At 42.5% G+C, this 72,089-nt stretch overlaps 1 long non-coding RNA gene and 1 pseudogene across 2 annotated transcripts; both read left to right on the top strand.

Moving 5' to 3' along the window:
• Positions 1-36,712: 36,712 nt before the first annotated feature.
• Positions 36,713-51,916, top strand: LOC134739072 (zinc finger protein 285-like; annotated as a pseudogene).
• A 17,347-nt stretch (positions 51,917-69,263) lies between these two features.
• LOC134739073 (uncharacterized) lies at positions 69,264-70,407 on the top strand. Of its 2 annotated transcripts, XR_010125563.1 has the most exons (3): positions 69,264-69,504; positions 69,786-69,944; positions 70,148-70,407. It is a non-coding gene; the product is annotated as an uncharacterized LOC134739073 (long non-coding RNA). The 2 variants fall into 2 exon arrangements; XR_010125562.1 differs by having other exon boundaries at positions 69,786-70,407.
• The last annotated feature ends 1,682 nt before the right edge of the window (positions 70,408-72,089 follow it).

Genomic DNA, 72,089 nt, shown 5'->3' with positions numbered 1-72,089 from the left:
TGGGCGTGGCAGGAGAGTAGCTGGGACAGACAGGGGAGTCCCAGGGGGCTGGGGGTGAAGACATGAGAGAGACCGGGGAGTAACTCAGTGAAACTGGGGAGTTTGTAGGTGATCCCTGGGTGCCTGGAACTGACTCCCGCTGGAATCTGGGCGTGGCAGGAGAGTAGCGGGGACACACAGGAGAGTCCCTGAGGGCTGGGGGTGAAGACATGAGAGAGACCGGGGAGTAACTCAGTGAAACTGGTGAGTTTGGTGGTGACTCCGGGGTGCCTGCAACTGACTCCAGCTGACATCTGGGCGTGGCTGGAGAGTAGCTGGGACAGGCAGGAGAGTCCCTGAGGGCTGGTGAAGACATGAGAGAGACTGGAGAGTAATTGAGTGAAACTGGTGAGTTTGGTGGTGATTCCGGGGTGCCTGGAACTGACTCCCGCTGAAATGTGGGCGTGGTTTGAGAGTAGTTGGGACCCACAGGAGAGTCCCTGAGGGCTGGTGAAGACATGAGGGAGACTGGGGAGTAATTGAGTGAAATTGGTGAGTTTGGTGGTGATTCCGGGGTGCCTGGAAGTGACTCCCGCTGAAATGTGGGCGTGGTTGGAGAGTAGCTGGGACAGGCAGGAGAGTCCCTGAGGGATGGTGAAGACATGAGAGAGACTGGGGAGTAACGCAGTGAAATGGGTGAGTTTGGTGGTGATTTCTGGGTGCCTGCAACTGACTCTCGCTGAAATGTGGCCGTGGTTGGAGAGTAGCTGGGACAGACAGGAGAGTCCCTGAGGGTTGGGGATAAAGACGTGCTAGAGACTGGGGAGTAACTCAGTGAAAGTGGTGAGCTTGCTGGTGATCCCTGGGTTGCTGGAACTGACTCCCGCTGAAATGTGGGCGTGGTTGGATAGTAGTTGAGAGAGACAGGAGGGTCCGTAAGGGCTGGGGGTGAAGACGTGAGAGAGACTGGCGAGGATCTCACTGAAGTCTGTGAGTTTGTAGGTGCTTCTGGGGTGTGGGAGACCGACTCCCGCTGAAATCTGGGCGTAGTTGGAGAGTAGCTGGGACAGACAGGAGAGTCATTGACGGCTGGGGGTGAGCTGCTGGATGATGGCAGTAGGAACATATGGTATATTATTGATGAATGAGGTGACTGTGAAGAATCTCCGGAGGAGGACACGGGAGAGCACAATGACATGAGTGATTGTCCTGCTTGGTTAGGAAAGGGAAATGTAACGTTGTGAAATTCTGTTGATGATGGATGTGAGAGTGGTGAAGCCCTGCGGGATGATGTAGAGTACTTCCACATCCCTGCTGGGGAGCTGCCCCTTGGGTCTGAGTTTCTGGGAGGGGAGATTGAGAAGCTGGGTGAGGCGGGCATGAATCCTGAGGCGTCAGGGACGGGGGACCGCTCACAATCTCCCGAAACCTGTGAGTCTCTGGGGGACTCCTTGGTGCATGGGGCTGACTCCCGCAGAAACCTGGGGATGGCTGGAGAGTAAGTGGGAGACACGGGAGAGTCCCTGAGGCCTGGGGTTGAAGAGATGAAAGACATAGGGGAGGAGCACCGTGAGGCCCGTGAGTTTGTAGGTGATTCCTGGGTGTGTGGGGCTGACTCCAGCTGAAATCTGGGGTTGTTTGGAGAGTAGCTGGGAGACACAAGAGTCTCCCCGAGAGCTGGTTGTGAGCTGCTGGGTGATGGCAGTAAGAACATGTGGTATATTATTGATGAACCTGGTGACTCCAAAGAATCCCCAGAGGAGGACACGGGAGAGCCCAAAGGCTTCATTGATTGCCCATCACGGTGAGGAAAGGGAAATGGGAGCTTGTGGGATTCTGGTGATGACAGAGGTGAGTGTGGTGAAGCCCTAGGGGATGGTGAATGGTAGCTCCGGATCCCTGGTGAGGAGCTTCCTCTTAAGTCTGAGTTTCTGAGAGGGGAGAGGGAGAAGCTGGGTGAGGCTAGCATGGATCTTGGGGAGTCCGGGCTGGGGGACCGTTCATAAGAAGAGCCAGACAAGACCCTACTGTTCTTAGGTGCAGACATGACTAGGAAACCTGTAGCTCCCAGGGACCCCTACCAATTTTCTAACCCGCAGAATGAACGAGTGTGTGTGTGTGTGTGTGTGTGTGTGTGTGTGTGTGTGTGTGTGTTTGTGTGTGTGTTGTGAGGTATGTGCTCCTCAAGAAAATGGAAATAAACCAACCAATGAGACAGACAGACAGACAGACAGACAGACAGACAGACAGACAGAGATACACTTACCCAAGTGTTCTGTCCTGTCCTCTGAATCCGCTTCCAAGTCGCAAGACGCTGTAAGCTCCAAGTCCACGCAGAGCCCGCAAAACGCTCCGGCCGCTGCTCCGCTCTGCGAAGATCTGAGTACAGGCCCGCCAGGGTGGGTTTAAATAGCCTCGGGCGCAGCCTAGCAGCGGAAAGGGCGGAGCTTCGCTCCTCCTTTCCATCAGTCACCCCCAACTTTCCCAGGCTACACCTCCTAGGAAACTCTTCTCCTGATTTGATTTCATGCGCCACATTTGGGACAATCTAAGAACTTACAAGTTTTCTTGGCCAAATATATTATGAATTAAATGCACTGAAACACTGAAAACCAACTAGCGGTTCTGTGGTTCTCACCTTGTGGTTTTGACACCAGCAGCGTCCTTGCAACCCTCTAACCCCGGAGATCCACAGATCTGTGTTGTAACAAGCCCTCCCCCTGACCCTGATGCATGGCAGTTTAAGAATTACCCGTGGAAGCGAAAAGACTTTGAAGAAAACGTGGAGATATGCCTTGTATAAACATTCCTTTGCTCTGGAACCACGTAGAGACTTGGGAGCCAGTTGGGTGGAGCATTCGTTGGATGAGGGTGCTCGGGTTAGGAACATCAAGGTGTGGCTCCGGATAATTCCATCACCTAATTAAGTTTCCAGCTATGCTAATCTCTTTTAAAATTCCGTTCATGAAAATTCCTTTACTCAGACTGAGAATGGCAAAGCCTCAACCCCAATTTCCAGGGAGGGTTGAGAGCCTCAGGTTGAGTTGCTCACCAATGGCCTATGGTTTAACCCATCATGCCTATAGAATGAGGTCTCCATAAAAACCCGAAAGGACTGGGTTTAGAGGGCTTCTGGATAACACTTCCAGGAAGGTAGTGCGCCCCTCCCCACATGCCGGGCCCAAAGTCTTTTTTCTGAATTTTTGGCAACATCCGCTATAATAACATGGTAAATGTAAGTGTTTCCCTGCGTGCTGTGAACTCTTCCAGCAAATTAATGCAACTAAAACTGCGAGTGGTGGAAACCCGATTTATAGCCAGTTGCTAAGAAGCAGAGGTAAAACAACGCTGGGCTTCCCATTGTTATTAGAGTGGGAGGCCAGTCTTGCGGGACTGAGCCCTTTGGAATCTAATGCTGTGTCCCGGTAGATAGCGTCATCCTTGAATTACAAGACACACATAGGTTGAGAATAACTTTTCTAGTCATTTGCTGTATGTCTTATTTACAATATGTAACCAAATTCTTTATCCTGACCTTATGGCACCTGGGTTGAGAACCATGATTTGAACCAAAGTGGGTCCGTCACATTCTGAGTTTGAAACTTTAGTTTGCCACTAGCCTTTTGTTATTGTTTTTCCGTTTCGTTTCGTTTCGTTTCTAAGTTCTGGGGTATATGTGCAGGATGTGCAGATTTGTTACAAAGGTAAACGTGTGCCATGGTGGTTTGCTGCACCTGTCAACCCATCACCTAGTTATTAAGCCCGGCATGCATTAGCTGTTTTTCCTAATGCTCTGCCTCCCGACAGGCCCCAGTGTGTGTTGTTCCCCTTCCTGTGTCCATGTGATCTCATTTTTCAGCTCCCATGATAAGTGAGAATATGGTGTTTGGTTTTCTTTTCCGGATTACTTTGCTGAGGATAATGACTTCACAGCACAAGTGCTTTTTTTTAATTTTAGAAAATAGTATTTTATTGAATAAGATTTATTCGCAGAAAAATAAGCTTTAATCTACAACGAATGCCAGGCTCTACAGCAGAAAGTAATTTTCTCAGCTTTCCGCACACAAAGGTTCCTACTAAGTGAAAAAAGCCGTAAAATTTCATTCACAAATGTACTACTCTGTCTCAAAACATTTCACATAATCATTCACCGTGCTAATACAATTAGATCAGATATTCAGTCAGGTTAAAGTATCCCTCTAATAACTGTTTTTTAAAATGCTATCAAAATCCACTCCCCAACAGTCTGCCACTGTTAATGGTGTACAGCATTATTGAATACAATGGAATTGATGAAGCCCATATCCACGGACAAACCGTGACTTATCATGGTTTGATTTATGATTTTTCAACTTTGTGATGGGTATATTGGGATATTAGATGAGTTTTTGAGTTACACAGTGTTTTTGAGTATTTGACCCTGTACTCCAGAAATGGCTGCCTAAAGAAAAACAGGCGTACCTAATTAAAATATACTTAGTGAATGGGAAAAACCAATAGAGGTTTACAATTGATGGAGAATCATCAATGAGAGACAGCGGTAAATAGTAACAATAACACAATTTTCCGGAAACTGCCGAGGATTTCCCAAAAAAAACGCAGAATGTAGGATGCAGCTAAGGCCTATGAAGCAGAGAGGGCAGAAGGTGTAAGAGAGAAATAGGAGGAAGGAAGGAAGGAAGGAAGGAAGGAAGGAAGGAAGGAAGGAAGGAAGGAAGGAGAGAAGGAAGGAAGGAGAAAACACCCGGTGTTACTAAAACCAAAAAGAAAGAAAATGGTTTCCCACTGTGGGTATGGCTACAATGTGGATGAATGTTGAAAATATTGTGCTAAGTGTAAAGTCAGTCACAAAAGCTCACATATTGTGCAATTGTGTTTATATGAAATGCCCACAATATGGAAATCTATGGATATGGGGTTGATCGCTCTATGTAGTTGTTACCTAGGGCTGAGGGTCAGGGAGAGGGTTTGAGAGAGAATGAGGAGTGACCAATGTTTACAGGGTTTTTCTCTGGTCGGTGGTGATAAAATGTTCTAAAATGGATTGCGAATTAAAATGGAATGTGCACAACCAGAAATACAGTAAAAGCCACTCAATTCATGACTTTTAATGGGGGAATCTTATGTGGCACACTCTCATCGAGACCACGGCAGACAGAGTGAAAGAGGAAAAAGGTGAGTAAATATCTGAAACGGAGGCAGAAACAGAGAGAATGAATAGCCCTGTGAACGGAAGAGAGAGAGAAAAGGGGAAACGGCCTTATGTACAAATGACAGATCTGCAAGTGGGGCTCACATCAACAGTGTCACTGCCAGGGAGGAGGGTCATGCTAGCCATGTCACCGGTAGTGTCGCCCGCAGGGACGCCGACATGCTGGAGGTTCGTGTCGGCATGGGCTCTGGCAGCCACGTGGGCCAGCAGGAGGGTCCCGCTGCACAGCTGTGGGGTGAGGATAGCCTGGGTGGTGATATCGGCCAATACAGGGGCCTCTTCTGCTGGCAAGAGTGTGACAGTAGCAAGTAGATGGACAGGCCCGTGTGTGAGGGCGGAATGCAGGAGAGGCTCTTCTGCGGCTGGGTGTGGGGCCCGCACCAGAAATGTGGAGAAATGGCCAGGTAACTGCGTCATGTTGGCTAGTAGATTGGCCAGGGCTTCGAACTGAAGGACAATAACGGGGAGTAGCTGTCAGGCCCTGGGAGTGTCTGAGTGTAAGTGGAGATGGGTTTGGGGTCACTGAGGGATAGGTGGGAGCCGTCCCTGTATAGATACAGGTCATAGGGAGATCGTCTCGTGAGGCCTGTGAGTGTCTAGGGTTCTCCTGGGTGCCTGGGGCTGACTGTGGCAGAAATCTGGGGAAGGCTGGAGAGAAGCTGGGAGACGCAGGAGAGTCCCTGAAGGCTGGGAGTGAAGAGGTGAAGGAAATGGGGGAGGGATGCAGTAAGGTCCGTGAGTCTGCAGGTGATTCCTGGGTGTGGGAAGCTGACTCCAGGTGAAATCGGGAGATGGTTGGAGAGTAGCTGAAAGAGACAGAAGAGTCCCTGAGGGCTGGAGGTGACAACATGAGCGAGAATGGGGAGTAAGTCAGTGAAATTGGTGAGTTTGGTGTTGTGTCCTGGGTGCCTGGAACCGACTCCAGCTGGAATCTAGAGAACTTTTGAGAGTAGCTGAAAGAGACACAAGAGTCCCTGTGGGCTGAGGGCAAAGACCTGAGAGAGACCAGGGAGGATCTCAGTGAGGTCTGTGAGTCTGTAGGTGACTCCGGAATGCAGGAGGCTGACTCCCGCTGGAATCTGGGCGTGGCAGGAGAGTAGCTGGGACAGACAGGGGAGTCCCAGGGGGCTGGGGGTGAAGACATGAGAGAGACCGGGGAGTAACTCAGTGAAACTGGGGAGTTTGTAGGTGATCCCTGGGTGCCTGGAACTGACTCCCGCTGGAATCTGGGCGTGGCAGGAGAGTAGCGGGGACACACAGGAGAGTCCCTGAGGGCTGGGGGTGAAGACATGAGAGAGACCGGGGAGTAACTCAGTGAAACTGGTGAGTTTGGTGGTGACTCCGGGGTGCCTGCAACTGACTCCAGCTGACATCTGGGCGTGGCTGGAGAGTAGCTGGGACAGGCAGGAGAGTCCCTGAGGGCTGGTGAAGACATGAGAGAGACTGGAGAGTAATTGAGTGAAACTGGTGAGTTTGGTGGTGATTCCGGGGTGCCTGGAACTGACTCCCGCTGAAATGTGGGCGTGGTTTGAGAGTAGTTGGGACCCACAGGAGAGTCCCTGAGGGCTGGTGAAGACATGAGGGAGACTGGGGAGTAATTGAGTGAAATTGGTGAGTTTGGTGGTGATTCCGGGGTGCCTGGAAGTGACTCCCGCTGAAATGTGGGCGTGGTTGGAGAGTAGCTGGGACAGGCAGGAGAGTCCCTGAGGGATGGTGAAGACATGAGAGAGACTGGGGAGTAACGCAGTGAAATGGGTGAGTTTGGTGGTGATTTCTGGGTGCCTGCAACTGACTCTCGCTGAAATGTGGCCGTGGTTGGAGAGTAGCTGGGACAGACAGGAGAGTCCCTGAGGGTTGGGGATAAAGACGTGCTAGAGACTGGGGAGTAACTCAGTGAAAGTGGTGAGCTTGCTGGTGATCCCTGGGTTGCTGGAACTGACTCCCGCTGAAATGTGGGCGTGGTTGGATAGTAGTTGAGAGAGACAGGAGGGTCCGTAAGGGCTGGGGGTGAAGACGTGAGAGAGACTGGCGAGGATCTCACTGAAGTCTGTGAGTTTGTAGGTGCTTCTGGGGTGTGGGAGACCGACTCCCGCTGAAATCTGGGCGTAGTTGGAGAGTAGCTGGGACAGACAGGAGAGTCATTGACGGCTGGGGGTGAGCTGCTGGATGATGGCAGTAGGAACATATGGTATATTATTGATGAATGAGGTGACTGTGAAGAATCTCCGGAGGAGGACACGGGAGAGCACAATGACATGAGTGATTGTCCTGCTTGGTTAGGAAAGGGAAATGTAACGTTGTGAAATTCTGTTGATGATGGATGTGAGAGTGGTGAAGCCCTACGGGATGATGTAGAGTACTTCCACATCCCTGGTGGGGAGCTGCCCCTTGGGTCTGAGTTTCTGGGAGGGGAGATTGAGAAGCTGGGTGAGGCGGGCATGAATCCTGAGGCGTCAGGGACGGGGGACCGCTCACAATCTCCCGAAACCTGTGAGTCTCTGGGGGACTCCTTGGTGCATGGGGCTGACTCCCGCAGAAACCTGGGGATGGCTGGAGAGTAAGTGGGAGACACGGGAGAGTCCCTGAGGCCTGGGGTTGAAGAGATGAAAGACATAGGGGAGGAGCACCGTGAGGCCCGTGAGTTTGTAGGTGATTCCTGGGTGTGTGGGGCTGACTCCAGCTGAAATCTGGGGTTGTTTGGAGAGTAGCTGGGAGACACAAGAGTCTCCCCGAGAGCTGGTTGTGAGCTGCTGGGTGATGGCAGTAAGAACATGTGGTATATTATTGATGAACCTGGTGACTCTAAAGAATCCCCAGAGGAGGACACGGGAGAGCCCAAAGGCTTCATTGATTGCCCATCACGGTGAGGAAAGGGAAATGGGAGCTTGTGGGATTCTGGTGATGACAGAGGTGAGTGTGGTGAAGCCCTAGGGGATGGTGAATGGTAGCTCCGGATCCCTGGTGAGGAGCTTCCTCTTAAGTCTGAGTTTCTGAGAGGGGAGAGGGAGAAGCTGGGTGAGGCTAGCATGGATCTTGGGGAGTCCGGGCTGGGGGACCTTTCATAAGAAGAGGCAGACAAGACCCTACTGTTCGTAGGTGCAGACATGACTAGGAAACCTGTAGCTCCCAGGGACCCCTACCAATTTTCTAACCCGCAGAATGAACGAGTGTGTGTGTGTGTGTGTGTGTGTGTGTGTTTGTGTGTGTGTTGTGAGGTATGTGCTCCTCAAGAAAATTGAAATAAACCAACCAATGAGACAGACAGACAGACAGACAGACAGACAGACAGACAGAGATACACTTACCCAAGTGTTCTGTCCTGTCCTCTGAATCCGCTTCCAGGTCGCAAGACGCTGTAAGCTCCAAGTCCACGCAGAGCCCGCAAAACGCTCCGGCCGCTGCTCCGCTCTGCGAAGATCTGAGTACAGGCCCGCCAGGGTGGGTTTAAATAGCCTCGGGCGCAGCCTAGCAGCGGAAAGGGCGGAGCTTCGCTCCTCCTTTCCATCAGTCACCCCCAACTTTCCCAGGCTACACCTCCTAGGAAACTCTTCTCCTGATTTGATTTCATGTGCCACATTAGGGACAATCTAAGAACTTACAAGTTTTCTTGGCCAAATATATTATGAATTAAATGCACTGAAACACTGAAAACCAACTAGTGGTTCTGTGGTTCTCACCTTGTGGTTTTGACACCAGCAGCGTCCTTGCAACCCTCTAACCCCGGAGTTCCAGAGATCTGCGTTGTAACAAGCCCTCCCCCTTACCCTGGTGCATGGCAGTTTAAGAATTACCCGTGGAAGCGAAAAGACTTTGAAGAAAACGTGGAGATATGCCTTGTATAAACATTCCTTTGCTCTGGAACCACGTAGAGACTTGGGAGCCAGTTGGGTGGAGCATTCGTTGGATGAGGGTGCTCGGGTTAGGAACATCAAGGTGTGGCTCCGGATAATTCAATCACCTAATTAAGTTTCCAGCTATGCTAATCTCTTTTAAAATTCCGTTCATGTAAATTCCTTTACTCAGACTGAGAATGGCAAAGCCTCAACCCCAATTTCCAGGGAGGGTTGAGAGCCTCAGGTTGAGTTGCTCACCAATAGCCTATGGTTTAACCCATCATGCCTATAGAATGAGGTCTCCATAAAAACCCGAAAGGACTGGGTTTAGAGGGCTTCTGGATAACACTTCCAGGAAGGTAGTGCGCCCCTCCCCACATGCCGGGCCCAAAGTCTTTTTTCTGAATTTTTGGCAACATCCGCTATAATAACATGGTAAATGTAAGTGTTTCCCTGCGTGCTGTGAACTCTTCCAGCAAATTAATGCAACTAAAACTGCGAGTGGTGGAAACCCGATTTATAGCCAGTTGCTAAGAAGCAGAGGTAAAACAACGCTGGGCTTCCCATTGTTATTAGAGTGGGAGGCCAGTCTTGCGGGACTGAGCCCTTTGGAATCTAATGCTGTGTCCCGGTAGATAGCGTCATCCTTGAATTACAAGACACACATAGGTTGAGAATAACTTTTCTAGTCATTTGCTGTATGTCTTATTTACAATATGTAACCAAATTCTTTATCCTGACCTTATGGCACCTGGGTTGAGAACCATGATTTGAACCAAAGTGGGTCCGTCACATTCTGAGTTTGAAACTTTAGTTTGCCACTAGCCTTTTGTTATTGTTTTTCCGTTTCGTTTCGTTTCGTTTCTAAGTTCTGGGGTATATGTGCAGGATGTGCAGATTTGTTACAAAGGTAAACGTGTGCCATGGTGGTTTGCTGCACCTGTCAACCCATCACCTAGTTATTAAGCCCGGCATGCATTAGCTGTTTTTCCTAATGCTCTGCCTCCCGACAGGCCCCAGTGTGTGTTGTTCCCCTTCCTGTGTCCATGTGATCTCATTTTTCAGCTCCCATGATAAGTGAGAATATGGTGTTTGGTTTTCTTTTCCGGATTACTTTGCTGAGGATAATGACTTCACAGCACAAGTGCTTTTTTTTAATTTTAGAAAATAGTATTTTATTGAATAAGATTTATTCGCAGAAAAATAAGCTTTAATCTACAACGAATGCCAGGCTCTACAGCAGAAAGTAATTTTCTCAGCTTTCCGCACACAAAGGTTCCTACTAAGTGAAAAAAGCCGTAAAATTTCATTCACAAATGTACTACTCTGTCTCAAAACATTTCACATAATCATTCACCGTGCTAATACAATTAGATCAGATATTCAGTCAGGTTAAAGTATCCCTCTAATAGCTGTTTTTTAAAATGCTATCAAAATCCACTCCCCAACAGTCTGCCACTTTTAATGGTGTACAGCATTATTGAATACAATGGAATTGATGAAGCCCATATCCACGGACAAACCGTGACTTATCATGGTTTGATTTATGATTTTTCAACTTTGTGATGGGTATATTGGGATATTAGATGAGTTTTTGAGTTACACAGTGTTTTTGAGTATTTGACCCTGTACTCCAGAAATGGCTGCCTAAAGAAAAACAGGCGTACCTAATTAAAATATACTTAGTGAATGGGAAAAACCAATAGAGGTTTACAATTGATGGAGAATCATGAATGAGAGACAGTGGTAAATAGTAACAATAACACAATTTTCCGGAAACTGCCGAGGATTTCCCAAAAAAAACGCAGAATGTAGGATGCAGCTAAGGCCTATGAAGCAGAGAGGGCAGAAGGTGTAAGAGAGAAATAGGAGGAAGGAAGGAAGGAAGGAAGGAAGGAAGGAAGGAAGGAAGGAAGGAAGGAAGGAAGGAGAGAAGGAAGGAAGGAGAAAACACCCGGTGTTACTAAAACCAAAAAGAAAGAAAATGGTTTCCCACTGTGGGTATGGCTACAATGTGGATGAATGTTGAAAATATTGTGCTAAGTGTAAAGTCAGTCACAAAAGCTCACATATTGTGCAATTGTGTTTATATGAAATGCCCACAATATGGAAATCTATGGATATGGGGTTGATCGCTCTATGTAGTTGTTACCTAGGGCTGAGGGTCAGGGAGAGGGTTTGAGAGAGAATGAGGAGTGACCAATGTTTACAGGGTTTTTCTCTGGTCGGTGGTGATAAAATGTTCTAAAATGGATTGCGAATTAAAATGGAATGTGCACAACCAGAAATACAGTAAAAGCCACTCAATTCATGACTTTTAATGGGGGAATCTTATGTGGCACACTCTCATCGAGACCACGGCAGACAGAGTGAAAGAGGAAAAAGGTGAGTAAATATCTGAAACGGAGGCAGAAACAGAGAGAATGAATAGCCCTGTGAACGGAAGAGAGAGAGAAAAGGGGAAACGGCCTTATGTACAAATGACAGATCTGCAAGTGGGGCTCACATCAACAGTGTCACTGCCAGGGAGGAGGGTCATGCTAGCCATGTCACCGGTAGTGTCGCCCGCAGGGACGCCGACATGCTGGAGGTTCGTGTCGGCATGGGCTCTGGCAGCCACGTGGGCCAGCAGGAGGGTCCCGCTGCCCAGCTGTGGGGTGAGGATAGCCTGGGTGGTGATATCGGCCAATACAGGGGCCTCTTCTGCTGGCAAGAGTGTGACAGTAGCAAGTAGATGGACAGGCCTGTGTGTGAGGGCGGAATGCAGGAGAGGCTCTTCTGCGGCTGGGTGTGGGGCCCGCACCAGAAATGTGGAGAAATGGCCAGGTAACTGCGTCATGTTGGCTAGTAGATTGGCCAGGGCTTCGAACTGAAGGACAATAACGGGGAGTAGCTGTCAGGCCCTGGGAGTGTCTGAGTGTAAGTGGAGATGGGTTTGGGGTCACTGAGGGATAGGTGGGAGCCGTCCCTGTATAGATACAGGTCATAGGGAGATCGTCTCGTGAGGCCTGTGAGTGTCTAGGGTTCTCCTGGGTGCCTGGGGCTGACTGTGGCAGAAATCTGGGGAAGGCTGGAGAGAAGCTGGGAGACGCAGGAGAGTCCCTGAAGGCTGGGAGTGAAGAGGTGAAGGAAATGGGGGAGGGATGCAGTAAGGTCCGTGAGTCTGCAGGTGATTCCTGGGTGTGGGAAGCTGACTCCAGGTGAAATCGGGAGATGGTTGGAGAGTAGCTGAGAGAGACAGAAGAGTCCCTGAGGGCTGGAGGTGAAAACATGAGCGAGAATGGGGAGTAAGTCAGTGAAATTGGTGAGTTTGGTGTTGTGTCCTGGGTGCCTGGAACCGACTCCAGCTGGAATCTAGAGAACTTTTGAGAGTAGCTGAAAGAGACCCAAGAGTCCCTGTGGGCTGAGGGCAAAGACCTGAGAGAGACCAGGGAGGATCTCAGTGAGGTCTGTGAGTCTGTAGGTGACTCCGGAATGCAGGAGGCTGACTCCCGCTGGAATCTGGGCGTGGCAGGAGAGTAGCTGGGACAGACAGGGGAGTCCCAGGGGGCTGGGGGTGAAGACATGAGAGAGACCGGGGAGTAACTCAGTGAAACTGGGGAGTTTGTAGGTGATCCCTGGGTGCCTGGAACTGACTCCCGCTGAAATCTGGGCGTGGTTGGAGAGTAGCGGGGACACACAGGAGAGTCCCTGAGGGCTGGGGGTGAAGACATGAGAGAGACCGGGGAGTAACTCAGTGAAACTGGTGAGTTTGGTGGTGACTCCGGGGTGCCTGCAACTGACTCCAGCTGACATCTGGGCGTGGCTGGAGAGTAGCTGGGACAGGCAGGAGAGTCCCTGAGGGCTGGTGAAGACATGAGAGAGACTGGAGAGTAATTGAGTGAAACTGGTGAGTTTGGTGGTGATTCCGGGGTGCCTGGAACTGACTCCCGCTGAAATGTGGGCGTGGTTTGAGAGTAGTTGGGACCCACAGGAGAGTCCCTGAGGGCTGGTGAAGACATGAGGGAGACTGGGGAGTAATTGAGTGAAATTGGTGAGTTTGGTGGTGATTCCGGGGTGCCTGGAAGTGACTCCCGCTGAAATGTGGGCGTGGTTGGAGAGTAGCTGGGACAGGCAGGAGAGTCCCTGAGGGATGGTGAAGACATGAGAATGACTGGGGAGTAACGCAGTGAAATTGGTGAGTTTGGTGGTGATTTCTGGGTGCCTGCAACTGACTCTCGCTGAAATGTGGGCGTGGTTGGAGAGTAGCTGGGACAGACAGGAGAGTCCCTGAGGGTTGGGGATAAAGACGTGCTAGAGACTGGGGAGTAACTCAGTGAAAGTGGTGAGCTTGCTGGTGATCCCTGGGTTGCTGGAACTGACTCCCGCTGAAATGTGGGCGTGGTTGGATAGTAGTTGAGAGAGACAGGAGGGTCCGTAAGGGCTGGGGGTGAAGACGTGAGAGAGACTGGCGAGGATCTCACTGAAGTCTGTGAGTTTGTAGGTGCTTCTGGGGTGTGGGAGACCGACTCCCGCTGAAATCTGGGCGTAGTTGGAGAGTAGCTGGGACAGACAGGAGAGTCATTGACGGCTGGGGGTGAGCTGCTGGATGATGGCAGTAGGAACATATGGTATATTATTGATGAATGAGGTGACTGTGAAGAATCTCCGGAGGAGGACACGGGAGAGCACAATGACATGAGTGATTGTCCTGCTTGGTTAGGAAAGGGAAATGTAACGTTGTGAAATTCTGTTGATGACGGATGTGAGAGTGGTGAAGCCCTGCGGGATGATGTAGAGTACTTCCACATCCCTGGTGGGGAGCTGCCCCTTGGGTCTGAGTTTCTGGGAGGGGAGAGGGAGAAGCTGGGTGAGGCGGGCATGAATCCTGAGGCGTCAGGGATGGGGGACCGCTCACAATCTCCCGAAACCTGTGAGTCTCTGGGGGACTCCTGGGTGCATGGGGCTGACTCCCGCAGAAACCTGGGGATGGCTGGAGAGTAAGTGGGAGACACGGGAGAGTCCCTGAGGCCTGGGGTTGAAGAGATGAAAGACATAGGGGAGGAGCACCGTGACGCCCGTGAGTTTGTAGGTGATTCCTGGGTGTGGGGGGCTGACTCCAGCTGAAATCTGGGGTTGTTTGGAGAGTAGCTGGGAGACACAAGAATCTCCCCGAGAGCTGGTTGTGAGCTGCTGGGTGATGGCAGTAAGAACATGTGGTATATTATTGATGAACCTGGTGACTCCAAAGAATCCCCAGAGGAGGACACGGGAGAGCCCAAAGGCTTCATTGATTGCCCATCACGGTGAGGAAAGGGAAATGGGAGCTTGTGGGATTCTGGTGATGACAGAGGTGAGTGTGGTGAAGCCCTAGGGGATGGTGAATGGTAGCTCCGGGTCCCTGGTGAGGAGCTTCCTCTTAAGTCTGAGTTTCTGAGAGGGGATAGGGAGAAGCTGGGTGAGGCTAGCATGGATCTTGGGGAGTCCGGGCTGGGGGACCGTTCATAAGAAGAGCCAGACAAGACCCTACTGTTCTTAGGTGCAGACATGACTAGGAAACCTGTAGCTCCCAGGGACCCCTACCAATTTTCTAACCCGCAGAATGAACGAGTGTGTGTGTGTGTGTGTGTGTGTGTGTGTGTGTGTGTGTGTGTGTGTGTTTGTGTGTGTGTGTTGTGAGGTATGTGCTCCTCAAGAAAATGGAAATAAACCAACCAATGAGACAGACAGACAGACAGACAGACAGACAGACAGACAGAGATACACTTACCCAAGTGTTCTGTCCTGTCCTCTGAATCCGCTTCCAAGTCGCAAGACGCTGTAAGCTCCAAGTCCACGCAGAGCCCGCAAAACGCTCCGGCCGCTGCTCCGCTCTGCGAAGATCTGAGTACAGGCCCGCCAGGGTGGGTTTAAATAGCCTCGGGCGCAGCCTAGCAGCGGAAAGGGCGGAGCTTCGCTCCTCCTTGCCATCAGTCACCCCCAACTTTCCCAGGCTACACCTCCTAGGAAACTCTTCTCCTGATTTGATTTCATGCGCCACATTTGGGACAATCTAAGAACTTACAAGTTTTCTTGGCCAAATATATTATGAATTAAATGCACTGAAACACTGAAAACCAACTAGCGGTTCTGTGGTTCTCACCTTGTGGTTTTGACACCAGCAGCGTCCTTGCAACCCTCTAACCCCGGAGATCCACAGATCTGTGTTGTAACAAGCCCTCCCCCTGACCCTGATGCATGGCAGTTTAAGAATTACCCGTGGAAGCGAAAAGACTTTGAAGAAAACGTGGAGATATGCCTTGTATAAACATTCCTTTGCTCTGGAACCACGTAGAGACTTGGGAGCCAGTTGGGTGGAGCATTCGTTGGATGAGGGTGCTCGGGTTAGGAACATCAAGGTGTGGCTCCGGATAATTCCATCACCTAATTAAGTTTCCAGCTATGCTAATCTCTTTTAAAATTCCGTTCATGAAAATTCCTTTACTCAGACTGAGAATGGCAAAGCCTCAACCCCAATTTCCAGGGAGGGTTGAGAGCCTCAGGTTGAGTTGCTCACCAATGGCCTATGGTTTAACCCATCATGCCTATAGAATGAGGTCTCCATAAAAACCCGAAAGGACTGGGTTTAGAGGGCTTCTGGATAACACTTCCAGGAAGGTAGTGCGCCCCTCCCCACATGCCGGGCCCAAAGTCTTTTTTCTGAATTTTTGGCAACATCCGCTATAATAACATGGTAAATGTAAGTGTTTCCCTGCGTGCTGTGAACTCTTCCAGCAAATTAATGCAACTAAAACTGCGAGTGGTGGAAACCCGATTTATAGCCAGTTGCTAAGAAGCAGAGGTAAAACAACGCTGGGCTTCCCATTGTTATTAGAGTGGGAGGCCAGTCTTGCGGGACTGAGCCCTTTGGAATCTAATGCTGTGTCCCGGTAGATAGCGTCATCCTTGAATTACAAGACACACATAGGTTGAGAATAACTTTTCTAGTCATTTGCTGTATGTCTTATTTACAATATGTAACCAAATTCTTTATCCTGACCTTATGGCACCTGGGTTGAGAACCATGATTTGAACCAAAGTGGGTCCGTCACATTCTGAGTTTGAAACTTTAGTTTGCCACTAGCCTTTTGTTATTGTTTTTCCGTTTCGTTTCGTTTCGTTTCTAAGTTCTGGGGTATATGTGCAGGATGTGCAGATTTGTTACAAAGGTAAACGTGTGCCATGGTGGTTTGCTGCACCTGTCAACCCATCACCTAGTTATTAAGCCCGGCATGCATTAGCTGTTTTTCCTAATGCTCTGCCTCCCGACAGGCCCCAGTGTGTGTTGTTCCCCTTCCTGTGTCCATGTGATCTCATTTTTCAGCTCCCATGATAAGTGAGAATATGGTGTTTGGTTTTCTTTTCCGGATTACTTTGCTGAGGATAATGACTTCACAGCACAAGTGCTTTTTTTTAATTTTAGAAAATAGTATTTTATTGAATAAGATTTATTCGCAGAAAAATAAGCTTTAATCTACAACGAATGCCAGGCTCTACAGCAGAAAGTAATTTTCTCAGCTTTCCGCACACAAAGGTTCCTACTCAGTGAAAAAAGCCGTAAAATTTCATTCACAAATGTACTACTCTGTCTCAAAACATTTCACATAATCATTCACCGTGCTAATACAATTAGATCAGATATTCAGTCAGGTTAAAGTATCCCTCTAATAACTGTTTTTTAAAATGCTATCAAAATCCACTCCCCAACAGTCTGCCGCTGTTAATGGTGTACAGCATTATTGAATACAATGGAATTGATGAAGCCCATATCCACGGACAAACCGTGACTTATCATGGTTTGATTTATGATTTTTCAACTTTGTGATGGGTATATTGGGATATTAGATGAGTTTTTGAGTTACACAGTGTTTTTGAGTATTTGACCCTGTACTCCAGAAATGGCTGCCTAAAGAAAAACAGGCGTACCTAATTAAAATATACTTAGTGAATGGGAAAAACCAATAGAGGTTTACAATTGATGGAGAATCATGAATGAGAGACAGCGGTAAATAGTAACAATAACACAATTTTCCGGAAACTGCCGAGGATTTCCCAAGAAAATCGCAGAATGTAGGACGCAGCTAAGGCCTATGAAGCAGAGAGGGCAGAAGGTGTAAGAGAGAAATAGGAGGAAGGAAGGAAGGAAGGAAGGAAGGAAGGAAGGAAGGAAGGAGAGAAGGAAGGAAGGAGAAAACACCCGGTGTTACTAAAACCAAAAAGAAAGAAAATGGTTTCCCACTGTGGGTATGGCTACAATGTGGATGAATGTTGAAAATATTGTGCTAAGTGTAAAGTCAGTCACAAAAGCTCACATATTGTGCAATTGTGTTTCTATGAAATGCCCACAATATGGAAATCTATGGATATGGGGTTGATCGCTCTATGTAGTTGTTACCTAGGGCTGAGGGTCAGGGAGAGGGTTTGAGAGAGAATGAGGAGTGACCAATGTTTACAGGGTTTTTCTCTGGTCGGTGGTGATAAAATGTTCTAAAATGGATTGCGAATTAAAATGGAATGTGCACAACCAGAAATACAGTAAAAGCCACTCAATTCATGACTTTTAATGGGGGAATCTTATGTGGCACACTCTCATCGAGACCACGGCAGACAGAGTGAAAGAGGAAAAAGGTGAGTAAATATCTGAAACGGAGGCAGAAACAGAGAGAATGAATAGCCCTGTGAACGGAAGAGAGAGAGAAAAGGGGAAACGGCCTTATGTACAAATGACAGATCTGCAAGTGGGGCTCACATCAACAGTGTCACTGCCAGGGAGGTGGGTCATGCTAGCCATGTCACCGGTAGTGTCGCCCGCAGGGACGCCGACATGCTGGAGGTTCGTGTCGGCATGGGCTCTGGCAGCCACGTGGGCCAGCAGGAGGGTCCCGCTGCACAGCTGTGGGGTGAGGATAGCCTGGGTGGTGATATCGGCCAATACAGGGGCCTCTTCTGCTGGCAAGAGTGTGACAGTAGCAAGTAGATGGACAGGCCTGTGTGTGAGGGCGGAATGCAGGAGAGGCTCTTCTGCGGCTGGGTGTGGGGCCCGCACCAGAAATGTGGAGAAATGGCCAGGTAACTGCGTCATGTTGGCTAGTAGATTGGCCAGGGCTTCGAACTGAAGGACAATAACGGGGAGTAGCTGTCAGGCCCTGGGAGTGTCTGAGTGTAAGTGGAGATGGGTTTGGGGTCACTGAGGGATAGGTGGGAGCCGTCCCTGTATAGATACAGGTCATAGGGAGATCGTCTCGTGAGGCCTGTGAGTGTCTAGGGTTCTCCTGGGTGCCTGGGGCTGACTGTGGCAGAAATCTGGGGAAGGCTGGAGAGAAGCTGGGAGACGCAGGAGAGTCCCTGAAGGCTGGGAGTGAAGAGGTGAAGGAAATGGGGGAGGGATGCAGTAAGGTCCGTGAGTCTGCAGGTGATTCCTGGGTGTGGGAAGCTGACTCCAGGTGAAATCGGGAGATGGTTGGAGAGTAGCTGAGAGAGACAGAAGAGTCCCTGAGGGCTGGAGGTGACAACATGAGCGAGAATGGGGAGTAAGTCAGTGAAATTGGTGAGTTTGGTGTTGTGTCCTGGGTGCCTGGAACCGACTCCAGCTGGAATCTAGAGAACTTTTGAGAGTAGCTGAAAGAGACCCAAGAGTCCCTGTGGGCTGAGGGCAAAGACCTGAGAGAGACCAGGGAGGATCTCAGTGAGGTCTGTGAGTCTGTAGGTGACTCCGGAATGCAGGAGGCTGACTCCCGCTGGAATCTGGGCGTGGCAGGAGAGTAGCTGGGACAGACAGGGGAGTCCCAGGGGGCTGGGGGTGAAGACATGAGAGAGACCGGGGAGTAACTCAGTGAAACTGGGGAGTTTGTAGGTGATCCCTGGGTGCCTGGAACTGACTCCCGCTGAAATCTGGGCGTGGTTGGAGAGTAGCGGGGACACACAGGAGAGTCCCTGAGGGCTGGGGGTGAAGACATGAGAGAGACCGGGGAGTAACTCAGTGAAACTGGTGAGTTTGGTGGTGACTCCGGGGTGCCTGCAACTGACTCCAGCTGACATCTGGGCGTGGCTGGAGAGTAGCTGGGACAGGCAGGAGAGTCCCTGAGGGCTGGTGAAGACATGAGAGAGACTGGAGAGTAATTGAGTGAAACTGGTGAGTTTGGTGGTGATTCCGGGGTGCCTGGAACTGACTCCCGCTGAAATGTGGGCGTGGTTTGAGAGTAGTTGGGACCCACAGGAGAGTCCCTGAGGGCTGGTGAAGACATGAGGGAGACTGGGGAGTAATTGAGTGAAATTGGTGAGTTTGGTGGTGATTCCGGGGTGCCTGGAAGTGACTCCCGCTGAAATGTGGGCGTGGTTGGAGAGTAGCTGGGACAGGCAGGAGAGTCCCTGAGGGATGGTGAAGACATGAGAGAGACTGGGGAGTAACGCAGTGAAATGGGTGAGTTTGGTGGTGATTTCTGGGTGCCTGCAACTGACTCTCGCTGAAATGTGGGCGTGGTTGGAGAGTAGCTGGGACAGACAGGAGAGTCCCTGAGGGTTGGGGATAAAGACGTGCTAGAGACTGGGGAGTAACTCAGTGAAAGTGGTGAGCTTGCTGGTGATCCCTGGGTTGCTGGAACTGACTCCCGCTGAAATGTGGGCGTGGTTGGATAGTAGTTGAGAGAGACAGGAGGGTCCGTAAGGGCTGGGGGTGAAGACGTGAGAGAGACTGGCGAGGATCTCACTGAAGTCTGTGAGTTTGTAGGTGCTTCTGGGGTGTGGGAGACCGACTCCCGCTGAAATCTGGGCGTAGTTGGAGAGTAGCTGGGAGAGACAGGAGAGTCATTGACGGCTGGGGGTGAGCTGCTGGATGATGGCAGTAGGAACATATGGTATATTATTGATGAATGAGGTGACTGTGAAGAATCTCCGGAGGAGGACACGGGAGAGCACAATGACATGAGTGATTGTCCTGCTTGGTTAGGAAAGGGAAATGTAACGTTGTGAAATTCTGTTGATGACGGATGTGAGAGTGGTGAAGCCCTGCGGGATGATGTAGAGTACTTCCACATCCCTGGTGGGGAGCTGCCCCTTGGGTCTGAGTTTCTGGAAGGGGAGAGGGAGAAGCTGGGTGAGGCGGGCATGAATCCTGAGGCGTCAGGGACGGGGGACCGCTCACAATCTCCCGAAACCTGTGAGTCTCTGGGGGACTCCTGGGTGCATGGGGCTGACTCCCGCAGAAACCTGGGGATGGCTGGAGAGCAAGTGGGAGACACGGGGGAGTCCCTGAGGCCTGGGGTTGAAGAGATGAAAGACATAGTGGAGGAGCACCGTGAGGCCCGTGAGTTTGTAGGTGATTCCTGGGTGTGGGGGGCTGACTCCAGCTGAAATCTGGGGTTGTTTGGAGAGTAGCTGGGAGACACAAGAGTCTCCCCGAGAGATGGTTGTGAGCTGCTGGGTGATGGCAGTAAGAACATGTGGTATATTATTGATGAACCTGGTGACTCTAAAGAATCCCCAGAGGAGGACACGGGAGAGCCCAAAGGCTTCATTGATTGCCCATCACGGTGAGGAAAGGGAAATGGGAGCTTGTGGGATTCTGGTGATGACAGAGGTGAGTGTGGTGAAGCCCTAGGGGATGGTGAATGGTAGCTCCGGATCCCTGGTGAGGAGCTTCCTCTTAAGTCTGAGTTTCTGAGAGGGGAGAGGGAGAAGCTGGGTGAGGCTAGCATGGATCTTGGGGAGTCCGGGCTGGGGGTCCTTTCATAAGAAGAGGCAGACAAGACCCTACTGTTCGTAGGTGCAGACATGACTAGGAAACCTGTAGCTCCCAGGGACCCCTACCAATTTTCTAACCCGCAGAATGAACGAGTGTGTGTGTGTGTGTGTGTGTGTGTTTGTGTGTGTGTTGTGAGGTATGTGCTCCTCAAGAAAATTGAAATCAACCAACCAATGAGACAGACAGACAGACAGACAGACAGACAGAGATACACTTACCCAAGTGTTCTGTCCTGTCCTCTGAATCCGCTTCCAAGTCACAAGACGCTGTAAGCTCCAAGTCCACGCAGAGATCGCAAAACGCTCCGGCGGCTGCTCTGCTCTGTGAAGATCTGAGTACAGGCCCGCCAGGGTGGGTTTAAATAGCCTCGGGCGCAGCCTAGCAGCGGAAATGGGGGAGCTTCACTCCTCCTTTCCATCAGTCACCCGCAACTTTCCCAGGCTACACCTCCTAGGAAACTCTTCTCCTGATTTGATTTCATGCGCCACATTTGGGACCATCTAAGAACTTACAAGTTTTCTTGGCCAAATATATTACGAATTAAATGCACTGAAACACTGAAAACCAACTAGTGGTTCTGTGGTTCTCACATTTTGGTTTTGATACCAGCAGTATCCTTGCAACCATCAAACCCCGGAGATCCACAGATCTGTGTTTTAACAATCCCTCTCCCTAACCCTGATGCATGGCAGCTTAAGAATTACCCTTGTAAGTGAAAAGGCTTTGAAGAAAAATTGGAGATATACATTGTATAAACATTCTTGTACTCTGGATCCCCGTAGAGACCCCGGTGCCAGTTGGGTGGAGCATTCATTGGATGAGTGTGCTCGGGTTAGGAATATCAAAGTGTGGCTCCTGATAATTCAATCATCTATTTAAGTTTTCAGTTATGGTAATTTGTTTTAAAATTCAGTTTGTGTAAATTCTTTTACTCAGGCTGAGAATGGCAATTCCTCAACCCCAATTTCCAGGTAGGGTTGAGATCCTCAGCGTGAGTTGTTCACCAATAGCCTATGGTTTAACTCTTGATGCCTGTATAATGAAATCTCCGTAATAACTGAAAAGGACTGGCTTTTGAGAGCTTCTAGGTAAAACTTCCTGAAATGTAGTGCGCCTCTCCTCCCATGCCGAGCCCCATGAATCTTTTTTCTGAAATTTTTGCCATTTCCGCTATAATAAAATGGTAAATGTAAGTGTTTTCCTGCTTGCTGTGAGGTGTTCGAGGAAATTTATGCAGCTAAATCAGGAGTGGTGGAAACCTGATTTATAGCCTGTTGGTCAGAAGCACAGGTAAAACAACCTAGGACTTGCCGGTTGTATCAGATTGGGTGGCCAGTCTTGTGGAACCGAGCCCTGGGGAATCTAACGCTATGTCCAGGTAGATAGCCTCATAATTGAATTGGAAGACACCCAACTGATGTCGAGAGCAGAATGCATTGTGTGCTTGATTGACCGAGAGTAATCCCCAGACCTGTTGACACAGAAATCTTCTTTGTTAATTGTGATATGAGAGTGGAGGAAATACAGTTTTTGTTTTTTTCACTCAGCCTAAAATGTAAACGGGTCTATTTTCTCACACTATTGAGGTTCACTTGATTTACAATAAAAATGTTTAATCTTTGATATATAAAACGGATTTTTTTTTCATTTTATTGCTAACAATCAAGGTGATCATATTTGATGTCTTTTTCTCATTTTTCTTTTCACTGCCTTGTCACTTCTTTCGCCCACTTTTTAATTATTTAATTTTTAATTAAAAAAATCTTTTGTGCCGGGCGCACTGGCTCACACCTGCAATCCCAGCACTTTGGGAGGCCGAGACGGGCGGATCACGAGGTGAAGATATCGAGACCATCCTGGCCAACATTTCGAAACCCCGTCTCTACTAAAAATTCAAAAATTACCTGCGTGGTAGCTTGCGCCTGTTGTCCCAAGTACTCAAGTGGCTGAGGCAGAAGAATAGCTTGAACCTGGTAGGCAGAGGTTGGAGGGAACCGAGATGGCGGAATTGCACTCCAGCCTGGCTACAAAGCTAGACTCCGTCTCAAAAAGAAACAAAAAATTAGAGAGAAGTTCTTGCTGTGTCATCCACGCTGAACTGTAGTGGTCCAATCACAGCTTACTATAGCCTCCAAACCCTGGGCTCAAAAAATTCCCCTGCAACAGCCTCTTGAGTAGCTGGGACCACAGGCACACACCACCAGACCTAGCTGTTCGTCCATTTTCAAGTGTTCATTGTCCCCCATTCATTGTTTTATGACCATTTCCTCTTAAGGAAATTAGCTACTAACCGTCATATGTGTTGAGAATAATTTTTCTAGTCATTTGCTGTATGTCTTAATTGCAATATGTAATCAAATTCTTTGTCTTTACTTTATGACACCTGGGTTGAAAACCATTATTTGAACCAAAAATTGGTCTGTCACTTTTTCATTTTGAGACTTTATTTTACCACTAGCGTTTTGTTTTATTTTTAAGTTCTGAGGTACATGGGCAGGATGTGCAGATTTGTTACATAGGTAAACGTGTGCCATGGTGGTTTGCTGCACCTGTCAGCCCATCACCTAGGTATTAAGCCCAGCATGCATGAGCTATTTTTCTTAATGCTCTCCCTCCCCCAACCTCACCCCATGACAGGCCCCAATGTGTGTTGTTCCCCTTCCTGTGTCCATGTGTTTTCATTTTTAAGCTCCCACTATAAGTGAGAACGTAGTGTTTGGTTTTCTGTTCCTGGATTTGTTTGCTGAGGATAATGACTTCACATCAGTAGTGTTTTCTTAAATGTCGGCATATTTCTGGGACTTCATTTCTCTTTTTGCTAATGCAAATTACATGCATGTTTAAGATAATATTTGCTTATGTTTTAATTTTTTTAAGTTAAAATGAATGTCCCCATTGCTATATCAACCTCTTCTATCTTGTTACTTTCTTTTTCCTCCCAAAATCACCGTTATTAACAATTTCACCTCAGTTGTTTCAGATCGGTTTCTATATATTTACACACATATTTGTGTATAGTTAGGAATAGAGCTTGGGGTTTGTGTGTTTGTTTTTGCTTAAGTGGTGGACGCCTGTCATCCCAGCTACTTGGGAGACTGGGGCAGTAGAATTGCCTCAACCTGGGAGGTTGAAGTTGCAGTGAGCCAAGATCACATGCCACTGCACTCTAGCCTGGGTGACAGAGCAAGACTCCATCTCAAAACAAAAACAAACAAACAAAAAAACCTGGCTCTTATTAATCCTTTTAGTCTTTTTCCATCAAGCGAACAATTATGGCATTACATTATGTTAATTTTTCCAGGTAGGAGATATTGGCCATTCTCTTATTTTTTGAGACAGGATCTCACCCTGTCTCCCAGGCTTGACTACAATGATACAATTAGAGCCTCAGGCGATCCTCAGTCTCTTGAGTAACTAGAACTACAGGTGTGCACCACTGCACCTGATAATTTTCTTTTAAATTTTTTGTAGAGTCGAGGTCTCACTATGTTGCCCAGGCTTGTCTCAAACTCCTGGGCTCAAGCTCTCCTCCTGCCTTGGCCTTTCAAAGTGCTGGGATTACAGGTGTGATTCATCTCTCCCTGCCTCTTCATCCTCTTATAAGCTTATTCCTTTGTATTCCCCTTGCTATTTACTCCTTGTTTCTTTCTGTTTAGGTATTCATCTTATTTATGAACTCTTTGTGTGTATTTTTTTCTAGGTTTTGATCTTTTTTCTTCTGTTATATGTATTAACAAGAAATTTACTTTTTACCTGTTGATTGACATTTGTTTTCATGGTGATATGTTTTAGAAAGTAATATTTCTTAATAAGATGAATTATATTGCTAAATGAAGTAATGATGAATTTCCATGCATTACTGTTGTACTGTAATAATTTTAATATGTTGATGGATTTTGTTTGCTGCTTTTCATAAAATTTTTCAGTTCTATTCTTTGAGACATTTTCCTTTAGTTTTCTGGCTTTTTTTGTTGTTGTTGTTGTTGTTATTGTTGTTTTTGTTGTTGCTCTGTTAGGGTATAATTTGGTTATCAAGATTATACTAGGATTTGTGGAAGTAATATAATAAGTTAAGAAGCTCCTAACACGTTCTGCTCTCTGGAAAAGTTTATTCTAATAATCACCTCTTTGTAGGTTTGTGTTATTTATCTCTTAGAGCATTCAGAATGGATTTCCTATTTGGGGATGAACCTTAGGTTTCTTCTGAGGTTGTTGTTTTATTTAGCCTTTATACTGATTCTTAAATATATTTGCATTCTCTATATATTCTCTGAGTATTATATTCTTCATTTCACCTCTGTTTCTTCTGTATTATCTGCTTTCCACTTTCTCTGGTTTTGTTTTGCTGCTGTATATCTGAGACATAGGTAGTTCTGTGTTAAGAGCATGGGGCCAGATGCAGTGGCTTATGCCTCTAATCCCAGCACTTTGGGAGGCCGAGGCAGGTGGATCACGTGAGATCAGGAGTTCAAGACCAGCCTGACGACCTTGGTGAAACCCCATCTCTACTAAAATCAAAAAATTAGCGGGGCTTGGTGGCTCAGGCCTATAATCACAGCTAATTGGGAGGCTGAGGAAGAAGAATAGCTTGAACCCAGGAGGCAAAGGTTGCAGTGAGCTGAGATAGTGCCATTGCACTCCAGTCTGGGCAAAAAGATCAAAACTCTGTCAAAAAAAAAAAAAGCTTGAGCTCTGGAAACTTCCTCACAGTTTGTTGTACTAGATTGTTTAGTAATTGGTCTGTCTTTTACTAGACATGCTGTTCTCTGTACCTCAGTGTCCTCATCGATAACCTAGCAATATAAAAGTGCCCATTTTATAGCGTGACATGAGAATTAAATGAAGTAATACACATGAAAGACTTAGAACACACAAACCCTCAATGCATATCAGCTACCACTGTTATTACCACTTTCTTGAAGTGGAAGTTAAGTTAATTTATTTTCACTCTTGTGTTTCATAAATTTAACCAATGTTACAAGTTTTTCTCCGAGTATGATTTTAAGCTATTTTCCATTGTTTTGGATATGTACTTCTTTTGTTTTTATTTATTTTCAATAGTATGTGACTATTATTTTGATCTCCTCTTTAATCCAAGCCTGCATTTAAAGAGTGTCCTCAGGTTCCTTTCAATCTTGGGGTGAATAAATAACTTACACACCACTCTTTATGTCCTTTTGTGAATTTAATTGCATTATGATCAATGAATGTGACCTACATGGTTTCTGTTCTGGGACATATGTTATCTATTGCATTCAAAAACTACCATTTGAGCCAGGCGAGTTGGCTCAGGCCTTTAATCCCAGCAGTTTGGGAACTTAGGCAGTGGAGGACGAGACCGGTCTGGGAAACATGGCAAAACCCTGTCTCTACAAAAAATACAAAAATTAGCTGCATATGGTGGCATGCATCTGTAATCCCAGCCACTTAGGAGGCTGAGACAAGAGATTCCTTGTCTCAAAAACAAACAAACAAACAAAAAACAAAACCTACTATGTGTTTAACTCATGATTCTATAAATCAGTAGTTTGAGTGTGCCTCAGCCAGGCTCACGCATGCATCTGAGTCAACTTCTAAGTTAACACTGCATAAAATAGAACCCACGCATCCTTGTCAACTGCACCAGCTGGGTCCTGGGATGGGGTGGGGCCCTCAACTGGTATCTCTGCCCCACTTGGTCTTATTCTCCAGCAGGTTACATGCTCACGAAGTCATAGCAGTCACAATGGCCCAAGAGACTGAACAGAGGTGTGCATTCTCTCAGATAAAGCAAGTCACAATGCCAGCTTTCAAGGGATAGGGGAATAGACTTTAGCTCTTGAAGAAATAAGGGGCTACAATGTCACATTGTCAAGAGTGAAGGATTTGGTCACTTCTGCAATCTCCCACAGAAAATAATTCTTGAGCTGTCATATGTAGTCTATATTTTGTTCTTCATCTTAGTTTCTCAGTGCTTTTTAATGCATGTTTGAAAACTATATTAGTTTCCTCAGGCTGCTGTAACAAAGTACCAGAAACTGGGTGGCTTCAAACACAGAGATTAATTATCTCACAGTTCTGGAGAATAGAAATCTGAAATCAAGGTGTCAGCAGGGCCATGCTCTCCCTAAAAGCTCTAGAGAAGAATTCTTCCCTGTCTCTTCCTAGCCTCAGTTTCCAGCAATCTTTGGCATCCCCTGGCTTTTATCACTCCAGTTTTTGCCTCCATCTTAAAGTGGCAGTTTTCCCTCTGGGTGTGTCTGTGTCCAAAGTTTCTTCTGTTTTTTAGGACAGAAATCATTACATTAAGGTCCACCCTAAGCTAATGTGGTCTCATCTTAACTTGATTTTATCTGCAAAGATCCTGTTGGTCAATAAAGTCATGTTCATTGGTACTGGGTGTCAGGACTTGAACATATTTTTGGGATGGGAGGGCACACGATTCAACCCACAACAAAAGCCATACTTTTTTTCTGGTCTTTGTGATATAAAAATTACATATACATGAATATTTACAGCATTTTGTATTTCAAAACCTTTGTATCTTTTCATTTTATGTCAATGTCTCTGTCACTTTTGGAAAGCAAATGATGTTCTTCATTCTATCGCATTCATCCTACTCCACGGCCCTTCACTAGTCCTTATTTAAAAAAAAATCAATACCTCAGTTTCCATGATCAATCTGCAACCCCATCCCTGAAGTTTATGCATCCTTCCCTATAGTATCCCAACTCCAGCAATACCTTGTCCTGAGGGAAACTTCAGTTCATAAACCCATGAATTTCTATGACTTTATCACACAACTCATGTTCACATTTTTTTCTCCATACCCAATCCATGGTGCATTATAACCACAACATTTTATATATCCTGAGTTTTGTTTCCATTATCTCTGTTGCTCTTGTCGCAAAACTCTTATCCTTATTAAATGCAAATTTTTATCACAAACTTGTTGGGCATGGTGGCTCATGCCTGTAATCCCAGCAATTCTGGAGGCTGAGGTGGGTGGATCTCCTGAGATCAGGAGTTCGAGAACAGCCTGGCCAAAATGGTGAAATCCCATCTCTACTAAAAATACAAAAATTAGCGGGGCATGGTGGTGGGCACCTGTAACCCCAGCTCCTCAGGAGGCTGAGACAGGAGAATCGCTTGAACCCAGGAGGCAGAGCTTGCAGTGAGCCGAGATCACAGCATTGCACTCCAGCGTGGGCAACAAGAGCAAAACTCTGTCTCAAAAAATCAAAATAAACTACAACAGCAAGAAAATGTATCACAAGCTTACCTGAGAAGTGGCCGGAGAAAAAAACACACAATTGTGCTACCTGGTCTTCCTCTAAATTTCAGGCCACAGACAATGAGCCAGTGCTCACTGCTTCCAGGCAATCTCCCTTCTAGCTCATGACCTTGCTTCTCCTTTCACTGAGAAAGTAAAATCAATTAGGAAAAATATTCCACCTTCTACCAAGAAATCTAGCAAATTTATTGCACTGAATCCCCATATGCCTTCATGTCACCATGGCTGGGCTGTGCCTCCTTCTAACTGTAATCCCCTCAGCTTGTGCCCAATATCTTATCTCTTCTTGCCTGCTCAAGTACTCTGTTCCTGCTGCTGCCCCTTCGATTCTCCAGCATCAACAGCTTCACTCTCTTTCAGTGCATTCCCATCAACTTAGGAACTTGGTTAACATCTCCAGTCTTGGTAGGCATGGAATGGTATTTGATTCCATTAGCCTTCCTAGCTACCCTCCCTCCTTTCACTGCTGTTCTTGACCACAAGTTGTCAAGAGACACTGCCTCAGCTTCTCTCATCCAATTCTTTTAAAACTCACTCCATTCATGCTTCCCACAACCTCCGCATCATCTTATCTGGCACACACATTTCCCCATAGCTGCTCTAGTTAAGATTACATCGCCAAATCCAGCAGTCAGTTTTCAGAGTCTCTCATCTTACTTCACCTACGAGTAGCATATGACACCACTTGTATCATTAGTGTGGATGATTGCCTTCATTAGTATAATGCAGCATTGTCTCAATCAGTATAATTATATTAATATGCATTAATATAAATTCTATTAATATTATTCACTATAAAACCATGTGGGAGGTTATGATTCTACTACCACTCATACAGTTTTTGTTTTCCTGGTGTTTCTAAATGCTTTTTGGTACATTATATATAGTTATTATTTCTCCGAGTTTTCTGTGTTTCAAATATGCTCTATAATGTATGGAGTCTTCTTTGTCCAGATTCCAGCTTCCTGGATCCCCCCATCTTTATCCTTCCTTGAGGGCTAATTACCATCTTGGCCTGATTACTGTCTGGTTCAGTCTCCTGGGACTTCCTTTCGCTGTGATCCAGCAAAAAATCCAGGGTCGAATTTCCCACTCCCTAGATGCTAAGTCTTCCTCTTTATTAAATTATTACCTCATTTGCTGCAGCACATAATCAAGTAACAGCATGAGGGTTACTTCTCCTAAGAGTACATAAAGAGTACATAGGAAGTACATTTTCTGAATCCCAGTATTTTTCCATTTAGGCAATTTATAGTTTGCATAACTATTACTGGGTCTAAGTTGACAATCATTTTATTTCAGAATTTTAAACAAAAATATGAATTGATGGGCAGAATAATGGATGCATATTGCTGAAGGTGCAAATTAGTGAGCTGGAAGATTAGGCAAGGGATTATTCCAGAGAGTAATGCAAGAAGATGGCACATTAGTATATATGATGGGTATATGATGGATATAAGGAGACATGAAAAAAGGAACCAACATATGGATAATTAGAGTATCACAAAGGTAGCGAATATACAATAATGGGGAGGAAAACCTCAAAAGAAAAAATAAAATAAAATATCCCAGAGCTGGAGGAGAGATTTGAGATTCTTATTGAAATTTCGTTCTGAGTGCTTAACAGGAAGAAGCAAAAACCTCATCAAATTAAATTATGGTAAAATTTCAGCTGATAAAGAAAAAAATCCTAAAAGCCTCAAGAAAAAAAGTAAAACCCAAATATTACCTATTAGAGATTGAAGAATTAATTTGGTATCATAGTATTCATCAGTAATAAAAACTAAAAGAGAGAGAGATAATGTTTCAAAGTTATGAAGAACTGTAACTTGTGTCTAAGTATTATATGCCCAGGCAAGCCAACATTTGCTGTGAGGGAAGAATGAAGACATAAGACAAAAGGACGCAAGGAACTTACCAACTTCAGACTGTCTGAAAAAACTTCTTAAGAATACTGCCCAGAAAAACAAATAAATTCAAGTTAGAGGAAGATGTACATTAAGTACGACAAGCAAGAATACACAGTAAATCTTAAGGTTAAATCTAAATAATTGTTATATGTGAGGAAAAAAGAAAATTTAGTGTTAAGATTCTAGAAGACATAAATATTGGAGATGAGAGGGGAAGAAAGGAAGAAAGCTTATTAAAAACATTTTTCTGGGCCAGGCCTAGTGGCTCACGCCTGTAATCGCGGCACTTTTTGAGGAGAAGGTGGGCTGATCACGGGGTCGGGAAATTGAGACCATCCTGGCTAATACGGTGAAAACCCATCTCTACTAAAAATACAAAAAATTAGCCGGGCGTGGTGGCAGGCACCTGTAGTCCCAGCTACCCGGGAGGCTGAGACAAGAGAATGGCGTGATCCTGGGAGTCACAGCTTGCAGTGAGCCAAAATCGTGCCATTGCACTCCAGCCTGGGCAAAAGAGCAAGAGACTCTGTCTCAAAAAAAAAAAAAAAAAAAAAAGAAAGAAAAAAATAAGGAAAAAACATTTCTGGCCAGACATGATGGCTTGTGCCTGTAATGTCAACATATTTTCAGTCCAAGGTGGGAGGATTGTTTGAACACAGATATTTCAGACCAGCCTAGGGAACACAGTGAGACTCTATAAGAAAATATTTAAAAATCAATTAGGCATGGTGGTGCACACCTGTAGTTCCACTTACCTGGGTCACTGAGGTGAGAGGATTACTCATGCCCAGGAAGCTGAGGCTGCAGTAAGCAAAAGAGCAAGACCATGCATCAAAAGAAACAAACAAAACCCAAAACAACGAACAGAAAACATTTTTTTTTAATTTGGAAAGATGATATCAACACTGATGAACTCTAATAAACTTTTAATTGAGGAATTTTATCACTTATATTTATAAAACATCATATTATGTTGCTATAAACGTGTGTGCAGCTATCTTTTTCATATAATGACTTCTTTTCCTCTGGGTAGATAACCAGTAGTGGGATTGTTGAATCAAATGGTAGTTCTACTTTTAGTTCGTTAAGGAATTACCACACTGTTTTCCATAGTGGTTGCAGTAGTTTACATTTCCCAGCAGAAATGTAAAAGTGTTCCCTTTTCAGCACATCCCCGCTAACATCTATTATTTTTTAAATTTTTTATTATGGCCATTCTTGCAGCTGTAAGGTGGTATTGCATTGTGTTTCTCATTTGCATTTCCCTGATCATTCGTGATGTTGAGCATTTTTTCATAAGTTTGTAGGCTATTTGTATATTTTCTTTGTAGAATTGTCTATTCATGTCCTTAGCCCATTTTTTGATGGGATTCTTCATATTTTTCTTGCTAATTTGTTTGAGTTCCTTGTAGATTCTGGATATTCATCCTTTTCAGAGGTATGGATTGTGAAGATTTTCTCCCCCTTTGTGGGTTGTCAGTTTAATCTGCTCAGTGTTTCTTTTGCTGTGCAGAAACTTTTTACTTAAATTAAGTCTCACCTATTTATCATTTTTTCTATTGAATTTGCTTTTAGGCTATTGGTCATCAAGTCTTTGCCTAAGCTAATGTTTTGAAGGGTTTTTCTGATGTTATCTTCTAGAAATTTTATGGTTTCAAGTTTTAAGTTTTTGTTCCATCTTGAGATGATTTTTGTATAAGGTGAGAGATGAGGATCCATTCACATTCTTCTACATGTGGCTTGCCAATTACACCAGCAACATTTGTTTGAATAGGGGGCCTTTTTTTTTTTTTTGAGACGGAGTCTCGCTCTGTCACCCAGGCTGGAGTTCAGTGGTGGGATCTCGGCTCACTGCAGGCTCCACCTCCTTGGTTCAATCCATTCTCCTGCCTCAGCCTCCCGAGTAGCTGGGACTACAGTCCCACGCCACCACGCCAGTCTAATTTTTTGTATTTTTAGTAGAGACGGGGTTTCACCGTGTTAGCCAGGATGGTCTCCATCTCCTGACCTTGTGATCCACCCGCCTCGGCCTTCCAAATTGCTGAGATTACAGGCCTGAGCTACTGCACACGGCCTGAATAGGGGGTCTTTTCCTTACTTTATGTTTTTGTTTGTTTTGTCAAATATCAGTTGGCTGTAAGTATTTGAATTTATTTCTTGGTTCTGTATTCTGTTCCATTGGTCTTTGGTCTATTTTTATGCCAGTACCATGCTGTTCATGTGACTATAGCCTTATGGTATAGTTTGAAGTCAGGTAATGTGATGCCTCCAGATTTGTTCTTTTTGCTTATTCTTGCTTTGGCTCTGTGGGCTTTTCTTTGGTTCCATACGAATTTTAGCATTGTCTTTTCTAGTTCTGGGAACAATGATGGTGTTATTTTGATGGAACTTGCATTGAATTTGTAAACAGCTTTTGGCAGTATGGTCATTTTTACAATGTTGATTTACCCATTCATGAACATGGGATGTGTTTCCATTTGTTTGTGTCATCTATGATTTCTTTCAACAGTGTTTTATGGTTTTCCTTGTAGAGGCCTTTCACCTCCTCGGTTAGAAATATTCCTAAGTATTTTTTTTTTTTTTTTTTGCAGCTATTGTAAAAGGCATTGAGTTCTTGATTTCATTCTTAGCTTGGTTGCTGTTGGTGTACAGCAGAGGTATGATTTGTGTACATTAATTTTGTATGCTGAAACTTTGCTGAATTCATTTATGAGTTCTAGAAGCTTTTTGAAGGAGTCTTTAGGGTTTTCTAGGTATATGATCATATCATCAGCAAACAGCAGCAGTTTGACTTTCTCTTTACTGATTCGATCGTTTCTTTCCCTCCTTTTATTTGACTGAGGTTGTTGTTTTTCATTTTCTTTCCTTTAGAGCAATGATTTTCAAGGGGTTACTGTTGGGTGTTCTGAATGGATGACTTCTTTGTTGAGAGAATTAATTTACAGATGCAATATGTTTAGCATTCCTTACCTCTGCATACTAAACTCATATCCCAGTCACTGGAGCAAGCAAAGATCACTCACACAATTCAAAGGAGTCTTAGGGAGGCTATTTCCTTCCTCTTTGAGGGTCACTGTCCTACTTTTTCATTTTGTTTTTCTTTTTTTAGACATAAAATCTCATGCTGTCACCCAAGCTGGAGTACGGTGGCACCATCATAGCCCACTGCACCCTGAACCTTCCAGGCTCAAGCCATCCTCCCACCTCAGCTGCTTGATCAGCTAGGATTACAGGTCAGAGCCACTGTGCCATAGTTGGGAAATAGGAGAAGCTCCTAGATCAATTATACAAGCACTTTCTCTTTTGTTCCTAACACACCCATTTAAGTGTGTATTTTCAGAGTAAAGAAAAGCTCTTAGATTAGGTAAAAGTAACATTTAAAAATAACTATAATAATAAAGAGTATATAAATAACAAGGTAAAAAATGCTAATTTTAGGACAAAGTGAAAAATAAATACTAGATGAAATCTAATGAAAACACGTACAGTCGGCAATGAAAAGTAAACTCAAGGTGAAAATAAAAAGTACTCAAAATTTTAATGAAATTTTTGGTCCATCAAGAAGATATGACCATTATGAAACTTACACAGGGTCAGCATCACTAAATTTAAAAATCCAAAATATTCCACAATCTGAAACTTTTGAAATGTGAACATGACACCAAAAGAGGAAATTTCCACACCTGAAATATTTGCTTTCTTCCTCTTCTTTTCATTAATTGATTTTTCTTTGATCATACGATGAAGGCAATCTTTGCTTCTGATGGTTCAATGCACACAAAGATTGTATACAAACCTTGTGAACAAAATTAATCAAATAATTCTATAAAATTAATTTCAGGGAAAGTGTATAAGGTGTATAGGAAACACAAATGAATTTTGCTTTAGACTTGGGTCTCATCCTCAAGATATCTCATTGTGCATATGCAAATATTGCAAAATCTGAAAAAAATAAAAAATCTGAAACTCTTCTTGTCCCAAGTGTTGCAGATAAGGAACAGGCCACTTCCATACCTAATAACACGACTTTTGAAAAGTAAAGCCGCTTGTATACGTAATAACACGACTTTTGAAAAATGAAGTAGGCTGGGTGCGGTGGCTCACGCCTGTAATCCCAGCACTTTGGGAGGCAGAGGCGGGCAGATCAAAAGGAGATGGAGACCACCCTGGCTAACACGGTGAAACCCTGCCTCTACTAAAAATACAAAAAAATTAGCCGGGCATGGTGGCGGGCGCCTGTAGTCCCAGCTACTCGGGAGGGTGAGGCAGGAGAATGGCGTGAACCTGGGAGGTGCAGCTTGCAGTGAGTTGAGATGGCGCCACTGCACTCCAGCCTGGGTAACAGAGCGAGACTCAGTCTCAAAAAATAAATTAAACAAATAAATAAAGCAAATTCTATAGAGAGAAAAATGACAAATTTACCATTACAGACTTTTTTTCTTTTTCTTTTTCTTTATTCCTTTTTTTTTTTTTTTTTGAGTCAGAGTCTCGCTCTGTTGCCGAGGCTGGAGTGCAGTTGCATGATCTCGGCTCACTGAAACCTCCGCCTCCTGGGTTCACGTGATTCTCTTGTCTCAGCCTCCCAAGTAGCTGAGACTACATGTGCTTGCCACCATGCCTGGCTAATTTTTGTACTTTGAGTAGAGACGGGGTTTCACCATCCTGGCCAGGGTTGTCTTGAACTCCTCACCGCATGGTCTACCCACTTCGGCCTCCCAAAGTACTGGGATTACAGGCTTGAGTCACCATGCCCAGCCTGGGTGCCTTTTGACATGAACTTCTCAATCATTGACAGATGCATAATAAAAAAATCTAAGTAAGCACGAATAAGCACGTAGGAAATTTAAATAGAAACAATTAACAAGTCTGGTGAAAATATAAATGTATGCATATCCCTCTGATAGAGAACACACATTGTTTTCCAATAGACACAGATGTCACAAAAATTTACCTTGTATTAGGTCAAAAATAAAAATGTTCCTGAACTCGTTTTTTAAAATTCAAGTATGTCAAATTAAATCAAGTAATCCTTCAACTTAGAGCAATATATAAGAACATCAAACATGTAAACATCAAAAGACAGAGATAAGCCAAAGAATTGCACTGTCCCTTTATGTGCCCTAAGTTGCAATGTCAAGCTATAGTTGGATATTATTCAACCATTTCCTACCCATTGCCTAGAGGTGGGGGTCTTCACTTCCCTGTCTATTCTAGGACTGGAACTGCCTCACGACCTCTACAGCTTGAGGATGAGTGGAAAACGGAATGCCAGCCAGATATTCCAAGCAGAGCCTCTGCCAGCAGGACCAGGCGACCATTCCTAGGACAGAGATTGTTCTCACCCATTATCAAGGCTTTCCTCCAGGCTAAAACTGTGGGTCTCTAATGGAATTCTTATTCAATTTTCTTACCCCATTAGAGTACCCAAAATTTTCTTTAATAGAAATCTTAAATTTTTAAAATTTTATTATTATTATACTTTAAGTTGTAGGGTACATGTGCGCAACGTGCAGGTTTGTTACATATGTATACATGTGCCATGTTGGTGTGCTGCACGCATTTAGCATTAAGTATATCTCCTAATGCTATCCCTCCCCCTTCCCCCACCCCACAATAGACCCTGCTGTGTTATGTTCCCCTTCCTGTGTCCATGTGTTCTCATTGTTCAATTCCCACCTATGAGTGAGAACATGTGGTGTTTGGTTTTTTGTCCTTGCTATAGTTTGCTGAGAATGATGGTTTACAGCTTCATCCATGCCCCTAAAAAGGGACATGAACTCATCATTTATTATGGCTGCATAGTATTCCATGGTGCATATGTGCCACATTTTCTTAATCCTGTCTATCTTTGTTGGACGTTTGGGTTGGTTCCAAGTCTTTGCCATTGTGAATACTGCCGCAATGAACATACGTGTGCATGTGTCTTTATAGCAGCATGATTTATAATCCTTTAGGTATATACCCAGTAATGGAATTGCTGGGTCAAATGGTATTTCTAGTTCTAGATCCCTGAGGAATTGCCACACTGACTTCCACAATGGTTGAACTAGTTTACAGACCCACCAACAGTGTAAAAGTGTTCCTATTTCTCCATATCCTCTCCAGCACCTGTTGTTTCCTGACTTTTTAATGATCTTAAATCTTAAATGCAATAACATAAAGTAAAATAAAGCCTAAGTCCCAACAAGGGGAAATTTTCAGAAAGAATCTGAAAACTTCCCGCGTTTTCTTGTTATGTTGTAACGAGTACTCCTGTAATTCCCCTATTAAGGATTCAGACAATGGTGGTTAATTCATTCTGCTTCTTCTGAGACTAGGAAACAAATTACAGGGTATGTTATATTGCAAGTGTAGATTATGCAGTCTTCATCAACAGAAACAAAACATGATGGGGGGCGGGGATGGAAATATTTAAGTGAATTTTAATTGAAAAGTCTCGTGGTTTTAACATTAAAAGACATGCCTATAAAATAAGTACCTATAAAAGTCTTCACTAAAATGGTAAAGTGCTCATTTCCAAGTAGTAAAATATTGAAACTTTTTCTTTTCATCGTTGATAGTGATTTATTTAACATTTCAATACTTTATCGTTATTATGATTGTCATTATTTTAGACGAATGCACGGAAGTCAAAGGACTTCCAAATGCACGGAAGTCAAAGGCTACCTTCACCCAGGTAGCCTTGCGAATGTCCACTGCTGCGCGCGGGGCTTTCTGGGGATTGTAGTCCATAGGCCTCCTTGCGCATGCGCCGTGGTACCAGATGCTAGCTGCGGGCGACATTGTTTGGGATGCTGGGGTGAGTCCCGCCTAGACCGCGCCCCTCTCGGAAGCGTAGCCAGGAATAGGGCTGCAGGATGTGCAGCTGTGACCCGTCCCTGTGGACTGAAGTAGGAGGAGTGGAAGAGGGGACTGGTGACCAATGATAAGGCCTCGTGGGTGGGGTAGGCTGGGGAAGTTCAGCGGCCCCTACCTACCCGGGGTGGGATGGGAAGCGCGTGGGCTCGGTTTGGGGAGCAGCCCTGGGTTTGACAAAACGTGCATCTTCACGTTTCGTGACAGCGACTTGCGCTGTGCCACCTTGGGTCGAGGCTTAGGGTCCAGTCTTGGAATGTGCATCTCTGGATGAGGGCAGAGGGGCGCTGGCTCAGAGTTTGGGAGTAATGGCTGGGGCTGTGCCTCCCTGAATGGGATGAGGGATTTGCTTAAGCAGCTTTTCTCTGGAGATAGAGGATGGCTTGGGCTATTCTCGCTCAGTTTGGCGCGGGCGATTCTGGCTCAGCACCCCTAGGTTCTTGGATGGGGAGTTGTCTTGGGTCTGAACTCTGGATTTTAGCAGCTCTGACTCCATTGGGGCATTTCTGACTTCAGGGCAGAGGTTCCGGCTTCTGGCAATAAGGAAACAACTCAGACTGTAATAACTCAGGAGTTTAATATCACCGCATACATTTTGAAAAGAACGGTCCCAGGCCTGGCGCGGTGCCTCCCTCCTGTAATCCCAGCACTTTGGGTGGATCACGAGGTCAGGAGATCGAGACCATCCTGGCTAACACGGTGAAACCCTGTCTCTACTAAAAAAAAAAAAAAAAAAAAAATTACAAAAAATTTGCCGGGCATGGTGGCGGGCGCCTGTAGTCCCAGCTACTCCGGAGGCTGAGGTTGGAGAATGGTGTGAACCCGGGAGGCGGAGCTTGCAGTGAGCTGAGATCGCGCCACTGCACTCCAGCCTGGGCAACAGAGCGAGACTCTGTCTCAAAAAAAAAAAAAAAAGAAAAGAAAAGAAAAGAACTTCCCCAAATTATTAACTCCATTCTCACCTCACATGCTGTGAGCCAGGGAGTACGGAATTTGAGTATTATAAAGCACATGAGCAAATGTAAGTGTTAAATTACACTCAACAAATTTGAAATTTCAATGCTCTCTGTATATTTGATAAAGTTAGAGATTTAGTGTTAATTATTTTAGGTGTAATGGCAGCTTTTATTACATTTCTGATCGTGTTTCTGAACAATTGCAGTTCCAGATTCAGCTGCACTTTTCCTCTAGGTCTTCATTCGCTGAAGAGGTTGATATGGGCATCTGGTCTCATTCGTGATGTATTCCTCAGATCAGAGTAGTTGTCAGGATGAGGGATGAGAAAGGCATTTGTGTGAGAGAGCTGTGTGGACTTTGGCAGATAGGGAAAAAACAAGAGTCCTGAGGTGCCACGTGTCCCATGCCTTTGGCTCCCCACCTTTTCCACCCTGCTGTCTGCCCTGAAAGGCCGCCATTGCCTTCTGGCATTGCTTGTCTTTGGCCAATGGGAAGTCTCAACAGGAAGGTTTGGAGAGAGGAAGAAGTGTGAGTTGGAGGATCTTGTCCCCGAGTTCTCTCTCTGCAGGATTGTCACAGATTAGCTGCCCTTCTAAACAACAGGTCATGGTTTTGGTGGTCCCGGCCACACAGTCCTCTCAGTTCCAGGCTCCAGGGACTGCTCCCTCCCCTTACCTCTTAAGGCCCAGGTAGTATAATGGCACCTCCCTGTCACTTCCCAGGATAGAGCCTTATCCACTCTGATTTCCTTACCCCCAGCCAACACCATTGTAAGCCGTCTGTTTATTAAACTCACCTCAAATTTGAATGTGCCATCTGGTTACTGCCATGGCCCATAGTTGACACAGGCAGAGAGTGTCTGAAGCCAGAAATTCAGGAAACCAAACCCTCAACCATATATGTGTGACTGCATGTGTGGAGATGTGTGCTTGAAAATAAACCTGTCCCATTATTGGCTCTGAAGTGAGAACAGGTACTGGAAGTAGAGGGTGAGTTTATGTCTTTGCACGTGCATCTAATGTATAATATCCAAGCCAATTCTATTTGTGCATTTGTTAATATTAAGAAACACTGATTGAGTGCTTGTTAAATGATAAGATCCTTAGCAAGTACAGTGGATAAAAGACTACGGCTTGTTTTTGTTTGTTTGTTTGTTTGTTTGTTTTTAGGATTTGTAGTTTTTTGACAGGGGAAAGGAGGAGTGTTTCCTTGGTAGGTTTTAACTATTTTAAAATGATGTAATTCATGCTGTATTAATGACTTGAACATTCCTTATTTTGGCCTTTGTTGGAGCCCAAAATAAGAAGTGATTAATGATGTCTCTTAAAGGTAGTAAAAGAGAGAAAAAGAGTCAAAGGATTTACCCTAAAGACATTTCATATTCTATTAACCTGATTCTATAACCCTGTGAGCTGCAATTCAAAGGGTAGCCAACAGACCAGTGCCAATAAATGACATTGGTCTGTGACCAGATAATTTGAGAACTTAAGTGTAGATGTTTAAAATTTTGTCTTATTGATTAACATAATAATAACAATTGGGCTTTAATTTGCATACCTTCTTAATTTCCTTTTTCCAGTAATTTCTTTTTACTGTATCTTACCAAAATATCAGTCTGTGACAGACTGAAAGTAACAGTAATAATAATAATAAAAACTAGTCTTTTATCACAGATAGTGTGAGAAGCACTATCTTAGAAGGCAGAAACCTGGTTTTTGGCTTTTATTTTTTAATCTTTGGAGTTTCCACAGTGCTTAAAGTGGCAATTTTATTCAGTAAGTTTCTCCACAAAGGCGAGAGGCAATTGTGTTTACAGGGTTTATCTGATGGAATCCCAATAAAAAATAGACAGAACACTCAAATGGGGTAATTTGAGAAGAGCTTAATAAAGGGACAATCTATAAAGTTGTAGGCAGGCTGTGGTAATCAACAAAGGGTATGGCAATATTTAAGAGCTAGTGATAGCAGGGTAACTTACTGCCTTTAGGACTGAAGGGCTAAGGGAGGAGGCAGTCGCTAAAACCTGAAAAAAGATTCATTGGATGACAGCTGCCTGATGGTGGCCATGAACTTTGGTCAATGGATATGGAACTTAGCCATTCCACAGCAACCTTTAGGGAAAAACCTGGGGGAATAAATATTCTGACTTCACTCTTGTCCCTTCCCTGGATCTCTTGCTGACTTTCCCCATTGGCTGAACCCAACTGGAATCTAATTGGCAAGGGAATTCACTGATATAAGCAGTACAGGAAGGGGCTTTAGTGTATATGAAGTGGCGAGCTTAGAAGGTCTGTCTATCTACTTTGCTACTTGCTGTCTGAGAGCATGTATAGTTCAGTATACCATGAGCATTTCCAGAGCAGAGGATGTGTCTTATATGTCATAGGTGTGTCATCAATATTTGCAAAAGCAGTGGATAGAATGGCTGCTGGAGAGATAGTTTAGGAAGCCAAGAGTCAAGGTGTAGATGTTTAAAAATTTGCATTATTGATTAACATAATAATAAAAATTGGGATTTAATTTGTATATCTTGGCTAATTGCAAGTTCTTTAGACCACAGGCCTGGCCATACAAGGTCAAGTCTTGCATGTAAAAGTGGAAATAGCAGAAGGCCCCTGTCATCCTGAGATTTCTCTCTTTTTTTTTTCTTTTTTTTTTTTTTGAGACAAAGTCTGTCTCTGTTGCACAGGCTGGAGTGCAGTGGTGCAAGCACAGCTCACTGCAGCCTCTGCCTCCCAGGTTCAAGTGATTGTCCTGTCTCAGCTTCCTGAGTAGCTGGGACTACAGGTGCCCGCCACCAATCCCAGCTAATTTTGTATTTTTAGTAGAGACAGGATTTCACCATGTTGGTCAGGCTGGTCTCGAACTCCTGGCCTCAAGTGGTCTACCTGTCTCAGGTTCCCAAATTGCTGGGGATTACACGCGTGAGCCACTGTGCCCAGCCCTGAGATTGCTGCCTTATTCAGCAATTCTGGAGCCTTTTTTCCAGCATAATACAGATGTAGATTATGTCAGTTCATTCACAAATCTGAGAAAAGGAAAAGAATGTACAGGTTTTGACCCAAAAGCTTGAGGAGAGAGATAGGAGTTACACAGTGGTCTGAGATTGAGGGACTGGGGACAAATCTAGGGAAGTCTTGAGGAGGTGGGAGTTCAGTCTGTTCAGAACGAGAAGAGACGATATCTAGGGAGAGAAGGAACTGAGAGAAATTTGTACAGATAAGGAAGGAACCAATGTTCATTTATAACTTGTTGAATCCATGATCTCATGGATTCTTTCTTCTTTGCAGTTCTGCTTTTCCAGAATCCTGCCCTTTCCAAAAGGAAGATGGTATGATTAAGTTCCAGGTAAGTTAAGGGGTTCTTTCTCTTTAAATATACTGTTCATTCTGAGGAACCAGACACTTCTGCTTTCTGAAAGGAGGTCAGCATTTTTTGAATGACTACTATGTATTAGTTACTTCATCTTGCTCATAATGAGTTTGTGAGGCAGATGGTTTGACTCCCTTTATAGAAGTGAAGAAACAAACTCACAGATTTCAAGATGTCTACTTTGGTGCTACTCTAAGTGTGGTTCATGTAGCAGTACCAGTCCATGAACTGCTTATCACTGCCCCATGAGGGAAAAAGAATCAAGAGTAAGTTCAGAAACTTTTATAGCAATTTGGTGTTGCCGCAGCATCTGAGTGCATGGGCAGCATATACATGACTATACTCTAAATGTCACTGGTCTCGTTCGATAAGTAACAAGATTTGAATGGGTATCTATTGGTCAGAGTTCAACCAGCAAGGCAGAACCAGTAAGAGATATATATTAAGAGATTTATCTTAAGGAATTGACTTATATGATTATGGAGGCTAACTAGGCAAGTCCAAAATCCACATGGCAGTCCCTCAGGAAGGATGGCCAGAACTCTTAGACACAGACTGAAGCCGCTGTCTATGGGTGGAATTTCTCCACCTCTCAGGGAAGCCTCAGCTCTGCTCATAAGACCCTTTAGTTTTTTGAATCAGACATACTCAGATTAGTTAGAATAATCTCCCTTAAAGTAAACTGATTATGGACTTTAATCACATCTACAAATTATCTTCATAGCAATACCTAGATTTGTGTTTGATTCAATAACTGAGGACTGTAGCTTAGCCAAGTTGTCACATTAAAAAGACCATGACAGTGTGGAGGAAGGATTTTCTTTTAATCATGAAAAAAATTAATTATGAAAGTACACAAAAAGAACAAATGGTATTATGAGCCTCCATTTGCAGTACCCATCATGCAGTTTCAATGATTAACTTTTTGCCAAAGTTAATCATTGCTTAATCATTGCTTAATCTCTTTTTCATTTTTTTCTTTCCCAGAGTATTTTTAAGAGGCATGTTATTTTACACTGTATTGGTTTTTCTCTGAGCACATCACTTTTGTATAGTACTTTATTATATATGCAACTAAAATGAATGAGCTCACACTTTTATCCTTCTGCCTGGAAACCATCTTGCCCAAGTCCAAGATTCATTAGGTAAATTTTCTATCTTCTAAATTACAGCAACAGTTTACCAAATGTTCACCACTACATCCAGGTCACCATTTTTCCAGCCTCCTATAACAGTGTCCTCAATGGTTACGGCCAGGATCTAAAGCCGATGCCATGAATATTTGGTAGCACTCTGCTGGTTTTGGTTAGCTTGGGTGTGCCCTCATAGTGAAGACAGAGGGACAAGAGAGCAAGTGAACGCGTGAGATCTGTCAAGGCCCAGGTTAGAACTGGCACATTCTCACTTCTGCTTCATTTTGATAGCCAGAGTAAGTTACATTGCCAAGTCAAAACTAAAGGGGTAAGAAAACACACTCTGGTCCTTTAGTGGGATTAGTGAGTATGGAAGAGGATATTTCTAAACAGCAATCTAATTTACCACATTCTCTATGTATTTCAGTATATATTTCCTAAAATATTGACTAATGAGATAATCAATAATTATTTGGTATTATCTAATACCCAGACAATAACCAAATTTCCCTGATTATCTCAAAAATTTTTTTAACCGTTGGTTTGTTCAAATGGGATCTTACCAAGGTCTATACTATCATATAGTTGGCTGTTGTATCTCATAATCTTTTTTAATCTAGAGAAATTTGCCCCTGTACTTTATTCTCTCCTGCTATTGCCTTGTTGTAGAAACCAAGTTTGGTGTCCTGTGTTCTTTCCTATATTTGGAATGCATTTGTTTGCTTCCTTTTCTTATCTTTCAATGTGTTATCTATCCACAGTATTTCTTGTAAGTGGAAGCACCAGATGCTTGAATAGATTCAGGTTCAAGGTTTTACAAGAATACTTCATAGATGGTTATACAAGAATACTTAAGACAGGAAAAGATTTATAGATTTTTGCAAGTGTTTATTCGTTGATAAATTTGGTTTCTTAATATTTTGGGGCTCTCCTTGTATCTGCATCCTATGACAATCGCTGCCTAGGCTTCGTACAAGGCATCCATCCAGCTACAAGGGTGGTGGAGAAATGAGTGTTTTGTTTTCCCAGGCTCTATAGTTGAGGCAGAGAAGGGAGAATGGGGCATAAGCTGGGTGAACCTCTATCCCTAACCCCTTCTCCCTACATTTGAACACCCCAAGTAGACTTCAGGGTATCTGTATTTCCTGAATGATTAACTCAAATTCGATTTTGTTGCCTCCCACAGAAGAAGGTATACAGTAGTGTTACTGAGAGAGTGATGCTATTAGGACAACCGTGCTGACTCCCCCTGATTTTGTTTTTAATCATTGTCAGATTTGGGTAATTGGACAATTGTTAGGAACATATTCTTTGTGACGTCCTTTGTAACCGCTTGCAACTTTCATTTGAAAGCTCTGCATTATTTAGAGATGCAGAGTCTATTGAGAGAACATATCTGTAAATACTTAACTCTGAGCAGTGTGATATATGCAGCGATAGAAATATTTTATGTAAAAATTTGTTTCTTGTTTAGGAGATGGTTATTAACATCAGATTATTCCCCACATCCTTTTATTTTGAGAAATTTCAATTTATCACGAAAATGAAAGAAGAGCATAATGTGTAATATTCACCTAGATTCACCAATTGTTGACAATCACCCACAAACATATGCATAATATACGTATATACACACATATCTATATTGTATTTTGATGACCCAGTTGGGGATAAATTGCAGGCATTAATATAATTCATCCCTAAATATTTCAGCTTGTGTCTTCTAAGAGTAAGAGCATTTTCCTACATTTCCACCTTACTGCTAACATACTCAAGAAATTTCACATTGATACCACCATTTTTTAATACCGAGTTGATATCCAAGTGTTCTTAATTATCCTAATAATCTCCCTTTTCTCTATTGTGTTTTTTGAATCTAGGAGCCAGGCTTTTAGTTACCCTGTCTTCTTAGTTCCTTTTAACATGATAACAATAGATTAACCTGCCATGAAAAAGTGAAAATACCAAATCTTGGCGTGTGATGAGAAATGAAATCATGGAACAGTACTAGACTTGGGTATCAGCACAACACCTTAGTATAGATTTATCTGTGCCTATTTCCTGGGCCGTATTTTATAATTTGATTAATATTGTCCTTTGGGAATCCCTGATCCAATAGGATTAATGTCCTTATGAGAGAGCCTCAATAGAGCTTGCTCTCATTCTCCCTCTGCCATGTAAGGACACAGTGAGAGGACAGCTGTCTACAAGCCAAGAGAAGAAACCTGAATGAAACTTATCTTGGTGGTACTTGATCTTAGACTTTCCAAACTCCAGAACAGTAAGAAGTTAGTTTATTTTGTTTAACCTAATCAGACTGTGGTATTTTATTACTGCAGCCCAAACAGACTAAGACCAGTCATTTGCGTGGATGATTGAACGTGGCATGTGGTTGATGTTTTAGGAAAGGGTGACATTCAAGGACGTAGCTGTTGTCTTCACCAAGGAAGAGCTTGCTCTATTGGATAAAACCCAGATAAACCTGTACCAAGATGTGATGCTGGAAAACTTCAGGAATCTCATCTCAGTGGGTGAGTAACTGAGCATCAGACCACTGGACCTGTGTCCTGAAATCATCATTTCATACCAGATAGAAAACTCCAGTTAGATCACAAAGAGAAACTTTGACCACTGGAAAGAAAACTCCTAAGAGATGCATGTGCAGGTTAGAACCCTGCAGTTAATGAGTTTTTACAGATCAGTGTGAGGATCTGGCCCCTTGTGAAGGGTTTGTGAGGGAGCTCTCCCCAAATCTCATACCCTGGCCTGTGGGCATTTAATGCAGTTAGTAATCACTCCCTCCCCTAATCACACATTTAGGCTCTCATTCTTTCCTCGTATTTCTCAGAATGAGACTTATAAAATTCACACATCACCAAGAGCCTTGATCTATGGGTTGCTTCTGCAGAAAAATCAATGTTTATCCAATGTTTTGGATAAACCAATGTTAAAGGAACAAAGGGAGAACTTTGATTTTTTTGGCAGTTACAATAGCCAACACTTACTTGTACGTAGTAAGTGTAATCCAAGTGATGGCTTATTTGATTACTTTTTGATAAATATCTAACCTCGTTTTCATTTCTCAGAGGTTCATATACAGTTATGTGTTACCTAAGTTTAGTTTATGAGATAGAGATATGGTTTGGCTATATCCCTACCCAAGTCTCATCTTGAATTGTAGCTCCCATAATTCCCACATGTTGTAGGAGGGGCCTGGTAGGAGGTAACTGAATCATGGGGCAGGGGTCTTTCTCGTGCTGTTCTTATGAGAGTGACTACGTCTCATGAGATTTGATGGTTTTATAAATTGGTGTTCCCCTGCACAGGCTTTCTCTTTGCCTGCCGCCATGTAGGATGTCCCTTTGCTCTTCCTTCACCTTCTGCCATGATTGTGAGGCCTCCACAGCCACATGGAACTATGAGTCAGTTAAACCTCTTTCCTTTATAAATTACCCAGTCTTGGCTATGTCTTTATTAGCAACATGAGAATGGACTAATACAGATAGTTACTGTTATTATCCCCCTTTTATGGACGTATTACTCTGTTTTCACACTGCTGATAAAGACATACATGAGACTGGGCAGTTTACAAAAGATAGAGATGTATTGGACTTACAGTTCCACATCCCTGGGGAGGCTTCATAGTCATGGTGGAAGGTGAAAGGCACGTCTCACATGGTGGTAGTCAAGAGAAGAGAGTTTGTGCAGAGAAACCACCCCCCCCCTTTTTTTTTGAGTCTGGCTCTGTAGCCAGGCTGCAGTACAGTGGTGCTATCTTGGCTCACTGCAACCTCCAACTACCAAGTTCAGGCAATTCTCCTGCCTTAGCCAACCCAGTATCTGGGAATACAGGCATGCAGCACCATGCCCAGCTAATTTTTGTATTTTTTAGTAGAGAAGGGGTTTCACCATGTTGGCCAGGATTGTCTCAATCTCTTGACCTTCTGATCAACCCACTTTGCCTCCCAAAGTGCTGGGATTACAGGTATGAGCCACTGCGCCCATTCAGAATCTCCCTTTTAAAAACCATCAGATCTCATGAGACTCATTCACTATCATGAGAATAACACAGGAAAGACCCGCCCCCATAATTGAATCACCTCCTAACGGGTTCTTCCCATGACAGATGGGAATTGTGGGAGTTACAATTCAAGATTAGATTTGAGTGGGGACACAGCCAAACCATATTATCCCACCCCAGCCCCTCCCAAATCTTATGTCCTTACATTTCAAACCAATCGTGCCTCCCAACAGTCCCACAAAGTCTTAACTCATTTCAACATTAACTCAAAAGTCCACAGTCCAGTGTCTCATCTGAGACAAGCCAAGTCTCTTCCATATATGAGCCTGTAAAATAAAAAAACAATGTATTTACTTCCTAGATACAGTGCAGGTACAGGCATTGTGTAAATGCAGCTGTTACAAATGGGAGAACTTGGCCAAAACAAAGGGGCTACAGGCCCCATGCAAGTCTGAAATCCAACGGGGCAGTCAAATCTTAAAGCTCGATAATGATCTCCTTTGACTCCATGTCTTGCATCCTGGTCACGCTGATGTAAGAGATGGGTTTCCATGGTCTTGGGCAGCTCCATCCCTGTGGCTCTGCAGAGTATAGTCTCCCTTCCGGCTGCTTTTGTGGGCTGGTGTTGAGTGTTTGTGGCTTTTCCAGGCACACGGTGCAAGCTGTCGGATCTAGCATTCTGTTGCCTGAAGGACAGTGGTCCTCTTCTCACAGCTCCACTAGGTAGTGCCCTGGTAGGGACTCTGTGTGGGGGCTGTGACATGTGGGAATTATGGGACATGACACCTGGGAATTATGGGAGTTACAATTCAAGACGAGATTTGGGTGGGGACACAGCCAAACCATATCAATGGATGAAACAACTGAGTCACAGAATTCATAACTTGCCCATGATCACACAGCTTATAAGAAGAACTAGGATTTGAGCCCTCCTAATCTTGCCCTAGGTCCTGTGTTTTTAATAAATAACCTCGTGAAACCAAAGTGTAATCTGTAAACACAGGACCTTCTACATAAATCTGCATATCCCTGCAGTTGTTTCTCAGACTGCAGGATAAAACCCTCTTGGTGAGTCCTGAAATCAAATTACTGTGTCATAACTAGCAATTTTTAAAAAGCAAAATAGATTAATAGAACAGAAAACAAAAGAATATATCAAAGTGCATTGCACATCGTATGTAAGTATCAGCTGATAAAACTTTTGTTTTAGTGAGCAGTCTGTGTTGATGTTCGTGCCTATTCCTACTGAATCACAGTGCTGATTTTATTGTGGGTTACAATCAGAACAATTGGGAAACCACTGCTTAAAGCCCATTTGGGGCTGCTCATGGTCTCCCTTTCCCTGATACTATCTTATAAACTAAAGTCACTTTCAATAAAACAACCCAGAAAGGACCTTAAACCAGAAGCAGTATCCAGTGGGACTTGACCATGATATTCATGCCATTTTGAAACCCATCATAGGGTCCCAAAAATATGATCGTCCTCTTCTGCCTCAGCCCCCGGTTTGTTATATACCACAATCTTGCTTCCCTGGGTGCCAGGCCATTGACAATCCACAGTATCTGTTCCCCATTCTCATAGTCATGGCTGTTTGAGATTCTGCAATAACTTAAAAGGTCAGAACTTAAGGAAATGGATTATGGGATCTGAGTGGTCTCTATCTTTTCACGAAGACAAAGAACCTCGGGGAACATAAAAAGGCTGTCTCTTAGAGCTTGTCTCAGAGGTTTACATATGCATCCCCGCACAATGCCAGGACCATGTTTCACAGTGTTTATCCCTATTTCAATCCCCATTGCCTTTTTATCCCCATCCCCTTAAGGCTCACCATGTACAGTTGTGCAGTTTGTACACAGACATACATGATAGTCCTCCATATGACAGTGATGTGAAGGAAGGGAAGACATCAAGAGATAGAACCTGTTTGTTTCTGAAACCTCTTGTGACCCTTTGTGTCCCTTACTCTGCCCAACATATGAAAAACACTCCATCAATATGTATTATTTCTATACACACATACACTACACAAAATGGGAGCCTTTCCCATACTTTTTGTAGCAAGATTATTAAAGTCTTTTTGTTGACTACTCTTATAGCGGGGAGGTGAATTTCTTCCTTCATAAATTTTTCCTAAGATTTCCTTTTATTCTTTTTTGCTGTGTGGGGGTTGAAAGGTCTTGCCGTTTCGCCCAGGCTGGAATACAGTGGCACAATCTTGGATCACTGCAGCTTCTGCATCACAGGATTAAGCAATCTTCCAATCTCAGATTTCCAAGTAGCTGGGATCATAGGCAAAACCGAGACAATTTTTAATTTTTTTGTAGAGATGCGATCTCACCGTACTGCCCAGCCTGGTCTTAATCTCCTGAACTTGAGTGACCCTCCCACCTCAGCCTCTGAAAGTGTTGCTATGACAAGCATAAGCCACTGCACCTGGCCAAGATTTCTCTTAATTTCCCTACAATACTTGATTTCTAATTGGCAGCTCACAGGTTAGAATTATTGTTGCTCTAACTGTTTCACATGTCAATGGGAGCCAGGGACAACTTCCAACCCCATCATAATATTTCATTTTCTCAAAACCTCTGGACAGGAGATTCACAAATTCTCTTTCTTCTCATGGGAGACGGGATTAAAAAAACATTTTGAATCTTCAGGAAAAGGGGTTAAATTGCCTTTCTCAAGAAGTGCTTCATTGCTGGCAGATTTGGAAACAAAGGATCCGGGATTTAAGTGTGAGTCAGGATTATATCATGAACCTTCAAGAACAGTGTTCCCCACATTTAGAAGATGTTTACCTCTGTGAAGAGTGGGCAGGCATGTCTCTTCAGATTTCTGAAAACAAAAACTATGGAGTAAATGCCATTATCAAAAATCGAGATATCACAGCATGGCAAAGCCTGACACAGGTTCTTACCCCAGAATCTTGGAAGAAAGCCAACATAATGACCGAGCTCCAGAAATCTCAGGGAAGATATAAGGGAATTTACGTGGAAAAGAAATTGTACAGACGTGCTTGGCATGATGACAGCCTCATTTGGACCTCACGTGATCATCATGAGTCCCAAGAATGTAAAGGAGAGGACCCTGGTAGACACCCCAACTGTGGGAAAAACTTGAGTATGAAATCAACAGTTGAACATCATGATGCGGCCCATGATTTACCACAGCCTTTCACATGTAATAACTGTGGGGTGGCCTTTGCAAATGATACAGATCCTCGTGTCCATCACAGCACTCACCTAGGAGAAAAATCTTATAAACGTGACCAGTATGGAAAGAACTTAAGTCGGAGCCAATATCTTATCATTCATTGTAAAAGCCACTCAGAAGAGACTCCCTATGAATTCCACGAATGGCCTACAGGCTGCTAACAGAGCTCAGACTTTCCCAGATGTCAGAAAGTCCCCTCAGGAGACAATCCCTACAAATGTAAAGAATGTGGCAAGGGCTTCAGGTGCAACTCTTCCCTTCACAGCCATCATCGAGTCCACAAAGGGGAGATGCCCTACAAATGCGACTTATGTGGGAAAGCGTTTGGATGTAGGTCACTTCTTTGTATTCATCAGGGAGTACACACAGGGAAAAAGCCCTACAAATGGTGAAGAGTGTGGGAAGGGCTTTGAACAGTACTCCAACCTTCTTATCCATCAGAGAGTCCACACTGGAGAGAAGCCCTACAAATCCAGTGAGTGTGGCAAGTGTTTTAGTTCAAGCTCTGTTCTTCAAGTCCACTGGAGGTTTCACACAGGGGGGAAACCTTATAGGTGTGGTGAGTGTGGAAAGGGCTTCAGCCAAAGTACACAGCTTCACATTCACCAGAGAGTCCACACAGGGGAGAAACCATACAAATGCAATGTGTGTGGAAAGGATTTTGCTTATAGCTCGGTTCTTCACACTCATCAGAGAGTTCACACTGGAGAAAAACCATATAAATGTGAAGTGTGTGGAAAGTGCTTTAGTTACAGTTCATATTTTCACTTCCATCAGCGTGATCACACCAGAGAGAAACTATATAAATGTGATGAGTGTGGTAAAGGCTTCAGCCGGAATTCAGATCTTCATGTTCATCTCAGAGTCCACACAGGACAGAGGCCCTATAAGTGTAAGGCATGTGATAAGGGCTTCAGTCGTAATTCACACCTCCTTGCCCAACAGAGAGTGCATATATATGAGACACATTACACACATTGTGAGCATGGCAAAGACCTTCTGACTCATCAAAGACTACATGAGCAGAGAGAAACATTATAAACGTAGTAAGTCAGGGTTAAATTAGGAAAACAGAAGCCACACTGTATTCCAGATAATAGAAGCTTACTCAGCCTGTGGGAGGGCTGGGGGAGCAAAAGACAGGGACAATGCCATCGACAATGTCAGCCCGCAGCACTGGGGTGTACCAGGCAAGAATTGTGGATTTCAAGAACTTCTGTATGCTACAATGGCAAAGTAGGTTACTCTTGACAAATGGGTGGTTTGTGGTAGTGTTTGTAGTTGGAGGTCAAATTTCCATTAAAGGGTGTATCCAGGAAAAAAATTCTAATTGGGATGATTATGGTAAGGTCTTCAGTTTAGCCAAAGTCCCTAGATTTTTTTTAGTCCCCAACGGAAAAATATTCTCTGTATGAAGAACATTCAAAAGTGTGCTCGGAAATGAAACCAATGCTCTTACTATGAAAGAATATTAGTGCTCAGGTTTTCTATGAGATTCTCTGCACAGGCAAGAAGCTCTGCAGAAGTGACATTTGAAGGATGCGGCAAAGGCAGTGCTGTATTAATCACACTGGTTCCATTTCCTTGCAAATAAGAAGACTCTATTCCTCAGTAACTCTTGCAGTTAAGAGTGTGCCCATGTTTGAGTTCTAGCCAATGGAGTGTGAGCAAAAGTGATACAAGCCACTTTCAGGTCTAGCCTTTATAAACATCCTCAGGCTTCTCTATCCCTGCCAAGGTGATCTTGGAGGCTGCTTATTCCAGACTGGGTCGATAGAAGGTCGCTATCTGATCTGTGTTGGATTTCTTTTTAGAGTAAGAAATAAAAATTCATTGTGACTCACCACTGAGATTTTTAGTGGCTTAATTTTTACTGCAGCATTGCCTAGGCCATCCTGACTAGCATGGAGGGATTTTATAGCAATATGTTTCATTGTCATTGGAGTCCACATACAGAAGCAACATTGTAATTCAGAGTTCAAAGCTTTTAAGTCTTTAAGGCTTGATGTGGCAGTACAACCATCTAAAATGGTATGGATGGGACTTCTCCAGTGATAACCTTCATTCTTTGGTGTGTACACCAAAAAGAAATGTTCAAGATGATATAGCTGTGGTAAAACTTTACTGAAAAGTACAACCCACAGACGTAAGAAATCTCATACAATAGAGAAACTCTGTAGTGTGGGAGCTGAATAAATTTGTCAGCTCACACATTAAATGCGATTAAAACTTAACTAGAATAGGTGTTCTGTGGTTAGTCTTAATAAAATTAATTGAATAAAGCTAACATTTACTAAAGTGAGCAATAACATGTAAAAAACCAACAGTGTTCATTTCAGACTGATGCAGTCTTCTTCTCAGCAGACTTGTATAATAATGGGTTTTTAAAGGGTGCTCTTTCTGTCAGCTTCCTCCAAAAATTGTCATTTGATTGGGGATAACAGATGAATTCGAGAGGCGATCTCTTTGCTCTTTTTTTTTTTTTTTTGGAAACAGGGTATTGCTCTGTCACCCAGGTGGCTGGAGTGCAGTGGCCTGATCATGGCTCACTGCTGAAGCCTTGAACTCCTGGGCTCAAGTGATCCTCCTACCTCAGCCTCCTGAGTAGCTGGGACTACAGGCATATACCACCATGTTCAGCTAATGTTTTCTTTAAAAAATTTACTTGTAGAGATGGGGTCTTGCTTTATTTCCCAGGTTAGTCTCATTCTGGTTTCAAGTGATCCTCCTACCTCAGCTTCCCAAAGTGCAGGGATTACAAGTATGGGCCACTGCACTCAGCCCACAATGTCTTTTATTTTTTTTCAAAAACAATCTCCTTTTTTGTTTTAATTGACTTATAGGTTTCTTCATTTGGATCATGGTTTATTCCTAGTTTTTCTTGCAATACATTTTCCTGCCAGTTATAAATTTTAAACAGAACAGCCATTCAAGTGCAAATAAAACCATCCCTGAAGTGTCATTTTCTTACTGATCGGGTGGATAAGAGTGAAATATTTTAAAAATTCTGTGTCAGTAGAAATGAGGAAATGAGTGTTCTTACACAAGTTGGTGGGGAAAAAAAAACAGGTACAAAGTTGGTGGAGAGGATCTTGTCTATATGTATCAGATGTACAATGTGCATTTTCTTTGAGCCAATCCTCCTTCTTCTCAGAATGTTTTTTGGGATGTAATTACATGAGTAGAAAAATATGGATTCAGAAAGAAATATGTTCTAAGAATTTTGCAATGAGAAGGCCGTAAACAACCTGAAGCTTCATGTATGGGAGAGTAAGTAAATTAGGGCATCCCATATAACAGAATAACATGGCTCCATCAACAATGATGTAGACCTATAAAAATGTCCACATATTATTGTCCATGTCCACCACAGACTCCAGTCGTCCTACTTGCAAACAGTAGGTTAGAGAAAAAATCTGGGATGCACATTATCCCAGGAAGCTTTTGGGGTTTAGAATGGGTGCAACATTCCCTCATGACAGACTCAGCCCTCAGCCTTGGTGGAGGTGTCCCAGGCAATCCTCCAGTTTGGCCAGGAGAAGCCCTTGCATATCACATTAAGCTTTTTAAATAAATGATGCTAACAGGATTGTCTCCCTACTTCATAAGATTGTTTGCTTTTCCTCTTGTAGCAAAGAAGCATGGAAAAAGCAGAAATTAGTCTAGTACCCAATCAGTAGGAGCCAATCTCATTTACAAATGTAGACGCAGAGATCCTAAATAAATATGAGCATGTCAAATCCAATGATTTGATAAAAGCATAACAGACTCTGCTCATGTATAATTTATCCTAAATATGCTTATCAGCTTCCGCCTCATAACACACACAAGAACTGAGTAGCTCTAAATACAAATTTATTTAGCTCATGATGTGTGAGCTGGCAAGTTCAGTTGGCCTTAGCTGGGCAGTTCTGGTGTGGGATATGCTAGATTATCTTAACTGGGCTTTGTGCATGTGTCTGCATTCAGCTGATGGCTCATCTGGGCCTGGCTGTTTTATGATGGTCATAGATGAGACAATGAAGTTCTCTCTGTCATCATGGTCTCACATCCTCCAGAAGACCAATCTAGGGTTGGTCCCATAGTGTCAGGGTTTCAAGAGCAAAAACTGTGATCTCTTAAGGCCTCATCAGAGAACAGGCTCAATGACACTTCCACCACATTCTAAAGATTAAAGCAAGTCACAACACTGGCCTAGATTCATGCAGTGGGATTAAGACAAGATGAAAAATGTTGAGACATAATCATTGGAAGGAAAACGAAGGTACTATTTTTATGTTAGAGAATAATGTTATTTACTTACAAAATTCAAATTCGCCTGTAAACTGTGACCAGTTTAAGTCTGTTTTAAAATTATCAGGTCAAAACATTGGTTTCACACAAAATTGGCACATGAAAATTCATAGCATCACTATGTAAGTGTCTTTTATAAAATATAGCCAAAATGTTTCCTTCACAATAACAATTGTGTGCAAAGACCAGAATTGTCCAAAGGTAATTCTGGGAGTTCCCTTTGGGATGCCTAGGTGAGGAACTATCTGGAGCCTCAGACTCCCATATTCTTCAGTGGGAAGGGCTTTACATGAGCTCAACTTCCCAGCGGATTTCTCTTTCTGATGGGAGGTGTTAGGACCTGGCTTTCTCATGCAAGTTCTGTGAAGCTCTGACAACTAAAGCCAGATTGTCTGTTTTAGTCAATATGTCGGATCAGTTAGTCATTTGATCTGACAACTAAAGCCAGATTGTCTGCTTTAATTAAGTAGTCCAGATTACCTTCATAGTCAATTAGTTCCCCCACCAACATGGATGCCTTCACAATTGCTCTTTAAGAAGGATAAAAGCATAAGGGTGAGGTGTGGTCTATCTCCTGCTTCACCCAGGCCCTGGTGATTCTTCAAGTGGTGAGAGAAATTGTGGTCCTGTGCGTTCTCTTCCAGACCCTTAGCTTATGTGTTTTCCCTATAAAACTTCGTCCTAATCCCAGCACTTTGGGAGGCCGAGGTGGGTGAATCACGAGATCAGGAGTTTAAGACCAGCCTGGCCAACATAGTGAAACCCAGTCTCTACTAAAAACACAAAAAATTAGCTGGGCATAGTGGCAGGCACCTGTAATCCCAGCTACTCAGGAGGCTGAGGCTTGAGCCCAGGAGGTGGAGGTTGCAATGAGCCAAGATCGCACCACTGCACTCCAGCCCAGGCGACAGGGAGGGACTCTGTCTCAAAAAAAAAAAAGAATTCCCTTATGTGTGATGATAAAATTTGATGAAGAGCAACATTGGTGGACTTACACTACCAGAGATCAACATTTATTATAAATTTTCTGTAACTAATACAGTGTAGTATTAGCTCAGGAGAGAAAAAATAGATCAATGGAAAAGAATAGGGAGTCCAAAAACAGATCCACATGTATACAGTGAGTCAGTTTATTAGCCTTGAAATTTGTTGGAGAAATAATAGTCATTTTAATAACTGATGCTGGGTTCACTGGCTACTTAACACTAGTTCTTCATATAATTGCAGGTAATAAATACAAATAACATGCAGCTGGAAGACTGGGATCAGTGGCTGTGCCTCCACTAGACTGCCCATAGAAACACATAGTAACAGCTACCAAAGGTGTCTGATCTGTCTTGTCATTTTTTTAACTCATTTTGTTCAGGTATAATTTACATAAAGTGCAGATTTTAACTACATTTGTTTTAAAAATGTACATATCGTTGTTAATAATGCACATTCAACATGTTAAACATTTTCTTTACCCCAAAAAGTTCCCTTGTGCCCCTTTCCCTTCATTTCTTTCCTAAAAAGGATATAATCACTGTTTTGGTTTCTATCACCATATGTTGGTTTTGTCTGTTCTTGAACTTTATATAAATTAAGTCATACTGTAATATACTCTTGTATTTGGCTTTTTTTCATTCAACATGGTTTTCTAAATTAGTAATTTATAATAAAGAGTGTTGCATATTTTATTATTGTTTATAAATTGTGTTCTAAAAACATTCTATGTTATTAAAATTTATAGTAAACTTGTATAATGTACATACTTTTCTTTCTGGAGAGCCATTTATTAAACATTTATTACCATACCACTAACAGAGGAGATATAACCCCAGAATTGGCCTTTTTCTTCTGAAGTCAACTGGCTTTGAATTAGAATGTAGCATTAGTTATTATTCCTCATTCCCCACTCATTCTCTGTATCTACTTCCCTTATTTTTTTCTTTTATTTTTCTGCAGACACTATGGTTACTTAAGTGTCTACTTCTCTTTTTCTGCATGGCTTTGAGTGGAGACACTGGTCACCTTTGTTCCTCACTGCCTTTTCAAAGGTGCATATTAGGGAACAGAAATGTAGTTTCTCCCTCTAGAGCAGTAGATTTGTTTATGGCCCACTCTAGTGAAGACAGTGTCTCCCTCTAGGGTGAAGGGCAGTGGTTTTGTTCCCATGGGCTATCATAAAAGATTCAGGTTTCCTAAGCTTAGGGTTCTATTCCTACAACACAGCCCGCTACGCCTGCAGCACCTGGCCTTCCATGTCACTCTATGGGATTAGAATGCCAAAAGTCATTGCAAAGAATGACACTCTGGCTACTGCTGTGGTTGTGACTAAATAAAGTCCTTTGTCTCAGAGCCAGGAGTCTTTCGTCTTGTGCCAGCATCAGTGAGACTGTCAGGCTAACTTGTGAGCTCATAAATTGGTTACTTTCAGATCCTTGGTTTTTGATGGAAATAAATGTCTCTTAATCTTAGATGCAAACTAGAGCTGCCTGGAATTCTTTCAGCTTTTTACAATTTTTTACCGGTGAAATATACATAACATGAAATTTACCATCTTCACCATTTTTAAGTGTATAGATTAGTAGTGTTAAGTACATTTACATTGTTGTACAACCAATCTCCAAAACCCATTTTATCTTGCAAAACTAAAACTCTATCCCATTCAACAGCAACCCTCAATTTTCCCCTGCTCCCAGCCACTGACAACCACTATACTTTGTGTCTCTATGCATTTGACTTCTCTGAGTCACATAAATGGAATCATACAGTATTTGACTATTTTTTTTTCTTTTGAAATGGAGTCTCGCTCTGTCACCCAGGCTGGAGTGCAGTGGTTTCATCTTGGCTCACTGCAAGCTCCGCCTCCAGGGCTCACGCACGCCATCTTCCTGCCTCAGCCTCCTGAGTATCTGGGACTACAGGCACATTCCGCCATGCCTGGCTAATTTTTTGTATTTTTAATAGAGATGGGGTTTCCCCACGTTAGCCAGGATGGTCTCGATCTCCTGACCTTGTGATCCACCCACCTCGGCCCCCCAAAGTGCTGGGATTACAGGCGTGAGCCACCACACCTGGCCCAGTATTTGCCTTTTTGTGACTGGCTTATTTAACTTACCATAGTGTCCTTAAGATTTATTTGTGTTGTAGAATATGTCAGAATTTTCTTCCTTTGTACACTTGGGTTTCTTCCAATTTTGGCTACTGTGAATAATGCTGTTATGAACATAGGAGTACAAATATCTCTTCAAGACCTTGCTTTCAATTCTTTTGAACACACACCCCGAAGTGGAATTACTGGATCATATGGTAATTGTATTTTCAATTTTTTCAGGATCTGCCGTTCTGTTTTCAATAGAAGCTGCCACCATTTAACATAATGTTTTTAACATCATTTATACTATTATGCTTGTCAGTCTTCATTTTATGTTCAGAGTAATCAGGAAATTACCACAGTTTTCCCATTCTCACGTTGGTGAACATTTGTTTCCAGGTTTTGGAAATTTTGAATTAAGCTACTAAGAATACACTTGTATTGGCCTTTTTGCAGACATATGCTTTGATTTCTCTTGGGTAAATACCTAAGAGTTGAATTGCTGTCATAGGCTAAGTGTATGTTATCTTTATGAAGAATTGCCTGTCCTTGTCTATTAACATAAAGAATGAGGTACTTTACTGTTCATTTAAATTCTTTATGTGGTTGGGCTGTGTGAAGTGGCACATACCTGTAACATACCTGTAGTCCCAACTACTGGGGAGGCAGAAGGATGACTTGAGGGCAGGAGTTTGGGGCTATTGGGTGCTACAATCGTGCTTGTGAATAGCCACTGCACTCTAGCCTGGGCAACTTAGCTAAAAAAATTTATGTGCTTAAAATTTCAATATGTTTATGAAATTTTTCTATAATGATTTTGTAAAAGAAAACTTTCCCATACTCCCAGGCACTAATTATTTTCAAAACATGAAGAATATATTTTAAATGGTGTCAGGCACAAGTCTAATTTTAATTTTTTCCAATTGCATAGTCAAGGCTTTCAACATTTATTGATGAGTCCCTTTTTTATTTACTTATCTTAAAGGTCACATTTATACTACACTAGGTATATCCATTCCTAGAGTCTCCTATCTTCCATGTTTATTACTGAAATCTCTGACTTTTTTTTTTTTTTTTTTGAGATAGAATCTTGCTCTGTCACCAGGCTGGAATGCAGTGGCACGATCTTGGCTCACTGCAACTTCCGCTTCCTGGGTTCAAGTGATTCTCCTGCCTCAGCCTCCTGAGTAGCTGGCATTACAGGCGCCCGCCAACATGCCCAGCTAATTTTTGTGTTTTTAGTAGAGAGGAGGTTTCATCATGTTGGCCAAGATGTTCTCCTGACCTCATGATCCACCCACCTCGGCATCCCAAAGTGCTGGGATTACAGGCATGATCCACCATACCCAGCCCACTTTTGTTTATTCTCAAACCACTATCTCACATCTTTAAGAATTATACTTTTGGTACAAGGCAAATAACAGTGAATATGCTAAGTGTCTGTTTAACTTTACCATTTCTAAAAGGGACTATACCACTTTATACTTCCATTAGCAATCAATGAAAGATCACTTGTTCTACATGCTAACCAACACTTGGGATTTTTAGTCATTGGGATTATTTGTAGTGTTATCTCACTGTGGTTTAATTAGCATTTCCCTGATGAGGAATGATGTGGTTATCAGTCATTTTATCATATGCTGATTGTTCATTTTATATCTTCTTTGGAAAAGAACTTTTGAAAGTTTTGCTTGTTTTTTGTTGGTTTGTTTCCTTATTGTTGGGTTGTAAGATTTCTTAATATAGCTTAGATACCAATTATTTCTCAGATAAATACATTATGAATATTTTTCCTAGTCTTGGGTTGCCTCTTCATTTTGTTAATGATGTCTTTAAGAGAGGAAGTTAATTTGATGAAGTTCTGGTTTATCTTTTTAAATTAGATTTTGTGCTCTTTTCTGCCTACCTTTGAAATCTTTTTTTGCCTATCCCAAGGTTTTAAAAATTTTCTCTTATATTTTCTTGTAAAATTTGTAGTTTTAGCTTTTCATTTAGGTCCGTTACCTATTTTGAGTTGTTTTTGTGTATGATGTGAGGTAAGTGTTGAGGTTCATAATTTTCGAATAGATATCCAGGTGTTCTGTGCTATTTTTTGAAACAAATTTCCCCCATTGAATTATCTTTGTGGCTGCACCGAAAATAAACTGATCATATGTACTTGGCTCTATTTTCTGCAATCACTACTGTTCCACTGATTTATATAAATATTATTAAGCTATTACTATGTTTTGACTACTGGAGCTTTAGAATAAATTTTGAAATCTGATACTGTTATTCCTCTAATGATGTTCTTCCTTTTCAAAACAATTTTGACTATTCCAGTTTTTTTAGTTGGCTGTTTTGTGCATTTCAATGTAAATCTTAATATTAGTTTCTGCAAAAACCTGCTGTGATTTTGATTGACATTGTGTTGACTTTATAGATCAATTTTGAATTCTGGTTCTGGGTAAGATGGAGTAAACCAGTGGCTGGGAAATTCTGGCCTAATGGCTAAATATGGTGTACTGACTGTTTTTGTATACCCCCATGAAGTAATAATGGCTTTTCCATTTTTTATTGAGACAGGGTCTCACTCCATCGCCCAGGCTGGAATGCAGTGGCATGATCTTGGCTCACTGCAGCATCAACCTCCTGGGATCAAAAAATCCTCTTATCTTAACTTCCTGAGTAGCTGGGACTATAAGCATGCACCACCATGTCCAGCTAACTTTTTGAATTTTTGTAGCGATAGGGTTTTACCATGTTGCTCAGGCTGATCTCAAATTCCTGAGCTCAAGCATTCTGCTCTCCTCGCCCTGCCAAAGTGCTGGGATTACAGGTGTGAGCTACCACACCCAGCCTACACTTTTAAATAGTCAAAAAAATCAAAAGAAGAATATTTTATGACATATGATAAGTATATAAAATTCAAATTTTAGCATTCATAAATTTTGGTTGAAACACAGTCATGCTTATTGTCTGTGGCTCTTTTCATGTTATGTTGGTACAGTTGTGTACTTATGATAGAGACAATATATAATGCTCTCATCACTTCATACTGTTACTCAGTGTATCATAAATCACAGTAACACAGTTATTACAAGTTAACAGATTTTTGAGTGCCATACTGTGATATTTTATTTATTTTGCATATCCATCATGTCAAAACAAGAAGAGAAAATCAAATTTTGAATGTTATGCTTTTAAGGTATAGTAAAGTGTAGATTATTTTGTTATAGAATCAGACGGCTTACTATTGTGTTTTTTATGCAGTGACAGCTGCACAAGAAGAAAAATTATAACATTAATACTGCCAGATTAAAAACTTATCCCAATATTTCCAAATCACAGATAATTATGGCCAAAAATAAAAAATTTAAAATGGAATATCTTATCAAAGCAGAATTACTTTTATAAAATAACAAATGAAAATGAGGCTATAACCAAAGTAAGTTTTAGAGTGGCTAATCTGTTAAGCAAGAAAAGTTATTTACTGATGATGAGTTAGTTGAATCGTATTTTGCAGCAGCTGAATAAATGTATCATATAAATTTGTCTAAGACTGTAAGCCTTTTGACAAGGATAGTTTCTGAAAAAGTTGAGAACACTGGGAGCAGCACTGATAGTCACTTTAAAAAGAAGATCATAAAAAATTCCCAATTATTGTTGCCAGTGGTGAAAATTTATCAGCCATAAGTGAACACAAAACAAAACAAAAATGAAAGACAAAATTAGAAAAAAACTAAAATGAGAAAAACAGAGGGTCAACAAATTTCTATTGCCACTTTGTATTTACCTCTGGGAGCCAAGAGACAATGCAACTGGGCTTAAGACTATCACTGAGGTGTACTTTTCTGGTGACAGACATCACCTGGATTTGTTACATCAATCTATTTGGCATCTCTGTGGGACCCCCAAAACTGTTAACAAAATAATTTTCAAAAAATAAAATCATAACTCTTACACAGGTATGAAAAGACCAGCTAGGGAGTGGTAGACTATTTGCAAATCATATATGTGTAAAAGTCTTGTATAGAGAACATATAAAGAACTCTCAAAACTCAATAAGAAAACAATCCAATTTTTTAAGCTAAAAGATTTAAACAAACACTTCACTGAAAAAGATATACATATGACAAAGGGGCACATGCAAAGATAATCAACATCATTAGTCATTAGGGAAATATAAATCAAAACCACAATGAAATATCACTACACATCTATTAGAACAGCTAAAATTAAAAATAGCAACAATGTCAAACTCTGGCAAGGACGTAAAGAGACTGGAAGTCTCATAAGTTTCTGTTGGGAATGTAAAGTAGTAGAGCCACTCCAGAAAACAGTTTAGAGTTCCTTAAAAAATTAAACATATCCTTACCATACAGCACCATAACTTCAATCCTGGACATGTACTCCAGAGAAATGAAAGCTTACATACACAAACAAATGTGCACAATCCTGTACATGAATGTTCATAGTAGCTTTATTCATAATGGCAAAAAACTGGAAACAACCAAAATATTCCCTAATAGGTAAATGTTAAACAAATCGTGGTACATCCATACCGTGGAATACTACTCAGCAATAAAAAGGAATGGACTATTGATACACACACAACTTAGAGGGATCTTAAGATAATTATGCTAAGTGAAAAATGTGAATCTATTTTATGGTTCTAGTTGTATAACACTCTTGAAATGACCAAATTATAGAGATAGAAAGCAGACTAGTTGTTTCTAGATATCAGGAATGGTGGAAGGGAGGGGACTGGGTGTGACTATCAAGATGTAGCAAGAAGGAGGGCTTTGAAGTGATGGAATAGTTATTTATCTTGATTGTGGTAGTAGCTATATCAGTCTACAAGTGATAACATACAACTACCCACATTCATGGTATCAGTATAATTCCCTGGTTTTGATGTTGTATTTTAATTAAGGACAGTATAATCATTGGGTGAAACTGGGTGAAGGGTACGTGGGACCTCTTTCTACTATCTTTTAAATTTCATATGAATCTGCGATTATTTTAAAATAAAAAGTTAAAAAAAAATTGGATGCTTAGGATCTCTATAGAGGATTTTATTTATTTCTGCCAGATTTACAAGCAATACAGGGTCAGGGATTGAGTTGACTTGGATTTGCATTTGAATACCTGCCAGGTTGGGCCTACTTCCCATTCAACTTTACTCCTAGGATGCAGCCCTTTGGTATTCCATACACAAAACCCAAGTGATTTTTTTTTTTTTTTTTTTTTTTTTGAGACGGAGTCTCCCTCTGTAGCCCAGTCTGGAGTGCAGTAGTACGATCTCAGCTCACTGCAACCTCTGCTTCCCGGGTTCAAGTGATTCTCCTGCCTCAGCCTCCTGAGTAGCTGGGACTACAGGTGTGTTCCAACACAACTGGCTAATTTTTGTATTTTTAGTAGAGACAGGGTTTCACCGTGTTAGCCAGCATGGTCTCAATCTTCTGACCTCGTGATCTGCCCAACTTGGCCTCCCAAAGTGCTGGGATTACAGGCGTGAGCCACCGTGCCCCAAGCGATTTTTTAAACCATGGTTATCCACTCCATCTTTGGCAGGTCCTAGAATCCAACTATCAGCTTCTCAGGTTTTTACCTTAAGGAATTGGCAAATTCCACCTCAAACTTTTTTTGAGATAAAAGTGGTCTCAAATACCTAGCTTACCTTAATGGATTTTTTGCAGAGACAAGGTCTCACAGTATTGCCCAGGCTGGTCTCAAACTCCTTGGCTCAAGCAATCCTCCCACCTCAGCCTCCCAAAATGCTGGAGATTACAGGTATGAGCCATTGTACTCAGTCTAGAATCTGATTTGTTATGATGGTTTCCATATTTTAATCTGTCTCTTTTTGCATATTTGCTGTTATTTATTTTTGTCTTTCTCTTCAGAGGGAAACTTGCTGATGATTTGCATTGACTTTAGTTGAAGAGAATATGGTTTCTGTTTCAAATATTTCCAGTCCCTTCTATGAAGTAATGCAAAAACCAATAACTTGTATTTAATCTAGACTTTACATCAAATTTCTACTTTACAGAACATTTAAAAGAGCAGAGGAGAAAATAATGGGATGCCTTTAGACAAATCCAGAATTTAGACAACTAATTTGACACTTTTATTTCCCCAACAGTTCAAGGAAATAAAAAATGGTGGTGGTGGTGCTGTGTGTGGGAGGGTTGGGGTGGAGGCATGGTATTAGAGTAAATGACTTCCTGGTGAGATAAAAATCAAATACAATGGATCAAAATATTCGGATAATGACTGGAATAAACCAGCTGTAAAAGTATTTCTTCCCCAAAAAAACATGATTCAAATTGGGATGCATATTACATAATACTAACAATTGCTAATTTTATTTCATAAGGTAACGATTTTGTGGTTATATTAAAGCATCATTATTTTTAAGTGATACAGATAGTATTGGGAAGGGACAAGGCCAGGGATCTGCTTTAAAATATTTCAATAACAAAATTAAATAGTCATAGATATTGCCTGTATGGCAAAATGTTGGGAAGTGTTGAATTTAGGGTAGGCACATTTGGTGTTTCATGTTATCATTTTCTTTTTTTCTTTTTCTTTTTTGTTTTTGAGATGGAGTCTCCTCTGTCGCCCAGGCTGAAGTGCAGTGGCGCGATCTCAGCTCACTGCAAGCCCTGCCTTTTTGTTTTAATATCGAAAGTTTCATTAAAAAATTTTTTTCCTGCCCAGAAGGAAAGTGGTAAGTACATACTTCCTGTAGGTTGACTTGTTATATTTATCTGGAGTCCGTCTCCCATCTCAACATACCCACGTCTTCCTGAATAACAATAAATTCACATGGGTTAAACAGATTTGTAGAAAAGATACGTTCATGTTAAATATATGAGGTCAACAGGCAACAGAGGAATAGCCAATTCCAAGCCTTATTTGAACGTGAAAAATTTCAAGACAGGAGCCATTTTCCATATCATATTTTCTAAATTTCCTGCCAGTACAGCTTCCTTCATTTTTCAGATACAACTTGCTCTTTCTGTGCTTGATTTCAAGACTGATTTGTCCTCGGAATTCATTGTGGATTCTTGGCATCTTGAAATAAATTGTCCGTGCCAGATAGCATAAGCAGAGGTCTAGATGACTACAGGCACATATAAAGAGGTAAGAGAGGTAAAACACGTCTGAGATTCCGTATTCCTTAAGGTTATGTCCAGTGGACAGCCCAACTCCCTTTTAGAATCTTGTTTTTTTCTCATACTCATCACTTTTCTGCTAAAGTGTGTTTCTTTTCATACTAAAACCTTCACTTTTATCCCCAAATGGTTATATTTTCTTTATATTTTCACATATTCGTTTTTTCTTGAGGAAAAAAATTACAAAAATAAAAAGCCCAAGCACTAATCGCGATACAGCAGTGACCTTCAGTTTGAACGCACTTAACCAACAGAATGAGCTGTAGGAAGGCAGAAGCACTAGTGTGCTGGGTATTCTGGGAACTGCAGTCGGAAGTGTTTTCGCCCAGGCTGGTGGAGTGCTTGTCGTTCCGCTTAAACGTTCTGGGAAATGTGGGTCAGACGTTTCATAGAGTCGACAACACTTCCTCTTTGGGAGTACAGGGTGTGGCCCTCTCGTGTGACTCCGGACTCTGGGAAGTGAGTTGCAGGAACTTCCGCTCCAGGGAAAGTTGCGGCCATCATGCTGCATGTGAGACTTGAGCCCCAGCGAGGCTTCTGCGCCTCCTCAGCCTGGGTGAGGGACCAAAGATGGTCAAGGCCCTCTGTCTTCAGGAGGAAAAGTGGCAGCAGGCGGAGGATTAGGATTGGAAGTGTTTGCATTTCCCTCAACTCAGTAGAGCTTTCTAGTGTTAGGGGAGTTTCCTGAGTCCCGGGTTGGGGAATGAGGCAGGGTCTTGCATCATTGGGTTTGATGGTTTCTTGGATCCTGTACTCCGGTAGCCCTTGTGTTGGACCCACCAATCAGCATTGCCCCTTCCTAGGGAAGTTTTTGAGGCGTTGGAAATATTCTGTAACTTGATTGTGTTGGTAGTTACATGTCTGTACATATTTGTTAAAACTCATTGAACTATATACTTAACAGTAGTAGACTTTATAATGTACGTACATTGCAATTCAATAAATGAGACTTTTTAAAAGTGTCTGGAACTTTATTTTTTTTTTTTAAGTGGCAGGACCTCATTACAAGTGAGTTCACACCACCCTCATGTAAACATTTTCATTTTGGTTTATTTTATACTTATGTAGATATTTGCTTTTTATTAAATAATGTGTAAATTTTAAATTAGTATTTCAGTTAGTAATATACCATAAGTTAATTTTGCTGTTTCCCACATTCTTCATAAAGTTCATCTTTAATGATTGTGTTGTATTCTATTGAGTGAATGTGCACTTGTTAAACCTGGTCATCTGGGATGTGTTTAAAAATTATTCTCAAAGTTTTATGTATATATGAAATGTTTTACAATTTAAGAGATATATGCTGACTTCCATGTCTCTGGTCATCGTTTTTGTCTATCCTACTTGGGGTACTCATTTCCATGGTCATACTATAGGCCTTAAATTAGCAATAGCTGCAATCCCTCTATAGTCTCCATTTAAGGCATTACACTCTGCTCTACATATTGTCTTGCCAGATCTTCCTATGGTTTACCGTGATATTGACCTCATCAATTTCTACAATTCATTGATCCTATTGCATTTTCAATATCCCTTATTCATCTCATATCCTCAATACCAACCAAATCTTTTCTCTTCTTTCTAGTATAAACAGAAGACTTACACTTACATCTAATTGTTCAAAATGTTGTCCCATGACAACCGTAGGCTTAAGGAACATTAAGAAAGTATTTTGATTTTCCCCCCTGATTTTATAGAAGAGAAATGCAGGGTCAAAGGGATTATGAATGGATGCTCTGTGAGCCAGTCAATAGCATATGTCCCAAAGGCTACAGGTTAAATATATTACCTGGCCCAGCAGCTTTAAAATCATCTTTTGGTCTCCTACTCTAGACAGCAAACTTCAGTTCAGGCGCCGGTGATGCTATTATGTGAGGAATATTGACTTGACTCTGTTTTTGTTTTTAAATAACATCAGATTTGGTATCAGTTATCACTTAAAAGTTATTTGTGAGACACTTTCTCAGTGTATGTGACCTTGGCTGGGAAGTATTGCTTTATAGGTACAGAGATCAGAGATCAGATAACTTTAATAAGTCGGTATGTACAATGGTAGAAGTATTTTAAACATGCCATGCAAGGGGATATTTCATTTCATAACATCTATTTTTGGGGAAAAGGTTCCCAAATACTATTGGCTCAGTCAATCATATCACTTGTTTGGGGATAAGGTTGAGAATATGACTCTATGCACTATGCATACTCTTAGATTCAAGGGTCCCCATTCAAGGAATTTATATTATGGTAACACTCATTTAAAGATCAAGAACAAATGGACATGGGTGTTCACTAAAGCTTACTTTTCTGAACCCTAAAGTATGTGAGACAGGTATCAATCAATTTAGAACATTTAGTTTGCCAAGGTTAAGTACGGACCTGTGACACAGCCTTAGGAGGTCCTGACGACATGTGCCAAAAGTGGTCAGGGCACAGCTTGATTTTACATATTTTAGGAGAAATCAGGCAACAAACAGTATGTGCAAGTTATACATTACTTAAGTCTAGAAAGGCAGGAAAATCTGGAATGGGAGTGGGAGCTTCTACATCATAGGTAGATAAGAGACAAACAGTGGCATTATTTTGAGGCTCTGATTAGCCTTTTACTGAATACAAAACTCACACGTGAGAGGAGGGTAGACGAATAGTGACTTAGGTCTTAATTTTGCTTAGTGAATATGCATTATTACAGAAACAATAGGGAAGAGGAAGCAATCAGATATGCATTTGTTTCAGGTGAACAGAGGAATGACATTGAGTTCTGTCTGTCGTTTGTCCCACACCTGTGAATATAAGCTATCAATTTACATTACCAGGCTGAAATTAAACAGAAATGCTTTTGGATAAAGATGTTCAGGCCCACAAGGATTTTCCTTGTTGACAAATTGTGAAGGAGGTATGTAGCTTTTTCTTCTTTATAGCTTCCTTATTAAGTAATAAAATGGGAGGTTTGCCTGACACAGTTCCCAGCTTGACTTTTCCCTCTGGCTTAGTGATTTGGGGGTTCTGAGATTTATTTTTCTTTCACACTTTGCAAGACTATGGATGCTTAATAGGATGAGATTAGCAATTGGAAGAGAAAAAATTTTGATTCTTAAAATCTTCACCTTTTCCCTCAAAGTCTTTGAACCTTGTTCTTCTTGTAACGGACATTTGTGTGCATGATTGAGGTGTAGTATCTTAGGTGCTGTAGGAAACAGTAATATTGAAGAATGTGCTGTGATCTGCACTAAGGAGAAGGTGATGCTACTGAACAAGGCCAGAAGAAACCTACCTATGGGGAAGTATTCTTGCCGAAAACGATGAACCTTAATCTCATCTTCTCTCTAAATCTAAATTGTAGTTTACCAGAGCCACAGGAGATATTCAAGAAAATGTTAACTGGCAGCATAATGAAACATTTTTAAAAATCCAGAATGTGGGACATCTTACTTGACAACTGACCTGATGTCTTCTATAGGCCAAAAGCATTAATTTAAAGAGGATCATAGGGGGGATACTCTTACAGATTGAAAGAGACTCAAGAGAGAAAACAATCACATGCAAAGAATGGGTATTTTTGAGATGAATGGAAATTTTGAAGTTTTGTTTTGTATGGTATAAAATAATATTAAGGAATTATAAACTTTCTTCAGTGTGATGGTTGTATTTTTGTTATATTAGAAAATTTAATTCTTTGAAGTGTGCATGGGAGTGTTTAGGGGGAAAATACTACAGTGTCATGATTTTGTTTTAAAATTACAATAGCTAAAAGGGCAGAAAGACAATATTGATAGATAAAGGAAGTGTGGCAGATGTTGAAAATTGCTGAATCTGGGTGACGAGGTGATGGAATACTTCACTCTTTACTTCTATCAATGTTTGAAATTTTTCATAATATAAAGGTATGAAAATGTTTAGTTCTGGTCCAGAAGAAAAGTGGTAAGCAGAACCTTCGGATATTTTTATTTGTTGGATTTTCTGGATTTGCGTCCAACTCTCAATCGACTCACTTGAATGAAATACAGTTATTATTGTATTTATGATAATAAGAATAGGGTGCAAGTAGGTGATGTGATATTTGAACTTGAACAAAAAGAAATTTTAAATTTTTATATATTTATCTCTTTTCATATTATAATAATTCCTCCACATGAACACACCTCCTTTCATTCGCCTCATGAGCCACTTTTTACAGTGAACAATTAAACTCAGGGAACACCCAAAAGCTTTTGCTGCTTCTGCTTTATACTTTAAAAAACTTTGCATGACCTTCTTGTGGGTTCTTGTATCATGGAAGGAATAGCTGATATCAGATAACACCGCCAAGAGTTCTAGATGCATCCAACACACATGGATTAAAGTAGAAAATCCTGTCAAAGTAGGTTTGAGATCTTGTGTTCCTTACATTCGTGCCCAGTTTCTAACTTCTGCATTTCTAGCTCACACATATCTTCCCTTTTATAATTTATGCCTCCTTTTCATTTCAAACTCCATTCTTTACTAAAGGGAAATGGGTGGGGGACAGGGTGGGAGGGGCATTCAAATACATTTGTTTTGTCACATGTGAAAGAAAAAAAATGAGAATAAGGGAAAAGCATGCTGAGCTTGACCAGTGAGATAGAATGATTCGGACAGAACCCGGTTATCCAAAATAAAAAGGGAAACGCTGGTGAGAAGCGCTACCTGAAGAGGATTCTGGAAACTGGTCCAAAGGATTCACGGCGTCAAAAACAGTTTTGTTCCAGGAAAGGTAGCTTTAACGATTGGGCTTCTGGGGGAAATATTAAGTAAAAATTAGAATCCTGTTTTTGGAGACATTTTGGTTCAAAGAGGACAGTGCTGACTTTGCATTCTGCTCTAGAATTTTATGACATACATTCCAAATTCAAAGGGTAGTAGCCACCCTTCCGCCAGAGAAAGGCAACGACATTGCCAATTCTTTTTGAGGATTCTGGGAGCAGTAACCTTCCAGCTCTGTGTAGGCGGCCGGGCTTCCTCTACAGGAGGGCGTGGCTGTGACGATTATCTCATTGGGAATTCTGAGGTTATAATCAAGGAATTGTGGGTAACTACAGTCACTTCTTCTCCATGAAAGTGGTGTCATCATTTCTTTCAGGAAGTTGAGTGAGGCCTGAGACAGCAATGTTTTGTTTAGCCTGGCGGTGGTCCTCCTTGTCTTCAAGAAGAGCATCTGCGGCTAGCAGTGGAAGATGGGGTTGGGCCCCAGGTGAGCGAGCCTTTGTCGAGTTTGCAGCATTTGGTCTTGGTGGGTTGAGGATCTCTTGTATTTTGTGCGCTCTCTTCCTACTCCAGGACTGACCAGGAAGTTCTGCCATCTTCTAGGGGTGTGAAATTGGGAAGTAATTCAAACTGTATGTGCCTAGCATTCCTTTTATGTAACATGAGGGGAATAGAAGTATCAAACCGATGCAGTTCAGTGGAGAATTAAATGAGATAGACACAAGTAAAAGGTGGTAAGTGTGGTTCATTTTATTAATTATTTTTAATTTCCCAAGAAGCCCGTTACCTGAAAGCTTCTGTGAGCCTGGGAAGGGATCAGAATTCCACCTGCAGTGCTATTTTGCCTCTTTTTTCTGATCTGTACAGGAAGCAGGATGATTCCTGGATTCCCTTTTTAAAAAAGTGGTGGTGGGGATGGGGGTGCGGGAGTGGGGCGGGAATCACTCCAGGCTATTGTATGGGGATGTCCTCTGTGATTCATGCAGGAGGGAGACACAGTTCTGATTTCTTGCAGATGGTCACATGAATGAGGAAAGAATGACTCTTCAGCTCCTAGCAGCAGAACCTTAACTGAGTATGACTTAGCATCCTTCTTCTTGCCGTGTCATCTCTCTTCTCAGGGCAGAAGATATTTACTAATTAGCACATTCTGCTACCACATCTGTGGGAAAAGGTAGGAAGGAAGGAGGGAGGGTGGGAAGGAGGAAAGAAGATCCACTCCTTATACTGGAAAAAAGGAGCAATATACTTTTCCTCAAAATGAGAAGTCAAGCCCAAAAGAATTCTGTACAGACAACCTTAAAATAACATCTTTCAAGCCTTTCCACATGATTTAGTTGCTTCTTTAAAAAAAATTAATTTATTTTTATTTTGTAGAGATGCAGTCTTACTGTGTTGCCCAGGATGGTCTCAAACTCCTGGCTACAGGCTATCCTCCTGCCTCTGTCTCCCAAAGTGCTGGGATTGCAAATGTGAGCCACCAGGCCCGGCCTAATTGCTTCTTAACCACTTACTATTCTTTGTTCACTACAGCGTATACATAACTGACTGTTTCTTTGGAGCTTCATTTTGTAATGAAGGCTCTGGTCACATGTAAAACTTGTGTTAAATAAATTTGCCTCCTGTTCTCCTGTTAATCTGTGTTATGTTAATTTAATTCTTAAGCCCAGCTGGGTACTGGGTCCTGGAGAGGATAGAGTGAAGTTTTGTGGCAGCTACATAAGTCAATGAAATTGGAAACAGAAAAAAAACCTTTAAAAATCAACACAATCATAACCTTATTCTTTGAGAAGTTCAATATAGGTTATAAACCTTTCAACTGACTCACCCACAGGGAAAAAAAAGAAAACAAAAATCAGGAGGGAGGGAACATTATTACAGATTTTGCAGATATTAAAAGGATTATAAGGGAACATTACAAACAACTCTTTGTCCATAAATTCATCAATTTACATGACATGGAATATTACTCAAAAGGCACAAATTACCAAAGTTCACTCAGAAAGAACGGATAACCCAGATAGTTGCATGTATGAATGTGTGTGTGTACATACAATTTTTACACACACACATATATATATACGTGCAGTTAATTTTTTCTCTTTTGTAGAGATGGGTTTTTACCATGTTGCCTGGGCTGGTCTTGAACTCCTGGGCTCAAGTGTTCTGCCCACCTTGGCCTCCCAAAGTGCTGGGATTACAGGCTAGAGACACTGCACCTGTCTGGCCTGATATATATTTCAAAACTTATTTAATAGATAAAGCCTTCCAACAACAGCAATAAAAAAACCAATATTGAGATTACTTCATTGGTGAATTCCAACATATAAAGAGTAAAGATGTGAATTTTAAATAAACATAGAAGCAAAAAGAGAAGGGAACACCCACCCACCCCCAGCTTGTCTCATGAGGCCAGCATTAATCTGATAATACCAAACAAGACAAAGAAATTATTAGGAAAGAAAACTACCGATTAATATCCTTTATGAACTAGGTGAAAAAATCCTGAATACAGTAGTCCCTTGGTATTGGCGGGGAATTGATTCAGGGACCCTTATGGAAATCAAAATCTGTGGAAGCTCTAGTCTGTTATGTAAAATGGCCTTAATATTCTCATGTAACCTTTTCATATAGTTGTCATAATGTATTGCATTTTTATTTGTGTTATTTTTATTGTTGTGTTGCTAATTTGTATTTTTTTCTGAATATTTTTGATCCCTGTTTCATTGAATCTGTGGATGCTTCTGTAGTATCCACTGGCATGAAGATCTAGATGACAGAGATTGAGGTGACCACAGGACCTGGAAAGTGAGGGAAGAAATCCTAGGAAAAAGATGTCAAGCAAAGAATTGCCCCTTATTCTACATTAAACTCTGTCCAAATTTCAGACTGACCGACACCCAGAATATATAAAGACTTGTACAATACAATATTAAAGAGCCCAGCATCTCAATTATAATGGGCAAAATTTGAACAGTTACTTTACAAAGGAAGACATACAAATTGTTAATATAGCCCGTGAAGAAGTGTCACATTATTGCTCATCAGGAAAAAGCAAATGAAAACTGCAGACAGACACAACTACACAACCACCAGAATGGCAGATATTAAGAATACTGATAATAGGCCAGGCGCGGTGGCTGACAGTTATAATCCCAGTATTTTGGGAGGCCGAGGTGGGCGGGTAATCCAAGATCAGGAGTTCGAGACCAGCCTGGCCAACATGGAGAAACCCTATCTCTACTAAAAATACAAAAATTAGCCAGGCATGGTGTCAGGTGCCTGTAATCCCAGCTACTCAGGAGGCTGAGGCAGGAGG

The sequence above is a fragment of the Pongo pygmaeus genome, chromosome Y (genome assembly GCF_028885625.2).
Source record: "Pongo pygmaeus isolate AG05252 chromosome Y, NHGRI_mPonPyg2-v2.0_pri, whole genome shotgun sequence".
NCBI classification, from domain to species: Eukaryota; Metazoa; Chordata; class Mammalia; order Primates; family Hominidae; genus Pongo; species Pongo pygmaeus.
This window is presented reverse-complemented; position numbering and strand designations above follow the sequence as displayed.